This window comes from Mercenaria mercenaria, chromosome 16, assembly GCF_021730395.1.
Source record: "Mercenaria mercenaria strain notata chromosome 16, MADL_Memer_1, whole genome shotgun sequence".
NCBI classification, from domain to species: Eukaryota; Metazoa; Mollusca; class Bivalvia; order Venerida; family Veneridae; genus Mercenaria; species Mercenaria mercenaria.
This window is the reverse complement of record NC_069376.1, coordinates 66,394,488-66,466,576: the sequence shown is the minus strand read 5'-3', so window position 1 is coordinate 66,466,576 and position 72,089 is coordinate 66,394,488. Positions and strand designations below refer to the sequence as shown.

Below are 72,089 nucleotides of genomic sequence, written 5' to 3'. Positions count from 1 at the left end.
ATTGAATTCTATGTCATTAGTTTCTTCAGTTTTAGCACTGTCAGATTCAGAAATAAGTTCTATATTAGCACTTTTGTCACTTTCAGAGTTGTCTGTATTAACATTTGTTTTAGCATCATTTGGCTCAGCACCACTTTCATCAAAAGTAAACACTTGGTCCTTCTCAATTCTACTAACCGAAGCAACTGTAAAATTTATAGGCAGATATATATCATCGTCAGTTGGATTTATAACTCTTACAACAGCACTAAAGTTCTTTGATTTGGAGTGTTTTGATCGCCTAGCTTTTACCAAACATCTCGCAGCTCTGATACCTTTATCAGTGGGAACCGGTTCTAACAGAACTATTTCATTTTTGAATGTCCTTGAAATTGACACAGGGAGTTGAGCTTCACCCCGCGCAGGGATGCAAAAAGGATGAGTAGTTTTAGCACAACCGGACTGGACTGTCATTCTAGCACAAGTCAAACCTTCTTGAAGGAACAGTCTTCCATGACCTAAGTCAACAAAGCACTTATTGTCAAAGAGAAAATCAATACCTATGATAAGTTTATGTTTGAAGCCATCTAATACATGAAATTTGTATGGAAAACATGCACCACCTACTACTAAGGGTATTTCAATTTGACCTAGCACAGAAACCCTATTTCCACTAATACCTTCAACATTTGTCAACACACAAGGCTCAACAGCACTAATTTTTAAGCCACATTTTTCAAGAAAATCTTTTGAAATGCAAGATATTTTAGCACCAGTGTCAATCAAAGCGTTTGTTTTTTTCATTTAAAATTTTGGCTTGCACAGTGTTTTTGTTAAGAGGGGCAATTACAAGAACATCTGCAGTCTTTCCATCATTAAGTGAGGTATTTTCATCATTATTGCACTTATGAAAATTTGAAGCTTGTTCAGCTTTTGATTTAAAACCTTTGGGAGATGATTTTTCATTGTTTTGCGAAGTATTTTGATTAGAATGCTTCCCTTTGTGCCCATTCACAGACGGCTGCCTATGAACAGGCGCGATTTCCTATTTATTTTCAGAATTTGGAACCCCAGTAGGAAATAGCTGATACAAATTTTCCCATTTCTTACAAGAATTAGTTTCATGGCCACTTGTTCTGCATAGTTTACAATAAGTATTTTGTTCCCCACTAGAAGATTGAAAATTATTCCTACCTTGCCCTCGATTGAAATTGTTGCGGCGATTGTTCTGTCTCCTGTGCCACGGCTGCTGATGACGAGGCTGGAACTGTTGCTGTTGCTGCTGTGGTAGTTGCTGTTGGACGGGTTGTTGTGGTAGGGGTTGGTAGTGTTGCTGTGGCACTGGCTGTTGTGGTAGCGGTTGGTACTGTTGCTGCTGCTGTTGCTGCTGATAATTTTGTGTGTTTTTATCTAGTAGCAAATGAGTCATCATGTCATACAATTGATTAAGTTTAGAGTCCACTACAGAATCAGTTACGGCTGCAACCTCAACTGTATCGACAGATTGTTCAGCGCGATTGGCTGCTTTTCTTGAGGCGTCAAGTGATGAAAGTTCTTGTGGCTTTACGATTTTCCTAATCACACTCGTTAGTCCATCAATGAATGTTGCGACAAGCCACTGCTCTGGCATGCCACGGTCATTTGTTATTTCCAAAAACCTCGTGTAATAGTCACTAACACTTTCATTGACACGCTGCCTTATCGAACCTAACCCAAAACCGGCATCACTTCCATCAAATCTTGCAAGGAATTGAGTTAGCACTGTGTCTTTATCACTGCGTACATCTCTAGGCAAAGAGTTCAACCAAGCCAATGCCTGGCCAGTTAAATAGAATGTGAATGTAGATTTCACCTTTTCCTCTGTGTAATTATATAAGTTTGTACAAATGTCTGTATACCTTTGAAACCATGCATCAGCTTTTTCTCCAGGCTGCCCCGAAAATGGTTGAATCTTGACCTGTGGTCCAGAGGTTGCCATGATAAGGTTGACAGCTGGATCTTCAGAGGCTGATGCGGGCGGATGCTCCTCAGTGGTTGTTGGTGCTGGAGCTGGTGCAGTAACAGGAGATACAGGCACAAATTCTTCGACGGATGCGTTTAAGTCAGAAGATGATGCTGCTGGAGCAGTGCTGTCTTCCTGTTCCTCGATGTTGAACTCAAGCAGAGGAGTTGTAGATATTTGTGTTGTCAAGCCACTTGCTCTTGTTCTTGGACGGCCCAGGCCCCTTGAAGTCAGACGCTTCAGTGATGCGAGAGGGGTTTTTCGTCCAGATTTACCACTTTGGCCTCTCAGGAATGTCCCGATAGCTGCGTTCTGCGGTGTTGACATGTAGGTTCGAGATCTTCTACTCCACCAGACTTTTATAGAGCGTTTGTCGCGCACCAACGAACAGACGGCGTTCGGAACTGGGCGTCTCCTATATCTCGAGACCGAGTGGGGTTTTTTGATTATTTGAGAAATCTGTAAAAAAGCAGGCTTGTTGGTTTAACACTTATTTATTACATGTAATTCCAATGTCCAAAATATGAATGATGATATAACAAGTATATACTAAGTAATGATTCTGTTTAACAATTATTATAGTTGTACATATCAAATGAATTGGGGAATTTCGCTTGGCATGAGAGGTACATAAATAAAGTACAACCTAAAAATTATTCTACTAGAAAATAGTTGCCTTTAAGCAGTTGTTACATTTAACTGGAATTACAACAGTATTTATTCAAAACAAAACTAACTAAAATCTGCATTAGGAACCTGAGCTATTAAGTATTTAAAAATGAAAGTATTTAATTTCTAACAATGAAGCATTGAAAAAATATGTACTCACTTAAAATCTTATAAATCACAAATTTAGAAATAACTAGAAATGAGCAGGAGCTGTGACAATCTCATTTGAACAAATTCTTAATTAATATTTACAAGCAATTCTCAAAATTACATACAATAAAATTAACTTTAATTTTATGCAACTTAGCAAATACAGTAGGAGTCAAAATTATTTATTATTTAAGGACTTTAAATATTACACATGACAAGATATACTTTAATAAAGAAAATAAGTAAAATCACATACCTGTAAAAAAGCAGGCTTGTTGGTTTAACACTTATTTATTACATGTAATTCCAATGTCCAAAATATGAATGATGTCTGGACACTGGACCCTTTGCATTATATAAGTCATTTCCAAACAAGCTGGAAGAGCTTAATTAAAGGTGTCAGATTGATTTCCTTTTACACATACATTTTTTACATGATAAGTTGTCAACTTAAGCTGATGTTAAAACAGGTTTTTAAGACTTGCAAAGGATGTTGAACAATAAGTGCTAAAAACAAGCCATAAGGCATTTACTTAAGTCAGCTTGGGTTGATTTAGAATTTTGAGAAATTCCTGCTATAGAAAAATATTAGAATTATTACAGAATCCCTGAATATTGAAAATAAATTAAAGATGTCCATTGAAAAACATTATATTCAAAATCTTCATTTTAAGACAAGAATTTTGATACCAAATATGTGTATGTTATTGAAAAAAAAATGAAAAGGAGGATTTTTAAGACTAATGATCCTTATATAACATTACATCATATTATGCAAAAATGCATAAGAAAAAGAAGGATCATAATATCTACACAAAGTATGGCAAAAAGATGTGATTTATTATGTTGTTAAACATAGTATGTTTCAAGAGAAAAAGCATATGACCAGAGACCAACTGTGAGAAAAGAAAGCAAAGGACTAGGGACCAACTGTGAGCAGAGACAACATATGACCAGAGACCAACCGTGAGCAGAGTCAGCATATGACCAGAGACCAACTGTGAGCAGAGGCAGCATATGACTATTGACCAACTATGAGAAGAGACAGCATATGGCCAGAGACAAACTGTGAGCAGAGACAGCATATGACCAGAGATCAACTGTGAGCAGAGTCAACATATGACCAGAGACCACCCGTCAGCAGAATCAGCATATGACCAGAGATCAACTGTGAACAGAATCAGCATATGACCAGAAACCAACTATGAGCAGAGACAGCATATGACCAGAGACCAACTGTGAGCAGAGAAAGCATATGACTGGAGACGAACTGTAAGCAGAGTCAACATTTGACCAGAAACCAACTATGAGGAGAGACAGCATATGACCAGAGACCAATTGTGAGCAGAGTCAACATATGACCAGCTATTAGCAGAGACATCATATGACTAGTGACCATGTATGAGAAGAGACAGTATATGACCAAAGACCAACTGTGGGCAGAGACAGAATATGACCAGAGACCAGCTGTGAGCAGAGTCAACATATGCCCAGAAACTAACTGTGAGCAAAGACAGTATATGACCAGAGACCAATTATGAGCAGAGTCAGCATATGACCGGATACCAACTGTGAGCAGAGACATCATATGACCAGAGACTAACTGTGAGCAGAGACATCATATGACCAGAGACCAACTTAGAGAAGAGACAGCATATGACCAGAGACCAACTGTGAGCAGAGTAAACATATGACAAGAGACCAACTGTGAGCAGAGACAACATATGACTGGAGACCAACTGTAAGCAAAGACCAACAGTGATCTGAATAAGCATATGACCAGAGACCAAATGTGAGCAGAGACAGCATATGTCCAGAGACCAATTATGAGCAGAGACACCATATGGCCAGAGACCAACTGTGAGCAGAGACATCATATGACCAGAGACCAACTTAGAGCAGAGACAGCATATGACTGGAGAACGACTCTGAGCAGAGACAGCATATGACTACAGACCAACTGTGAGCAGAGACAGCATATGACAAGAGACCACCTGTGAGCAGAAACAGCATATGACTGGAGACCAACTCTGAGCAGAGACAGCATACGAACAGAGACCAACTATGAGTTGGAACAGCATATGCCCAGAGAACATCTGTGAGCAGAGACAGCATGTGACCAAAGACCAACTGTTAGCAGAGACAGCATATGACAAGAGATCAACTGTGAGCAGAGTCAACATATGACCAGAGACCAGCCGTCAGCAGAATCAGCATATGACCAGAGATCAACTGTGAACAGAATCAGAATATGACTAGAAACCAACTATGAGCAGAGACAGCAAGTTGCCAGAGACCAACTATGAGCAGAGTCAACATTTGACCAGAGACCAACTGTGAGCCGAGACAGCATATGACTAGAGACCAACTGTGAGCAATGTCAGCATATGACCAGAGACCAACTGGGAGCAGAGACAGCATATGACTGGATACGAACTGTGAAGAGAGACAGAATTTGACCAGAGACCACCTGTAAGCTGAGTCAGCATATGACCAGAAACCAACTATAAGCAGAGACAGCATATGACCAAAGACCAACTGTGAGCAGAGTCAAAATATGACCAGCTGTTAGCAGAGACATCATATGACTAGTGACCAACTATGAGAAGAGACAGCATATGACCAAAGACCAACTGCGAGCAGAGACAGAATATGACCAGAGACCAACTGTGAGCAGAGTCAGCATATGACCAGAGACCAACTTAGAGCAGAGACAGCATATGAGTAGAGACCAACTGTGAGCTGAGACATTATATGACCACAGACAAACTAAGAGCAGAGACAGCATATGACTGGAGACCAACTGTAAGCAGAGACAGCATATGACCAGAGACCAACAGTGAGCTGAATAAGCATATGACCAGAGACCAACTGTGAGCAGAGGCAGCATATGACCAGACACCAAATATGAGCAGAGACATCATATGACCAGAGACCAACTGTGAGCAGAGACATCATATAACCAAAGGCCAACTTAGAGCAGAGACAGCATATGACTGGAGACCGACGCATATGACCAGAGACCAACTGTGGGCAGAGACAGCATATGACTGGAGACAGACTCTGAGCAGAGACAGCATATGACCAGAGACCATCTGTGAGCAGAGACAGTGTATGATCAGAGACCAACTGTCAGCTGAGACAGCATATGACCAGAGACCAACTGCGAGAAGAGACAGAATATGACCAGAGATCAACTGTGAGAAGAGACAGCATATAACCAGAGACCAACTGTGAGCAGAGCCACATATGAATGGAAACCAACTGTGAGCAGAGTCAGCATATGACCAAAGACAAACTGTGAGTAGCGACATCATATGACCAGATACCAACTTTGAGCAGCGACAGCATATGACTGGAGACCAGCTGTGTGCAGAGACAGCATATGACCAGAGACCAACTGTGAGCTGAGACAGCATATCACCAGACACCAACTATGAGCAGAGGCAGCATATAACCAGAGACTAACTGTGAGCAGAGTCAACATAGAACCAGAGACCAACTGTGAGCGGAGACAGCATATGACTAGAGACCAACTGTGAGCAATGCCATCATATGACCAGAGACGAACTGTGAGCAGAGACAGCATTTGACCAGAGACAAACTGTGAGGAGAGTCAGCATATGAGTGGAGACCAATTGTGAGCAGAGACAGCATATGACCAGAGACCATCTGTGAGCTGAATAAGCATATGACCAGATACCTCCTATGAGCAGAGACAGCATACGACTAGAGATCAACTGTGAGGAGAGACATCATATGATCAGAGACCAACTTAGAGCAGAGACAGCATATGAGCAGAGACCAACTGTGAGCAGAGACAGCATATGACTGGAGACTGACTCTGAGCAGAGACAGCATATGAACAGAGACCAACTGTGAATAGAGACTGTATATGAACAGAGACCAACTGTGAATAGAGACTGCATATGAACAGAGACCAACTGTGAGTTGAGACAGCATATGACCAGAGACCATCTGTGTGCAGAGACAGTGTATGATCAGAGACCAACTGTCAGCAGAGACAGCATATGACCAGAGACCAGCTGCGACAAAAGACAGCATATGACCAGAGATCAACTGTGAGAAGAGACAGCATATAACCAGAGACTAACTGTGAGCAGAGACAGCATATGAGTAGAGACCAACTGTTAGCAGAGACATCATATGACTTGTGACCAACTATGAGAAGAGACAGCATATGACCAAAGACCAACTGTGAGCAGAGACAGAATATGACCAGAGACCAACTGTGAGCAGAGACAGCATATGACTAGAGACCAACTGTGAGCAAAGTCAGCATATGACCAGAGACCAACTGTGAGCAAAGGCAGCATATAACCAGAGACAATCTGTGAGCTGAATAAGCATATGACCAGAGACCAACTATGAGCAGAGAGAGCATATGACCAGAGACCAACTGTGAGCAGATACATCATATGATCAGAGACCAACTTAGAGCAGACACAGCATATGACCAGAGACCAACTGTGAGCAGAGACAGCATATGACTGGGGACCGATACTGAGCAGAGACAGGATATGAACAGAGACCAACTGTGAGTTGAGACAGCATATGACTAGAGACCATCTGTGCTCAGAGACAGCGTATGATCAGAGACCAACTGTCAGGAGAGACAGCATATGACAAGAGACCAACTGCGAGAAGAGACACCATATGACCAGAGATCAACTGTGAGAAGTGACAGCATATAACCAGAGACCAGCCGTGAGCAAAGACAACATATGAATGGAGACCAACTGTGAGCATAGTCAGCATATGTCCATAGACCAACTGTGAGCTGAGACAGCATATAACCAGAGACCAACTGTGAACTGAGTCAACATATGACCAGAGACCAACTGTCAGCACAGACAGCATATGACTAGTGACTAACTATGAGAAGAAACAGCACATGACAAGAGACCAACTGTCAGCAGATAAAGCATATGACTAGAGACCAACTGTTAGCAGAGACATCATAGGACTAGTGACCAACTATGAAAAGAGACAGCGTATAATTAAATACCAACTGTGAGCAGAGACAGAATATGACCAGAGACCAACTGTGAGCAGAGTCAACATATGACCAGAGACCAACTGTGAGCAGAGACACCATATGACCAGAGACCAACTGTGAGCAAAGACAGCATAATACTAGAGACCAACTGTTAGCAGAGACATCATATGACTAGTTACCAACCATGAGAAGAGACACGATATGACCAAAGACCAACTGTGAGCAGAGACAGAATATGACCAGAGACCAACTGTGAGCAGAGACATTATATGACCAGAGACCAACTATGAGCTGAATAAACATAAGACCAGAGACCCACTATGAGCAGAGACAGCATATGACCAGAAACCAACTGTGAGCTGAATAAACATATGACCAGAGACCAACTTAGAGCAGAGAGAGCATATGACTAATGACCGACTCTGAGCAGAGACAGCATATGAACAGAGACCAACTGTGAGTTGAGACAGCATATTACCAGAGACCATCTGTGAACAGAGACAGCGTATGATCAGAGACCAACTGTCAGGAGAGACAGCATATGATCAGAGACCAACTTCGAGAAGAGACAGCATATGACTGGAGACGAACTGTGAGCAAAGACAGCATATGACAAGGGACCAACTGTGAGCAGCGACAGCATATGACTGGAGACCAGCTGTGTGCAGAGACAGCGTATGACCAGAGACCAACTGTGAGCTGAGACATCATATGACCAGAAACCATCTGTGAGCAGAGACAGCATATGATCAGAGACCAACTGTGAGCAGAGACAACATATGACTGGAGACCAACTGTGAGCTGAGACAGCATATGACCAGACACCAACTATGAGTAGAGACAGCATATGACCAGAGACAAACTGTGAGCAGAGTCAACATATGATAAGAGACCAACTATGAACAGGTATATATTAAAAAGTAACAAAGGGCCATAACTCCCGAACAGGTGGAGCAAATCCATTTTTTTCTTCCTGCACAACTAGGCATCGATAGTAGTAATCCCTAAAAGTTTGATTCAATTCCGTACAATAATGAATGAAGAGTTGCGGTCACAAAAATGTTGCTCGGACGCACGCACGGACGGGTGTAACTACCATATTCTCCTCCTATGCCTATCGGCGGGGGATAATTATGTTGTAAGTGTCCCTTAGATGGGTTAGGGTTAGTGTTTGGGTTAAGAGTAGTTATTCTATAGGGGGTCACTATTTTACGTGAGGGTCATTTTTCTACGTGTGGGAGAGACATAGTATTATGACCCCCGGTCATGATATTATGACCGGGGAGTCACTATTCTATATAAAATAATGACCGGGGGTCATATCAAGACCGGGGGGTCTTTATTCTATGGGGGTCAATTTACAACGTTACACCGGCAGTTTCTGTAATAATGTCCCTGATGCAAAACCTAGGTGAGGGGAACACCCTAAAATCAGGCCTAAACCTTTTCGGAAGAAAAGTATCGATTTTACGTTAAATTTGAAAATTACTTACCATGCTTTCCTTAAAATTGTGTTCATAATAAAATTCTGATAAGAAAATACCAGTTTTACCTGAATTGAAGCAATTTTCACAAAATGCAAGTTTTTCTTTTTAGGTTAGAATGTACTGAATGTCTCCGCTACTATTTCCATGTATAAAAAGAAAATGCATAGCAATTTCTTATTAGCATTTTCAGCCTTTCACTTCTTGCGTGATAGTCTTTTTCCTGAGGATCTGTCTATAGACAATCAATAAATAACAAAAATATTGCGCCTTCCATAATGCAGTGAAACCATGGTCACGTGACTGAGATACATAATAAAAACAATAATATTGCGTTGGAAGACATTAGCAGGTACCTACATTCACTTTCATTCTACACAAACTTGGAACAATATAATATAGTATAATGTGTAAGATTTCTGTAAATCATAAATTGACGCGTTTTTAATTTCCATTACAAATGTCATTTTTGGCGCTAAAGTATTGACGTTATTTGGCGCGACGTCATATTTACGTAACTTATTTATATTTGACGGCATTCAAATAAAGTAAATGTTTGAAACAACATTTTAACTAGAAGTTATTTAACAAATAATCAAGGCCTTCGAGTTTTTATCGTCTGATTTACCACGGTTCAGAGTTCAGATGCGTAGGAATTGAACGCCCGAGTGGTTAGATACTGAAGCATCTGAACGATGAACCTTGGTAAATTAGACGATAGATCACAAGAAGGCCTTGATTGTTTTCATTCAGACATGCTCATTGATATATTTTAATAAATATTATACTGGACTTCATTTACGCGAGGAGTAATGTATCGGGCGTCATGCGGCAATTTGACGTCATAATTGACGTCATAATGCTCTCTTACCGGTCCGTGCGTCAACCGTTGTTTATTGTAAAATATACAGAGCTTGATTTTCTTCTTTCTTTAACTGGAAATCAAATCGAGCCATGTTAGAATTAAGAAATAATAAATTTGTTCCTATATTTTATCAGTTAATAAAATATGGACAGGAGTTTGGATGCGTAATAATTAAATCACGAGTGCGTAGCACGAGTGATTTTATCATTCGCATCCAAACGACTGCCCATGTTTTATTAACTGATAAAATTATTGGAACATATTTATTATTTCGATTCTAACAACGCAAATAATTCGCATTTTGCAGTACTACATTTTCAGCGTAATACGTCATTCGGGTCATATGCTGTTACAATTTACCCCCTATGGTTAGAAAGAGTTGCATAGCCAATGGAACGTATAGATATTTGTTTCTTTTTATCAGAATTTTGAGAAGTATTTATAATTTCGTAATCTAACAGCTCGCAAACTAATTATGACGAAAATCATCAAATTATGCGAGTTGACCCTGTGTTACAAGTTACGAGCTTAAGGTGGAATGCGCCCCAAATTTGTTTGCCGAATATTGTCCTGAAATTTATACTGTACAAAATTCAGGATATATGCGATTGAGTTACGGTTGTTTTTTTTTTCGCCATATTGTTCGTGTTTTTACTATTGTGTCACAAACATGGCCCCAGACGTCAGTTTTCGTGCAACGGAGAGTTCCGAGTCTTTTCGGCATGTTTCCTTTCCTGCGCTCTGAATGTCATATAAATGAAAAAAGAAAAAATAATTGTCATTTTGCATTCAGAAAATGCTACTCAATGGTATAAAATTCAGATAATTGAAATTGACGCTTAGGACGTCAGTGACGATTTTGTGACGTCAGAACGGAAAAAATCAGATCAAGTTTTGCTAAAAATTTTGCCTTAAAATTCAGTTTATTAAAAATCGGCTCGATAAAAAAACGTATAATTTTGGTAGGTTGTTTGGCAATGTGTGTATGTCTAGTAGACACATAAATACTCAAGGGTCACCGACTTCACTTTTTCGCAATATAACGTAACTTTACCCTCATCCCCAAATGGTTAGTGGCTATAAGATAACGTTAGAGTAAAAAAGAATTTGTTTCAATTTACACAACTCACGTTCGTGTTAAAACGAGATGTATTTATTATAAGAAATTTTCACGATATATTCGATCTCAACTTCAGATGCCATGTACTAGTGAAAGAAAACACATTTGACAAAATATATATCTTGTACAATTGTTCTTAAGTATTTGACCTGGCACTCATTAATCTTCGCTAATATTTTCGGACGTTTCCGTTACTTTACGCAATATTGTATCCTGAAAAGATCTATAATTACACAAATAACCTTTATAGTTAACCGTCTGACTTCCAAGCACGTTACCACGGATACGAAATTATCGCAGACCAATTTCTAAATTCAATTTATCGCATAGTGCGGCAGTTTTCCTTTGATCTTTGCAGTATGTTAAACATGGTAACACACATTAATACTACAAAATCTGTGCTGATATTTTACAAAACTGTTACGATATATATCAACACAGAAATCTCTATAGAGTTTCATTAGAAAAAAAAAACTGTTGCGATATATATCAGCACAGTAAAACTGTTCCGATATATATCGCAACACTTTTTCTCTATTGATGTCCTATCAAGGGAGTATAATTTTTCCTTTCAAAGAAAAGATGATTTTAGCTCCAATTTACAGTTCAAAGAGAAAGAATTGTCACAAACACCTACATTTATAAAGTAAAAGAATAAATAAACTAGAATATTTCAAAAACTTGATAGTTATTTCCAAATTCAGAAATACATGAAATATATGAAAGATTTCTCAAATGTTTCTTTTTCTTTGATTTTTTTTACAAACAAAACAACAAGTTTTACAATATGTCCGGCAAATGAGGCTGAAATGCAAAGATTTAAAACCAATGCAGAAATCTGTTGGGTACTTTTATCTGGGGAACAATTTTTCCTAAAACAGAAGTTTTAGTGTTTCAGTCAGCCTGGCGCAGAAAGGGAATCAAAAGAGTAAAAATAATAATAAACAAATTTAAATGAAAATAATATATAAATTTTAATGATAAACTATGCGATAAAACAGTTATAATATGTAATGCTCGTGTGTTACCAGGATATATCAGAGGTAGGGGTACATCTCGGTATTTTTCTCTTCACATATCTGTCTCAGCCTACCGGCCTCGACGATATGTGCAGAGAAAAATACCCTCGATATACCCCTAGCTCTGATATATCCTGGTAACACACTCTCACACATGCTATAACTATTACATAATGTAGTGTACCGTATTTGCTTTTATTCTTACAAGGTATTTTGCAACGATTTTCGCGAATCTTAACTGTTTTCTCTTGTAGTATATATTTTCGGGAGTAATTTGCCTTTTTATCTAAGATACCTTTAAAGATTTTTATTCGACACTTTCTACAAAATATCTTGAAAACAAGTAAATGAACCATAAAAAATAAATAAATAAGTGTATTAATATTCCGTCCTGAGGGCCAGGTCAATACTTATGGGCAATATATCCACTTTTTATTTTACTATCCATTTGTTATTCCTATTGATGGTGTCAAAATGCAGATTCAAAGCTTGAAAAATAGATGTCTTTTCTGTTACTTATCTTCTCAGTCTAATGCAAAATGCTAACTTAGCTTTGTAAAAAAGCTAGTATGCGGTCAGTTGACGATTTAATTTCGTGAAAATAGGTACTTAAACATGTTTTAAACATTTAGAAATCTCGTTCATATGTAATTTTATGATATGAGCGTTTGCCTGATTTTACCAGAAATATTTATCGACGCATGTCGGACTGTTGCTCCATTTCACATGTATATATAATCAGCATGAAAACAGTATACCAGATCCTATATCTGATATGAAATTATTATTTTTTACACTGATTAATTTATTGTGAATCATGAAACAAATTCTACCAATTTAGACATCAATCTCCACATCTCATTCGTGCGAGATTACGAGTTGAGAGAAGAGTCTGTTCTATACGCATATTTCCGAGCAACTGATATTTAAATAATTATAAGTCATATCTAGGAATCAACACACATAATACATGTTGATTAACCAATGATCAAAAGTCTTTTTCGATAATATCCTTAGATGCGAACTGTCGTTTACATAATTTACACCCTTTATCAAATATCTCATTAAGATATTTCATATCTACAATTCTTCTTTTCGGAACAGGTCCGTAATCACCTGAATGTTATTACATACATGTTTAAAAAAAATCGACTTTTTCTTTAACACACTTTCTTAGCAAATCTCGCCATATGTCTCTCAATACTTTCATGTCGATTCATTTCATCAATTCATTCCGAATTTACCGTTAATAGCAGAGCTACCGGCGTCGCATTACGGTTAGACGTGTGAAAAAGAAAATGAATATAGAGAATCCATCATTGGTCTTCGGTTAAGATCAGAAAATCCCAACCCGAGGGCGCACCGCTCAAGTCTTAAACGAGGCTGAGCCGAGTTTAAGACTTGAGCGGTGCGCCCGAGGGTTGGGATTTCCGATCTTCACCGAACACCAATGATGGATTCTATTTCTCACTTACCACAACAGAAACAATAAAAACAAGAATAAAAATATGAAACTACTTAAAACGCGGGAAATTGGCGTCCGTAAGCAGAAGTGACGTCGTGATATTTCAGTGACGCACAATAACAAAGTTCCGCTTTAGTTTTATCGTTTGTAACGTAATGGTACGTTCTTATCATAAAGTAATGAATTTTGAATCGAGAAATACACTATAAGGAACGGAGAGAAAAGATAAAGGTACCTGATTTTTAATTATTTTACATAAAAAATATGTATATTCAGCGCATGAAGGAGTCAGTCAAAGGAGTGTGGGATAACCCATGTGAGATAAGATTTTCCAGCACTTCTAAAAATAGAGATTTTTCTGTCCGATAAGTGAGAAAAAACTGTGTATAGAATTACTATCGAGTTGAAAATTCGTGGTAAGTTCTTGGAATCGGTGTTGTTCGGGTTTCTTCCAATACACAATGTTCAGGAATAAGGTCAGTAATTCGGTCGAAAATGTGCTTCCGTGGTGTATCGAAAGAAGTCCATAATAAATAGATCCTAATTTTCCCATTTTCTGCGCAAATTCGTGTAGAACGAGTGCTTTAATCACACTTTTTCGCTACTAGAATACATTTTGCATGAAATGAGACGGTTTTCATGTTCATACAACCTACATGGCAAGTGTTGCAGATCGAAACCGGAAGTAGGTGTTTATTGCGCGGAGGAGAGCAAATATGCGCCATTTTTAGGGTAGCAGACCACAACTAACTGGCATTTCACTAGGAACTATTCAACCCCCTATTTTCTTTTCATTTTTTCGTTAATTTGTGATAGAACTTTCATAAAAAATTGGTGCAGGAAAAAGTGATGTTCTCTAAATATACGTAAAGACGACATGAAGTTGTCGTTTTTTATATGAAACAAAGAAGGATTTGAATTACTGACCTTTAACCTTCATAGTAAATAATCAGTAAGACGTCAGTAGACGCTTGCTGTTTACGGTTGACAAAAGCGCTTCGCTTACCGCTTTGAACGTTGAATAAAAATGTAAATGAGCGCCTGATAATAAGAATTTAGTACTAAATACATTTTCGGTCGGGTCTAAACACAGAAGTCGGACGAAACGGAAACGGTCATCCATTCATCTAGATTAAAATTTGCGACAAAAGTAAGCAAATATGAGACATTTTTCTTACCACCATTATTTTCGTCTGGTCACATGCTTTAACAATATACATATGTTTTAGGTCAAACATTTGCAGATAATACGGTACAGGTCATGCAAGGTGTGCATATTGGGTCAGTTTTGCATCAAAATTTAGTGTTCTGAAACCGGAGTTTTACTTCTGTTTGTCATAGAAACAATGAAATTAGTAAGCTGAAAATGTCACAAGTGCTAAGTATAATCAATACGACGACATTTTTCAAAACTGGAGTTTTCGTGATGTTTTTCGCACTGGTATCAACGCAAATTTGTGTAATTTTCAAATTTACTGTCCCTTTCCTCCATAATTTGCGTGAGGTGTGTCATATATCACAGAAGTTGTTTCAGATATCAGTATCTGGCACAGAGGTCAAATTTAGATGGCAGGGTTTTGGAATCAGTTTCACTTAGCTAATGAAACAGGGTAATGTGAGAAGGTGTTCGACTGTTAATCAATTTCTCTATAATTACCACAGCCTCTGTTTTAGGGAACTGAAGTAAAATAAAGTTTGTTTTTTTTACTTCTATGTGAAATAAGTCTCATAAGAGTGGACTGTGGAAAGAGAGGAAATAGAAAGGAGGTGCGTGCGTATAAAAAAGAACAAACGCATTTCTTTCCTACGTCATTCTCCAAAGTAAACACATAGAACAAATAAAATCGATTAGACATGTACATGTACAATGCAATAGACTGGCTAGTGTTTTGTGTATTGTGGCGGGAAACTTCGACAGTATCCGCCACAGCCGTACTTTCACATGTACCGGCGATTTTATACCAGAAGACAAATACTAAGGTTAAAATCAAAACATCCGATTAAAAATATTTCTGAAGGTTAACCGTGAACAACTACGGAATAAAACCACAATAAATATTCGAACTGTGATACCAGTAAAAACCAGGAAAACGCGTCGTCTGCCTGTCCCGCAGATCATATAGGTTAGTTTTCGTGTGCACGAGATAAGATGTCCACGAGATAAGATGTCGTGCGCATGAAATAAGATGCCGTGCGCTCGAAATAAGATGTCGTGCGCTGGAGATAAGATGTCAAGCGCACGAAATAAGATGTCAAGCGCACGAGATAAGTTGTCGAGTGCACGAGATAAGATATCGTGCGCTAGAGATAAGATGCCGTGCGCACGAGATAATTCAATCTTAAAAAACTATGCTTGTCCTAAATACCACCGTATGATACTGTCTATTGCAATTGTATAAAAAGAAAATTGGTCAATTTCAATTGCCGCCAGATCAATATAGACAATCATGGGTTATTATTCTAAGATGTTGTACTAGTTTCGAGCCTGGCAAAATCCGCGACAGTCGAGTAAACATACTGTTATAAAGATCCTTTCATTATATACCTCCTTGTTAACTGTTTTATTTTTGACCAATGGACATCGATTAAAATCTGCTAGGTCTATCAATATCAAAATAGAACTGATTAAGTTTTTTGTGTCCGCTATTCTAGGTCAGGTATATATTTATTAGTTAATTTCTAGGTGCAACAAGCAATGAAATGAAATACAAGCTGTATTTTTTACAGAATTTATACATCTGATCGAATGTTTTTACAGTAACTTGTTAAAGTAAAGTAGAAATTTGACTATACATGTACCTTGCTAAAAAGGCAATAGTTTGGATTCTACTTTGAAAAACCAAAGCGAGATTTTTCAAAATGTAAACTTCTTAAACATTAATTAGTTTCATTTGGAAAGTAGGTCACAGACATTCTTTAAACACAAGTGAATCTAGCACAGAGTTATATTAAGATGCATTTTTTTCACCATGGGAAAGTCTGGTTAATAATTTCAAAAAGTCGTTTGGTTATTGGTTTAAAGTAATCAGTAAGCATTTGTACGACTTCGGCGGATATCTCCGGATGCGGTCGACCTTTACCTTTAGGCAAACATAGGACTGTTTTATTAGCTCTCCGAAAACAGTATTTGCCTTTTGTAAAATTATATACGAATTGTTCCATGTTAAAGAAATGTTTCACATCTAAGAACTGTTCTACTTTCATAAGACTTCCTAAAGGATGTTTATCAAATGAATTTCCGTCAAGAATCAGTAATTGGGTTCTGTTAAAAAGATTAATCCATCGTTGCATAGGTACCACGTACGAGCACATCTGTATAATTCTTGAAAAAGGATTTATTTGCAAAGTGGTTCCTTCGAACATTGTTACCATTCTTTCAAACAAATATTCATTTGCCTTGTAATGTTTGTGTTCCCTCCACATTGCATACAGCGATGCTGCAACTGTTACTGGATCTTTAAGTATAATTATAATTTTTGGCTTCGGGTTCATGTCATGAATACGAAGACCTGCTTTAGGATGTAAAAAATAGTGCGCTGTTTTTTCAATGGTTATTTGGGTTTTAAACGTGCAGGGCATAATATTTCTGTACCAACGGAATCCTCTTGAAATATAAAATTTATTAAAGAATTGTATATCTCCACTTTCCAGGCATGCGAAAATTTGCGGATGCTCATTCAAAAACTTTGTTAATGCCCCAGTACCAGATTTGTAGTGTCCAGCGATTATTACCTGTGGTAGTCGTTTATGACACTTTTCTTTTGTTGCTAATCCGACATTTTCGGCCAAGTGTAGTTCTTTACTACCTTTGTTGCTAGAACGTACTTCTTCTGTGACATTCTTCAGACCTTCTACCATGAAATCAGAAATGTATTGATACTTTTCCTTTGTCGTCTTGTCTGAAAAATATAGTAGTTAACGTAATTAGTACATGAGTAAGCATTTTCATACTTAGCGCCGATGGCGTTTGTTTTTGTCTGACACATGTTCGTCCTTTTTTCAAAAAGACAATGCTGACATGTTCCTTAGTAGACCGACCGCGGATGATCATTGCAGAAATTGTACGGTTGTACTGCACTGTTTTTGTTATGAGTTGCTGATGTTAACCTAACTCAAAAATAAACGTTGACATTGAGAAATGATCTAAATGAATATTCTACCTGAGGGATTCTATGTGAACAGTGTGATATGCGGATTATATTTGTGTCCTACCCTTTTCGTTTTCCTCAAGTACCGGATCGTATTTGAGGAACTTCGATCATTTTGAAAATATTGAATTTCAAGGTGCATATTTATATTTTTATCACCGGTCATATCAATGTCATTATTGTAATTTTACATTTATTTTTATTATCCGCTTTGTTAAAGTAAAACAGGAAACTTCAACATTGTCTATATTGACGTCTGAATTTCATATCGCGTGCAAGACGTCATTTTAATATGTGTTTAATTACGCTAGTAGTGTCAGTTCGATTCAGACTTTCGCACAAGGACAGTATTAATTTGTGTAAATACGTATGTAGTATGCAGTCGTTCTTTCGTGAAAAAATACTGCTATTGCTCCTTAACTCGCGCAATATTTCCGCTCCAAGCATTAATATAATATGTAAAGTGTATTTGCTCAATTGATATAGAAAAATCTGATGAAGTATAATTCCTTTCACTACTTAGAAATTTTGATATACCAATACTTACTTAAAATATATAGTTGTATCAAACGGTCTCCAAACATTGATTCCTCCTTTGATGGTCAGTACAAAATAAGATACAGTGATAGTAACACTCATTACCAAAACAGCCGCCAGTGACCTTGACCTCAGTATCGAAAAAACTTCCATCATCCTGATATTAATCAATTTTCACTGCAAGCAATATACCTGAAAAGCATATGCTCGTCTTTAAATGCACGTACTCGTCGTCAAATATACATGCAGGCACTCCAATCAAGTAGAAATTCTGACCCTTTCGAATATTATTGTAATTAAACATTTTAAACTTTATTATTTAGATCTGTAAAAAACAATATGCACATATAACTGAACGCAGTGATCGCGGACGTGGAAGTCGTTCAGCCATCTTAATAACGTCATTCTGAGCAGCAGTAATGACAAAATGACTTTGATCAAATATCACTAGTTTTGAAAACTTACTATGTGTTTAAGATATAATATGATGAATCTTTTTTTTTTTTTCATATGAGCGTAGCTCAGCAATATGTCTGTTTTCATAATAATATTTTTTTTTCAAAGATAAGTTGTGCTATTTAACGATTTTGTGATACTAGTAGTGTAGAAGTGTGGTAATTTTCGTATAAATTGAAAATAGAAATAATATTATTTTGATACGATACCTGTCCACTTATTCTATGAATTTATTTCGATTGCCGCACAAAATATAGATTTTACTTTTAAGCAGGCCATCTGCAGTATATTTATCCCAGAATAAATGTAAAGTTTATCAAAGCATTGAAATATAATATATATTTGTTCCGTGTCGATATTTGCGGTAAAACTACTAATAAACTTTGATAATGTGGCAGTTGAGTCCAATAAGTCCAGGGGTGTTCAAAGATAATCCGTCATAGATCTTATGCAAAGCCATTATTAGATTTACATGTATTGGAAAATAATTGTGGTTATTCCTCGTGAATAACCATATTTATTTTAGCGAAATAATGTTATATTACAGTCACTTCTTGACGCTTAATTGAGTTCAATTTAAACTGACGACTCCACATGACAGGTCGGGTATTCTCGGTGCTAACGGAAAGTGCCGATGTTTGTTTTTCATCACATGCACGCGGAATGACGTCACAGCTGCCTCTTTCCGCAAGGTCATAAATGGCCGAACAAGAAAAATCTAACATCAACAAAATATCCTAATTAATCAACGAAATGAGGGGTAGAGGTAGCAAAAAAAGATCGCAGACCCAAAACTCGACAACTCAGAATACTACAGCGAAAAGAAAAACGATGGATGAGAGCAGTCAGACCGAAAATGATGTTGAACATGTCAGGCTATGTGACGCCGAGGATTCAGAAAACCCGGGTAATGATATAGATAACATTGTTAACTTTAGATCCCTTCTTTACAATCCAAATAATAGTATGGAAAGCTCTGGGTGTGGTGGTGATTTAAGTCCCAATAGGGAACCGGATGTTGCTAATTTAAGCCGGCTCTTGCAACCGGGTCTCGAACCAATGAAGTCTAATTCAGATGACATTGCGATGCACATCCCGCAGTCTATAAAAGACCAAATCTGGCGGGGTGAGTACGTTAATCTGGCGCTTCTGCTAAAAGGCGCTTTAGAATTGTCTGAACTGTCGAACGGCCACAGTCTGTACATATCACCAAGTGGCCTCATTGAATCTAGACCTAAAGAGTTCAAAGGTAAAATAACATCCATTGAAAAGTGGACGGATGCCTTTTTAATATATATGAGTATCCTTTTGAAAAAGTCACCCACATTAACCCAAGATTTAATTAAATATATGTCAATTATAAGGGAGGCTTCAGTACAATTACAGGGCTTTGCATGGGTAACATACGATGAGCAGTTTCGACTGCGACAGGCACATTGTCCAGCATCTTGGGCGTCTATAAATCAAGAGTTATGGCTTCGTTGTATGTCGTTGGCTGGAAATGTATCTAGCACGCAAAAGGTAAACACGTGCAATGCATATAACAGGGGACATTGTACTTATAACAATTGTTGCTTTGCACACTCTTGTTCGTCGTGTGGCGCCCAGCATCCAAAATATTTGTGTTGGAAACCATCAAGTAATCCTCCTCCAGTAGCAGGTAATTCCAATATCTCAGCCCCTAGGGGAAAGGTGCCTAATTTTCGTGTCTCATTCAGTGCGCCCAGAGGCAAAGCCCCATACATCCGACCATTTCATAGGAATTTCCAGAATGAATACAAACGTGTCTGAAATCTGTAAATCACCAATCAACCTAACTGTATTGTACCGTGAGTTAAGCTTTTACACACATAGTGATAAACAAATATTGCAAAAAGGCTTTACCGACGGCTTTTCATTGAACTACAGTGGTCCTAGAGTTTTCATAGAATCGAAAAACTTGAAATCAGCCTTAGATCACGCTGAAATTACCAAAGAAAAAATTGAAAAAGAACTAAAAGAAGGTAGAGTGGCCGGTCCTTTTGATATCTCTACTTTACCAGTGCATAATTTAAGGGTGTCGCCAATTGGACTCGTCCACAAGAAAAATGGACAATTTAGAATGATCCATCACTTATCGCATCCAAAGGGCAACTCATTGAATGACTTTATAGACCCGAAGCTCTGTTCAGTTCAGTATACTAGCTTTGACGAAGCAATACACATGTTGCAAGATCTCGGTCGCGGATGCTATCTATTCAAATTGGATATAAAAAATGCTTTCAGGTTACTTCCGGTGCACCCGGACGACTTTGATCAGCTCGGTTTCAAGTTCTTCGATTCCTACTTTATAGATAAATGTTTACCTTTCGGTTGCAGTATATCATGTAATCTTTTCGAAAATTCGCAGTTTTTCTTGAGTTTTGCATAAAGCGGCGGCTGACAAATTCTGAAAAGATTCTTCACTATTTAGACGATTTTTTAGGAGGCCACAATTGTTTTAAAACATGCGCAGATTTGCTCAAACTTTGTAACAACGTATTAGCAGAACTTCAGGTGCCAGTTGCGTCTGAAAAGACAGTTGGTCCCGTTCAAGTGCTGACTTTCCTCGGTTTAGAGCTTGATTCACAGGAAATGGTTGTCCGTATGCCGCGAGACAAAATCATAGACTTAATAGGCAAAATATCCGCCATGCTATCAAAAGAAAAAACTACCTTAAAAGCTATGCAAAGCCTTATAGGCAGTCTCAATTTTGCTTGTAGGGTAATTCGCCCAGGTAGACCTTTTTGTCGTCGGCTTATAAACGCTACTTGTGGTTTAACAAAATCATATCATCACATTCGTGTGAATGGAGGCATAAAATTAGATTTGCAGATGTGGTTAAAATTCTTTAGTAGCTATAATGGCATATCAGTGTTCTACGACCGCCACTGGTCTTCCAACGAGGCTGTCCAGCTCTTCACTGACAGTGCAGGGGTGTTCGGTTTTGGTGCCTATTTTCAGGGTCATTGGTGTAGTGGCAAGTGGCCACAGGAATGGGAACAGGAAAACATTACAAGGGATATAACTGTGTTGGAGCTATTTCCCATCCTCGTCGCACTACATATTTGGGGCGATAAGTTAACCTGTAAAAAAAATGTTTTTAACTGTGACAACGCCGCAGTTGTCCAAATCCTAAATTCCTTTTCATCAAAATCTGAACGCGTTATGACCCTTGTACGATGTATTACAATGCGCTGCTTGAAGTATAACATCCTCGTAAAAGCCTCTCATGTCCCTGGCGCAAAAAATGACATATGTGACTCATTGTCTCGTTTTCAGTGGGAACGATTCCGAACTCTGGCCCCAGAAGCGGATTCCGAACAGTGTCCAATGCCAAGCCATCTTTGGGAAGTATTCAGGCAAGAGTCGCACTTTTACTAAAAGAAAGCCTCGCAAAGAACACCATTAAAACATACCAAACCGCTATTTCAGTCTTTCAAAAATTCTGTAAGCAGTACTCTTTAAGTTGCCAACTGCCATATGAAACCAAGCACGTGGCCTTATTCATTTCATATTGTTTCGAGCTCGGGTGCACGCCAGCCACTACTAAGACCTACGTTTCTGGGGTAGGCTTCTTTCACAAAGTCTTCGGTTTTCACGATCCAACTAACTCTTTTATAGTTGGAAAGCTGTTGGAAGGATGTCGCAGGTCAAAGGCTAACCCTGATTCGAGATCACTTATTACTCTTGGAATTCTTAAAAAAAATTTGGCAAGCATTCCGTACGTCTGTAGTACTGAATATGAAAACGTATTATTCTATACCAGTTTTGTACTGGCTTATTTTGGTTTGTTTAGGGTAGGGGAATTAGTTTATTCTACGGAAAGCTACAAACATCGTCCTTTGCGCTTGAGTGACGTCAGTTTCAGAGATTGCTATAAATCGGTAATAATAAGTGTTCGCCAGTCTAAAACAAACCAGTCTGGTCCACCAAATATCTTAATAATTCCAGCTGAAAATGGAGGTTATTGTCCAGTCCGGGCTTTACTTCGGTACAGCAAATTTCGTCCCTCTGTCGAAGGTCAACTTTTGGTGCACGAGAACGGCAAGCCCCTTACTAGATATCAATTTACCGCAGTCTTGAGTAAATGCATTAGGCACGCAGGCCTGTATAGCGGTCACTATACATCGCACTCATTTCGCATAGGCAGAGCAACTCAATTAGCTGTCGATGGTGAGAAAATGGCAACAATTCAGAAGCTGGGGCGTTGGAGGTCTTACGCATACAGATCTTACATAAGAATACAATAATAATAACAGAGATGGCAGCGTCAATAACGACTATAATGATAATGCCGTTGTTGTTGTTATTGATGATGATAATAATAATTGGGATAATGATTAGTAAGCCAGCAATCAAATAGTCGAATCAGATTTATGCAAATATCAAATTTTGGCCTAATTTAAAATAATAATTTAATAATAATAATAATAATAATTATAAACCCGGTCATACAATGATCTAACTGCAGCCGAAACGGTACCTCAGTAGGTCATGTAATCTTAAGCTTGATCAGTTTGCATATATGGGCTAAATCAGTACAATACTATTTTAATTCTAAATTTATATCGTCAACAGATATATGGATCCTGTCTGATTCGATTCTTTACTGGGCCGGCAAAAGAGCAAATGATATGGGCCAGCCGAACTTGAGCTTACCAAACAATACATCTATCGGATGGTTTGGGGTCAGGGGCCTTAAATGGATAGACTTTCACAGGCAGCTGCAACGGAGAATGTTACAAAACACAAGCCTGAGGGTAATAGTTATTCATCTCGGTGGCAACGATCTTACATCGATCAGTATTTGTAGCTTGATTAGAAAAGTGTCCGAAAGTATTCGGTATTTATTCCAGACATTTCCTGACGCTGTTATTGTTTGGCTAGATATTTTCCAAAGGATTTTATGGTCCGGTGCTGAATCTGTCAAAAGTGTCGAGGTTAAACGGAAACGTATAAACTACATCGGTCTTAAACTCGTAAGTGAAAATAGTCGAGGAAGACACTTCACAATAGACATAGACCACAAAAACAGCGCTTTATTTAGGCCGGTTGGTGTTCACCTTTCAGACACTGGTCTTGATTTAACTCTAGAGGCATTAAAAAGCTTTCTAATACAGTTTGCTCGCTAGAATTTGGCGGAAAAAGAAAAAAATGATTTCTAGAATTTGGCGGAAAAAGAAATAAAAATCTATTTTCTTTCTTTTTTGTGGCGGAAATTCTAGCTTCACACGTGCTTGTATAAAAAGTAACCCTTACTTTCTTTTCATTTTGAATATACTTGTGTATAACGTATGCTAAAGCCTCCCCCGTTATTACTGCACAGCAAAAATCGAAATTTTACTAGTTCATTGTGTTGCACATGGTATAAGCGCAGTTGTGCATGGTATAAGCACAGTATGGTGTAAGCGCAGTATGGTGTTGTGCATGGTATAAGCACAGTCTGGTGTTGCGCATGGTATAAGCGCAGTTGTGCATGGTATAAGCACAGTATAGTGTTGCGCACGGTATAAGCGCATTTGTGCATGGTATAAGCACAGTATGGTGTTGCGCATGGTGTAAGCGCAGTAGGGTGTTGTGCATGGTATAAGCACAGTCTGGTGTTGCGCATGGTATAAGCGCAGTTGTGCATGGTATAAGCACAGTCTGGTGTTGCGCACGGTATAAGCGCAGTTGTGCATGCTATAAGCACAGTTTGGTGTTGCGCATGGTATAAGCGCTGTTGTACATGGTATAAGTTTAGTTTATTGCTCGCGCATGGTATCTAAGCAGGTTTAGGTGTAATAATTTGTATCACTGTAGCGTCCGATCTAAGGCGCCTTTTAGTCACGCGGTAATTCGGGGGAGAGCTTTTATAAATTTAATTTTCCACGGTCTAGGCATTTAACGAGGAAGCACATTTGGAGCTAGAATTTTGCAAAGAAATTTTTGGCAGCATATTAGGTTTTTCACGTAGCGGCCACATTTCTCCACTCTATAGAAACTTTCAGCTGTTCAGGACAAGCGCAAGAACTTTGCTACTTTTTCCAGTGAATGAACTGTTTTTAGGACGTTGATCAGATCGAGCTGTAGCCTATATGGTACCTCAGTGGATCTGACTTTATTAAGACGATCTAACCGCAGCCTTAATGGTACCTCGGTAGATCTATATAAAAGTTTAATTATTGATGAATGGACATTGGTATAATATATGAAGTGAACTTAACATAGTGTTGTTTATTCATTTATAGCAGAATATTTTTACAGTTGGTTCAAAAGCAAAGTAGCAACCAATTATCTGTGTGATTATAGGGTAACTTGTGATCCCGCTGTGTCCGTATTTCCGAGGTAGCATCAGCAATTTGTGATCGCCCTGTGTCCGTATCTCCGCTTTTAAAATCAAATGAGTCTTAAAATAAACAGTGTCGGTTGTATTGAGGTCAGCTGCCACATTATCAAAGTTTATTAGTAAGTTAAATATTGTTGAATCAACAACGATATCCGCTATTTAGAATAGTTAGTTATCTGTTCTGAACGATGTTTGCCCGTTCGATCAAATAGCTTTCAAAATGTTTTAACGGAGGAAGTATGATTAAAGATAAAAAGTAAGAGTAGAATTCCCGGAAGCACGGAGCAGTCCCGAAACCTTGCACACAATGTAATGAAACTTCACACAAGTGATCAATACCAACCCTAGTTGTGCATGGTGCATGTTACGTTCTTTTATATAAATATTCTGCAGAGTTATGGGACTTTGTTTTTTGTTACTATGCTATATACATAGAGTCTGCATATGCAATTTTGTGCGCGCCTAAACTCAGAAACTCAGAGCATTTCAAGTCGTAAGGTCATTATTACTGTTTGTGGTAAAATGAAACGGACTGTCTGCTACAAATTTCCACCAAACTCGTTTAAGCATTATCTATAATCACCAGGGGCTATCAATAGCGCCTGTAACTATCCGGTTTTTTGTTGTTGTTTCTTTTAAAAACACTGTGAAACAGTGCATAGCACTTAACTTTAGCGGCACCAATCTCTAACGACTTTTTGAAATTGATTTATTGGAGCAGTTTTTGTTTGGCGCAATTTAAAATTTCAGCAAAATTTAGATTTAACGCACTTGGCACAATATGCTCTTTATCATGATCTATTATCTGTTTTTGTAGTAAATAACTAGAGCTATCACTAAGGTGATGAATGTACACCCCCCCCCCCACCCCCACCCACCCATATATAGACCCTATGTATATTGTATAGTAACAACGTCCCATAACTGCGCATAATTATTTTCTGAAAGAACCTAACATAAACCATGCACAACTAGGGTAACTACTGGTCACTTGTGTTAAGTTTCATTCAATTGTGTGCATTCAGGAGATTAGGCGCGCACAAGATTGCATAGTCTCGTAACTCTGCACAAAATGTCTGAAAGAACCTAACATGCACCATGCACAACTACTGTTGTTACTGATCACTTGTGTGAAGTTTCATTAAATTGTGTCAAGGGGATGAGGAAAGTTGGTGCGCACCAGATTGACAGACAGACAGACGGACAGACAGGCAACCTGAAACAAGTATAACCCCCTTACAACGTCGTTGTTCGGGGGTTGGAGGGGGGTGGGGTATTCACTAGGTACAACCTACTGTTTCATTTAACGATGACTTGGAACGACTTTTTAAGGTGAGCAATGTTAACTGGCGAAATAAAAATGTGTTCTAATTAGGACTTTGTTAAAATCTCATACTGGCGGCAACAAAATTAAGCGGTTGACTCAATGGCAGAGAGTTATTTTGGCGCAACAAACCTCAACCGACGATAGGGCTAAAATAAGTGTTATACAGCAAACTGGAGCTGCATAATTATTTTGTGTATAATCTAAACAGTGAAGCATTATTCGTTTAAGGCAACAAATGTTAGAAAGTTAAACGCCATCAAAGATAATCATCGTTTTTAGATTTGAAACCCGCACATTTTACCTACTGAGCTATCAATTCATTTTCCTAATACTAACTGCATACTAAACTCCAAATATCCAACAATCCCATCAAAAACAATTCTTCTAAAGATCAAGCTCAGAGATCTGTGACAAAGTATAATGCATACCATTTTGATCGAGTGTTCAAGATATGAAGTTGTTTACATACATGAAGTAATCATGAGAAAAGCGTTCATTCTTTGAACGTACGCGTTGTGGTACTACATTAGAACTACATTTTGCCATGTCAGAGATCTATGGGCTTTATCCATAGCCATGTCTCCACCAAAAGTTATTGAGAACAGACGAATTAATTGCCTAACTGTAACATTTTATTTAGGAAAGGAAAAGTCGTTCTAAATTCATGAAAAAGAGTCATATTCGAGTGTGTAAATATTGGGGAAGGTCATGTGGACATTTGAGTGTTTCTGAAATATTATAATGCAAGTATTTAAATGATGAATTAACAGTATTTGATTCATTTGAAGGTAAGGTAACAGTGTCATGTATATAATTGATGCGAACGTATACATTTAAGGTACTTTGAGGGGGAAAAAATGAATATGCACATTTAAAAAATTGTGTTGAGGAAGACATAATCACATGAAAGAAAACAAATTAACGGACTGTAAATTTATGCAAACATTTTGAGACTAAATATAGGCAAATAAGTATAGATATACAAAACCTAGCTTAACCGTGATCATCACTCATATTCAGAAACTCCTGTTAGTATATTTAAATTACTGAAATTTGTCTTTGTTTAAAGAAAAGACACGCATATTTAAATACTATCTTTCTATGATATTATGTCATGGTTTTCCTGTCATATTTTAAAGAATAAGAGATAAGTTTTATACATGTTATGACTGTCTTATACATGTACTTTACTTTGCCCGGTCGTAATTTCAGTACTAATTATTTCACAGATATATCCAATTTTACACGAAAATAAATTGGAAATCAAAGAAAAACCAAATTTACATAAAACAAGTAACGCAAAAATATAAAAAAAATATTTTCAAGGGATGAAAGACTCGAACCGTCGGAAAGATCACTACAAAATGATCTCATTTCTTTCCACTAATCCCCTGTGCCAACATGCCGTATATTATTTAAAGTATTAAATATATCTTTTGTCGTAAACTAGAACGCTACTGATCATTTATTTACACACTCTTAATTAATAATAAAAGCACCATAATAATGTGCGGTACTTATACTTGAGTTGTTCTTCCTATAGTTCAAAAATGACATCCGAACTTCACTCACACTCTTGCAATGTCCGCTCGAGGCCCACTTATATGATACATACTCAGTTTTGGGTTTGAGTAATGGCTATGAATATAGCCCTACGCCTTTAAAAGTATTCACTACTGATGTAAATGGTAATCATTCTCGCATGCCGTGATTCGCTGGCGACCTTGTCAAAGCTCAAGTGGTTTACTATTTATTGTTTTCGTAACCTTAGACTTGAAAAAAGACATCTTCAATGTTTTTTGTTGTTTTTTTTTGTTGTTTATAAGGAAAATATGGACTTTAACATGCGTGTCATATTTTTTCTTGTTTGTTATTTTGTTTTAAAAAATAAGATACAGTCTCTACCCTTTTGTTATATAAATACCGTGCATAGTATATTTATATGTTGGCTTTGTGGTGAAGTAAAGATAAAGCCAGATTCATTAGTCACGAGATGGAGGAAGAAGGACAAAAATTTCTACACTGAGCAAAAAAAAAAATGTTGAATTTAAAAGCTTATGCTGGTGAATACAGTCTTGTTATATTGCTGATTGTTCTGTACTCTATTATTGTATGTCTGACAATGAATTTATCTCCTCTCTTTGTGCACGTTCTCGTGCAACACATATTGCGTGTGCAAGTACTGCATGCGCAAGTTATTAGAAACACTCCTTTAAATTTAAGTAAGTTGTTTAGAATTTAGAATGAGTGTTTACATGTCTTAATTGTAATAAAAAGTACACTTCAGTGGCCTCTAGACATTATTCATATATTTAAAAAAAACGTATAGTTTGTTTGATGTAACAGTATTGAAAATTCTCACGAAGTGTATGTCACGCGGTATAAAACTGGTGTAATATAGTAGAAATCTAGATGTTCTCATAAGGTATAATATCAATAATATCGAGTTACGATTTTAAATACTGCTTAATAATAATATCATGGCATTATTATAGAAGTCAGACCTTATAAACTATTTTTCCGCTGAGTATACTAAAACATTTCTTTTCACGATAAAAACAAATATCATTAAAGGCACTTATAGCTCTACACGATTTGCACAACTATGCAGTAATAATCACCGTTTAAATCATTATTCTTATGTACTACTTAAAGTGGAATTTCTGAGTAAAATGATTTGTTTTGAAATATGTTACCAATGTACTTCGAACTTCACAGCAAAACGTCTTCTGAAGTCAATGGCAAAAGTCTTAATAAAACAATTAAAAGTGTCAATTTTAAAGCAAGAAACATTCTGAAGCAAAACGAATATGGAATACACGTGTAATGTTATCACTAGCAGTCGAGAGGATCATAAAAAGCAAGGATAAATAGCAAACAGGTAATGAATGCTACGTGGCAAAACCACAGCCTCCACAAATAGCAACTCGAAGCACGTGGAAGTGCACACGACCAACACAGACACAAGGGACAAAATGAACAAATAAAGAAACACAACGAGGCACCGCCATGGAAAGCTCAGTAGCAAAAACATCACTAGAGAATTCGATTTTTGGTGCGCACCTATCCCCACCGTGTTGAAAAGTTACGAGACAGTGTAAATAAAAATAAAAGCAATCCCGCCAGATTAATCTCTAACACACGAAATGAAGACAAAAAGCATGGCACGTAAAACACAAAAATGTTTCTGTATAGTTATATATAAAGCAAACTTTAAGAATACTCAGTGCCTTTGCAGAAGATAAAGCATCAAGAGAAACACTCTAAAAGGCCCGACGAAACAGGCCAGAAGACAGAAATCGAGACAGTTCAGTCCTGGTGGGATTTAAAAACTGCTTATCACAGAGTCCTCCACCTCTTCTTCAGACACAATTAAAGAGGGAAGCGTAGTGTCCAAATGTAAACGGGCTGAACATTAAACATGCGGTGTGTCTCAAAACAGTTAGTTCGTAACCTCTTTTGAATAAACATTTTATAAATTTACCAAATACAGTTGCAAAATTACAATGACCCGAAGTCTTACGAAGTTTGTAAATCACATCCCCATAAAAATCGGGTTTTGAAATATCTTCTCGCAGAAGTGTGTTTAAATTACTACTGAAATTCAAAACCAAATCAGAATAACGATAGTAAAACTTAGCAAAATATTTACGCAATTTGAAATAACGGTAGCCCTGCTGAAGAAGTTTATTTGTAATATATTGATTACGTTCATTGAAATCCTTAACATGACAACACGCTCTGGCAAACCAAATTAATTGAGGTGCAGATGTGCTCACTACCAACACACACACTCATACAAAGCAAACGAACAAATAATTAAACACAACGGGCACCGCCTTGGAAGGGTCAGTGGCAAAAACACCACTGGGGAGCTTAAACCGATTTATGGTGCGCGCATAACCTCACTCTTACCCCTACCATGTTCAAAAGTCACGGGACAGTGTAAATAAAAGTAATCCATGTCGGGCGAATCCTCAACATACGCAATGGAAACAGAAGGCATGACATGTAAAAAAGCAAACCTTAAGAACCCAAAATGCATGTACCTAATGCCTTTGCAGAAAACATACCATCAAGAGAAACACCTTTAACGGACCGACGAAACAGGTCAGAAAACAGAAATCAAAACAGTTCAGTTCCGATAGGATTTAAAAGCTGCCTATCATAGAGTCCTCTCCCTCTTCCGTCAGACACAATCAAAGAGGAAAGCATAGCGTCCAGCTGTAAAAGGGTTGAACACTGAACATAAAGTCTAAAGACAAACATAAAGCAAATATGTAAATAACAACAGCCTTAACACGCAGTGTTCCATTACATATGCAACTTAATTTAATTTTCCTGTTCCAGTGTAATTGTGAAATGATTTTTTTTTCACTTATCGGTCAAATGTATTCCATATTCACCGAAGAGTAATTAAAATTCCTTAAAACATTAGGATTTTAACTGATTTGATGCCTTACATCCACAACCTGGATATAGTGGCCACATGTCTATGGTGTTCACTTCAAATAAGCATATGATTCTTGGGATTAAATTCAAACAAAACCTTTCGTTTATGAGATATGTTATTCTTGTGTTTACAGGATCTTTGTGTACAACTTGGCTATGTTTCTTAATAGCTTTAGCTGGCGACGTTCAACCGAATCCTGGCCCAATGTCAGTGAGTTCCAATAGTTCTTCCTCATCCGCCTTTTCTTCAATGTCAAACACCTTATCAGAAATAATAACTAGTACTAGATGCCTTTCAGTCTTACAATATAATGTACAAAGCCTTTTAAATAAGACTGACATTCTAGGCGCAGAGTTTGGTATCTTTGATGTCCTTGCATTTACAGAAACATGGTTAAATCCAAACATATCTTCTAACGATATTAAACTTCCTTGCTTTCACACTCCAGAAAGAAAAGACAGAACTGAGAATGGCTACGGCGGAGTAATAGTTTACTTAAAGGAGACCCTACACTACAAAAGAAGGTTAGATCTCGAACCCAGAGGTCTGGAGTGTATCTGGATTGAACTGAGCCCTTCTCATTCCAAGCATATCCTGTTTGCTGTTTTTTATCGTCCCCCCAATGCCGACGCCTATCATACAAATCTGATTGAAGATTCTCTCGGTTTAGCACTAGATACAGGTATATCAGACATAATTGTCACTGGCGACTTTAACTTTAATCAGTCGAACCCGCACATGACTCGCAAACTTAATTCTATTTGCCAGCAGTTTAATCTAGAGCAACTTATTAATGAACCGACCCACTTCACAGAGTCTTCTTCTGCTCTTCTAGACCTCTTTCTTGTATCTTGTAGTCATAAAGTTATAACCTCTGGCGTTGGGGATCCAATTCTAGACCAGAATCAACGGTTCCATTGTCCTGTTTATGCTCTATTTACATTTTCTACGCCCCGTGTCAAGCCCTTTAAACGTTTGATATGGCAATACGACCGCGGCGATTATACATCACTAAGACGTAAAATCAAGGATACCAACTGGGATCTTTTCAAAACTGAAGACATTAATAACTATACTACATCTGTTACTAATAAACTCCTCGAACTGTCTAAGGAATGTATTCCTTCAAGAAATATCACTGTGAAACCTAATGATAAACCTTGGATCACAGCACAAATTAAGAAAAAAATTCAGAAACGTAAATAATATTATCACAGAGCCAAACTTTCTCAGAACCCAGGGCACTGGAATAAATTCAGAAAGGTTCGTAATGAAATTGTATCATTAATTCGCACAGCTAAACAAAATCACTTCTCAAAACTTGCTGACATACTTAAATCTGACTCTACTACGGCTAAAGATTGGTGGAAAGTTATAAAAGGCTTCATCTCTACAACTGATAAACAAACTATACCACCACTCACAAACCCTGCCACTCGGGAACTTGTCTTTGATTCTAAATCAAAATCTGATCTATTGAATGAATTCTTTTGCAGCCAGGCTTCGCTAATCGACTCTAATAAGGACCTTCCTGACAATGATTATCAAGCGACTAGAAACAAACTTGACTTTATTTCCATTACCCCACAAGACGTCGAAGACGCCCTGAGGTCTTTAAATATCAACAAAGCATCAGGACCAGATGGAATTAGTAATCGGATACTGCGTGAAACTGCACCTGTGATTAAATTTCCTCTTTGTTCTCTTTTTAACTACTCACTTCAATGCAGTAAGGTACCTCAAATTTGGAAAGATGCTAATGTCTGTGCTGTCTTCAAAAAAGGTGACCCGTCTTTACCTAACAACTACCGACCGATTTCGCTGCTATGCTGCACTGAAAAGGTATTCGAGCGCATTTTATTTAAGCATCTTTTTAACTTTCTTCGTGATAATAACTTCCTATCTTCTCTACAATCTGGATTTACTCCAGGGGACTCGACCGTGAATCAGCTCACTTATTTGTACAATACCTTCTGTAAAGCTCTTGATGATGGACTTGAAGTAAGAACTGTCTTCTTTGATATTAGCAAGGCCTTTGATAAAGTTTGGCATAAAGGTCTTCTCTTCAAGTTGAAAAATGCCGGACTGGACGGACGGTTGTTGAATTGGTTTTCTGACTATCTCTCTAACAGACGTCAATGCGTTGTCTTACCTGGCACCCAATCCAACTGGTCATCAGTTGATGCAGGAGTCCCTCAGGGTTCTATTCTAGGCCCTCTTTTATTCTTAGTGTTTATTAATGATATTGTTGATGACTTAGGCTCTCATGTACATCTCTTTGCTGATGACACCAGTTTGCATATTATTGTTGACCATCCTTTTTCTGCTGCGGTAACTCTTCAATCTGACATCGACAAGATATGCATTTGGGCTGATAAATGGTTAGTTACATTTAATCCTTCCAAGACAGAAACGATGACCATCTCACGTAAATCATCTAAACCTTTTCACCCGCATCTTCTAATGCATGACCAACTCATTTCCTCGGTATCCTCTCACAAACATCTTGGTGTCTACTTTTCTGACGATGGTTCTTGGCATTCTCACATTAACTCTATCAAAGAACGGGCATGGAAAAGAATAAATATCATGAGAAAACTCAAGTTTCAACTTGACAGAAGATCCTTAGAAGTAATATACTTATCTTTCATCAGACCTCTTATTGAATATGCAGATGTAGTTTATATCAACTGCACGCAATACGAGAAACTCGAACTCAACAAAATTCAGGATGAAGCTTCCCGCATTGTTTCTGGGGCTACCAAACTTGTATCTCTTCATGAACTTCATAGAGAAGTTCCATGGGAATCTCTTGAAAGTCGACGACTTCACCATAAGCTTATTCTACTCTACAAAATGAAAAACGGCCTTACTCCTGACTATCTTTCTTCTCTTGTCCCACCATCTGTAGGGGAAACGTCTAGGTATAATTTACGTAACGCCACTGACATTCCGCCTATACGTACCAGAACTTCTCTTTACTACAATGCCTTCCTTCCATCGGCACTTAGAGATTGGAACACACTTTCAAGAGAATTGCAAAATTCAACTTCATTAGCTTCCTTCAAATCGCAGTTAAAAACTAGCGTCCCGAAATGCCCTGATTATTTTTACGTAGGCGACAGAAAATGGCAAGTATACCATGCTCGGCTCCGTACTGAATGCAGCTCCCTAAATCAGCATTTGTTCAGAAAAAACATTTCTCCAACACCTCTTTGTCAATGTGGTCTTCCAGAGAGTAACCATCATTTCTTCTTTGAGTGTCACCACTATGATAATATCAGAGTTCGTCTTCTTGAAACTACTTCCGACTATTGCACTATAACACTTCACACTCTACTGAATGGAGATCGAAATCTCAGCGATGAAATAAATGTTAAAATATTCCAAGCAGTCCAAAACTACATCCGGGAAAGCAGACGATTTTCATGAGCATCTGTTCACTGAATGCTATATGCTATACTGCTCCATTGGCGATCCGAATGAATATATTTTTATATTTTTCTATTCACTTTTTTCCGTTCATTTCCTCTTCTATGTTAACCTCATTTAATTTATCTATTAATTTAATATATATATATATATATATATATATATATATATATATATATATGATCATCACTCTTAAGTATATATATATATATATATATATGATCATCACTCTTAAGTACTTTAAAAACTTATGTTCGAATATTTCGTTCATAAGTTAATGCTCTACTACTCCTGTGTTTTTTGTTTTCCATATTAAAATGTGTTATTTCAGACAAGATAATAAGCACTGCCATAGCGTATTTATTATAGTACTTAGTTATAGGAGAAGACCTCTATAAGCTTTAGCTTTCGGATCTAATCCTTTTTCATACATTTATCTTTTGTACTGCGTAATGTAAATTTGTAAATGTTGTACCATTGTTTGAAATAAAATTATGTTTAAACTAAACTATGGTGTTCACTTTTAGTCAGTCCTTTCTGTTACCGCTATAAACATGTTAGACTGTACTTCAAATATGTTTTCTTGCACGACAGCGAAGCCAAAACACAATCAAAAACAGATACAGGTAAGCAAATATTTCGAAGGCATACTATGTCAAAATTACACGGCTTCTTGAAAATAATTCGTGCACCCTGTTGACTGGACTTGGCTAACTTGCTTCACCCTGAATAGACTTCGGTTTACTTGCTTCTCCCTGACTGGACTTCAGTTTACTTTCTTCTCTTTGACTTGACCTCGGATTTCTTGCTTTTCCATGACTTGGCTTTAATGGACTTGCTTCTGCTCGATTGGACATTGGTTTACTTGCTTCTCTCTGACTGGAATTTGGTCTAATGTCTACTCCCGGACTGGGCTTCGAATTACTTGCTTCTCCCTGACCTGACTTTGGTTTACTTGCTTCTTCCTGACTGAGCTTCGAATTGCTTGCTTCTGCCTGAATAAACTTCGGTTTACTTTATTCTCCATAATTCGGCTCCGATTAACTTACTTCTCCCTGATTGGAATTTGGTTTACTTACTTCTCCCTGACTGGACTTTGATTTACTTGCTTCTCCCTCACTGGACCTTGGTTTACTTGCTTTTCCCTGACTGGTCTTCGATTTACTTGCTTCTGTCCGACTTCGGTTTACTTGCTTCTCTCTAACTGGACTTTGGTTTACTAACTTCTCTTTGACTGGGCTTCGATTTATTTGTTCCTCTGAAGATACTAGTATGCCTAATTTCTGAATACTATGTTTTACAAAGCGAAATATATGTTAAAATCATATGATTAATTACTTTGAGGTATAAGATCTAATTACCGTGCATAATATCTATGTACAATTTAAAACATATTGTTTATCATTCACTAGGTAAAGTACTTTGTTATCTGTATATAGAACCATGTTAGTGGACCTTTAGGTTTCGTTTTAAATGAGGTATCTAACACAACATTTAGAACAGTTGCTAACTTTACTTTAAGAGCAGAGGCAGTAAAACGCCTTTTTAAAATACTAATATGATTTTCATCAGCGCGCTGATCTTCTTTGGATTTCTGTCTTGTACCATCGCAAAGGACTCATGTTACAACAAGACGGATTATGAGTTCTACATTGTGCAAAATCTCGTAGACGATGTTCAGAAAAGGATAAAATCTCTGAAAGAAAATGTGAACGGTGTGTCACTTTTACTATCTATTCTTAAATGAATTTGAAAGGAATAAATCAAAACTTAAATAGATTTTCAGATATAAGACATGCACTCTTGTAAAACACTTAAAATATTGTGCAGATATTTCAGTGTAAGATCGAAAATATCTCTCACCGAGTGAACACTAGATGCAATATTTTTCACAAATGGCAAACTTGATCCTTCATGTAACACAAACATATATTCTTTCAGTTTCGCGGTTTTAGTAACTTTAACCAAATTTTGTATATTTGATATTTTTCACCCGATAGGATTTTGCTGTAAGTCATCAGATATATTTCATTTTACTATTTCAGTTAATATAATACTGAACAATATGTAACACGGCTTGTATTATATTTAACAAAATCATAAAAATAGGTATGACAGTAATACGGTTGGTATAATATTTCACAATCTCATAAATATAGTTATGCCACTGGTATCTCCTGTACTCTATTTAGCGGCAGTTAATGCACAATGTCCAAATACGACGTGCCCAAACACAACTTGTCCGGACGGATGGGTGTCCTACAAAGGGTCATGTTATTTGTTCGAGAATGGCCAATCACGTAACTTTCAAGAAGCAAGTGTACGTACATATTTTATAGTAAACAATTTTTAAAAAAGCTCAAACGACTAAAAACTTGCAATAAAAATGCAAAAATATTATTTCTTAGATGATATTTTTCTGTCCTTTTTTGTCGATCAGGTGATACACTAATGATGTAAGCTTAATATTGTTAATAAACCATCTGTAGTAATTCGATGGGGGCATGGAGTGTAGTAACAAAGTTTCGCTTTAGCCAGTTCTATGGAGTGTGAGCGGTGTTGCATGGTTCATAACCTCTTATGAACAGATACAGTGAAACTGAGTCTGTTATTTATATTTTGCTTGGATGCATTCTACACTTCTAAAGAATCGTCTTATAGAAATTTGTTAATATAACTGTTTTATCTAACTTTAGGTAAACGTATTTTCTATCAAATCGTTGTCCATTTTTTCTAGTTTCGTTTGTTTAAAATTATTAAGTAAAATTTAATATTATGCTCTTTCCCATAGAACTTTTGTCAGAACTTTGGAGCTGTCTTGGCGTATGTGACTGATGAATCGGAGAACAATTTCATTCGAGGAATGCTTGGACGTATGAAGCGTAAGTACTCGAATGCTCGTCAGGCTTCCGTGATATTATTCCCGTACAGTAAAACTCACTTATAGCGAACTCGGATTTAAGGAAATATCTTTTATGAGGAGGTCATTTTTCTGGCCCGATTTTTCCCTATACATTTTATATGAAAACACACGGATATAACGAACTCAGATATAGCGAAAATTCTCGGTTATAAGGAATACATTTCTATATCCGAACATGATATTTCACTTGATTTTAACGAACTTCGTCCTTAATGTCAAGATTCCCTGACATTGGTGACACACTTAAGTATGCAAGTTAATAATGCGTTACTAAATTATGTTTGTCAAATGATCAATTCATGTATATTTTGAATTATTACAGTCTTTTATTTCAACGCCTTTAGGTGAGAAAAGTATGTTGTCACCTCGCAATGTTTGATAGAGTATAGAACAGAGCATTTATACTTTTTACCATATATTTTGACTTGACACATTTAATTTATTGTGAAAGAGCTTCTTGTCACACGAAAGTACATTGTTGTAATATGTCATTTGTTTTGATGACAAGAGATAATCTGAGTAAAAATTCCAAATTTATCGAGCAGTTAGTTCCCTTGACGGCTGATGTACTCATCACACGGAGAGAAACAATTAACCGTTCTATGTTTTTGGTTATTACCAATGCTGAAAATCTGAACTGAAAAAAATGAATCAATACCAAAGGCTACACATATTTAACTCTATTTTGCTGAAACAGCATTAAACACATCAGCAATGACCCAAATCACATTTTCCAAGACTTGTTCGCTATACGTTAGATTTTCGTTATAAAGTTCATTTATAGCAAACTTCGGATATAGCCAACACTTTTTGTGACCCCGGCGAGTTCCTTATTTCCGAGTTGTTCTGTATATTTCTTCCAGTTTACTTGTTTCTGGCCTTTTTTCCTCCGACATTCTTGTTAATTAAATACTACTTATTTTCTAGGGCGCTGGACTCGCCGGGTATATTCATTGTTATTTTGTAATAAATTTCCACTCATGCCCCTGTCTTTAAGAGTAAGTAATGTTGCAAATAGTATACCCTGCCACGGACAGATTTTACTGACATTTGTTCTAAATGATCTTGTTATACATTTTCATTAGCCTATGAACGGAAAAAATAGAAACCCATTTCAATATAAAACGCGCCAATGGCAAATGTGTGCTATGCATTTTGAACAGTTGATAATTCATCTTCTGTCGGGCACCAGTCACATTTTCTCAATATTTTTTGTCGCAGAGACACTCCGCGTACAAGTAATTTACGTTTTCAAAACTTGCACTAAACATCTATGTACAGTACCAGTGACAGTGCTCATTATTAAATAGAGAACGGGTAACAGCTTTCAAATTATATCCTGCTACGGTAAAACTCTCAAATCATATCGTTTCATAATTGTTTCATTTATTAGCAAGCAGCTGGTTTATAGGCTTGACAGATCAGGGCACCGAAGGTGTGTATAGATGGGTGGGCACAAACATCACCGCAGAATATACTGCGTGGTCTTCAAGTAAGTGGCATGTTTGATATTTTGTACGTCGTTTACATTTGTTTCATTCGGTCTTATCACATATTTCTATAATATTCTACCATATTTTACTAGTATGATATCAAATAGCTGTGTATTTTTACATAATGTTTAAACGAGTTTTATTACATTGTGCTCTACGTGACTTTCACAGTAGAGGACTTTTTACATACTTTAAACAGTAAGTTGATTGCCTTGACTGCATGATTTTATTTTACTTTTTATGTAACATAATCGTTATTAGAAATACAAATATCGACATGATAGTTATATGCTTTGATTACAAAGTCGACTAAAGTTTCCATGTTCCTTTAGGTGAACCTTCAGGTGTCACCCACGAGAACTGTGTTTTTTATCATGGCTCTGATTCTTTTCACTGGCACGACATTCCCTGTTCTTCAAAATCTTCTTCGATTTGCAAGAAAATGTAAGTCAGTCATATTTGTGTGATTTTTATTTGTTACTGAATGTATTTCCCCCATTTAACACATGTTTTAGCTTTCTCTGCTCAGGTAGTCGATCGAGAACTGGTCATATAAGCGTTTTCACCACCGGTTTAGGCAGGAAAAGTTGACTGCTTTTCCCGGTTACCAGCCAAGGCATAGCAATCAAACTGGATATTCTTCTGATAAGCTATCATAAAACAAATCAATGTTATTGCTTTGAGGCAGTTTTCTTACGAAATCTCCTCACACTGCTGTATTGAGTTGTAGTATATACAGTTATGTTTTAGTGCCTGTCTAATATTTGGATTAAAATTGAAAAAAAGAGATCCGCAAAGCGGGGCAATATTTGCCCGAAGTTTAAGGTCAGAAGAAGAGGAAGTAAAAATTAAAGAACACCTGTTGGGGTAGGGTGGGTATAATGTGGCGATGGTAGGGGTTAGGGTTTTGTGCGGCGGCAGTGACAGAAAACTAAGGCACATAAACTAAGAGATCAAAGTACTAGTATTTTAGAGGGAAGGGAGGAGGAGGCTAATATGCAGGGTCGGTTGGGCATAGGGGTTTGCAGATTGCCACATCACCATTTACCTGTTTTCTAAGTTTAATGTAAATAGCTTAAATAGTTATATATTTATACACGAAACTTGAAATAAGACAGATAAATTTGATGTGTGAGCTCATCTTTGGACCTTGATGTTTGACCGCCCGACCTGGTTCATGCGCAAGGCACATCCCCTCAACACAATTTTCCTATATTGTAAGTTTAAAGACAATATTTTAAATGGTAAAAACGTTTTGTTCCTGACTCGAAAATTAACAGATGGACGGACGCATGCACCAAATAAGATTTTCCGAAGCGGACGTATAAAAACGGTCATACCTACTATCATGGAAAGGCTAGTCATTGCATACACCAATTCCTAGCCATTTTAGTGATTTTCCTACGAATCCTAATATTCAATCGTCGTTTTAGAGTACACACTCATGCTTTTGGTATGTGCGTAGTTTATGGATTAAAATGAATAAAAACGGTCATACATATACCTAATATATTTTAATAAAATGTATGGTTCGATGCACACTATGCTTTTGTTTCTTTTTCAGGAACTTCTGAAGGACCTCTAACGTTACTATATGACAAGGATGTTATATATGGTCTCAAATAGATTTCTTTTTGCATTAGTTAGTGTGGTTCAGAGATTGTGAACAGTGATGACAGTGATATTGTTCTTAATGTCATTATGTAGGTGTGTTTTGTCTAGTCAATTTGTAGTTTATTATTGAAGATGTGAGTGAAACAGTCTGCATAATTAAGTGGAATAAAAACCGTTAAAGAGTCTTTTTTTTTCTCAAACTGAATATTAAAATCATACATGTATTTGATAAATAATAAACCAATAGCATCCTTTATGGACTTTAATATTATGAGTTCTACAAATATTCACAATCGCTATATGTCAGCATTTCGAGAAGAATAATGTTTCCCTGTACAAGCTCTTTGGAATGCAACATGTCGAACAAAGCCTAGTTCCCCTGTAAAAGGTTTATTGAATGTAATATGACATGGAGAACCTCGTTACCTCATACCAACCCAATTGAATGTCAATGTCGAGAAGAACTTATTACTCTGTAAAAGCTCAACTGAATGTACGATATTGAAAATATTCTGGTTACGGAAACTGTCGCGAAGAACGTGGCTCGATTCAAAGTAACATTTGGAGAAGAAAATGGTTGCCCTGAACAAGCACTATTGAATGTAACATGTCGAGAAAATCCAGATTAGCGCTTTTCTTTTTGACATGTAGAGAAAAATCTGGTTCCCTGCACAGGCACTATTCATTGAAACATGTCTCGAAGAATCTGGTTAAAATGCACAATCAATACTCACTGTAACATGTAGAGAAGAATCTGGTTACCCTATACAAGCACGTTACGTTGTAACATGTATTATAGAAGAATCTGATAACCATGTACAACCACGATTCATTGTAACATATAGAGCAGTATCTGGTTTCCCCACTAAAGTTCTGTTCATTGTTACATGTACAGAAGAATTTGGTTACCCTGCACAAGTTCTGTTCATTGTTACATGTACAGAAGAATCTGGTTACCCTGCACAGGCTCTGTTCATTGTTACATGTACAGAAGACTGGTTACCCTGCACAAGCTCTGTTCATTGTGGCATGTACAGAAGACTGGTTACCCTGCACAAGTTCTATTCATTGTTTCATGTAAAGAAGAACCTGGTTACCCTGGACAAGCTCTGTTATTTAGCATGTAGAGAAGATTCGGATAACCCTGCACAAGCACTGTTATTGTAACATGTGGAGAAGAATCTGTTTATCCTGGACAAGCTGCTCTGTTATTTAACGTGTAGAGAAGAATCGGATAACCCTACCCAAGTTCTGTTTATTGTAACATTTAGAGAAGCCTCTGGTTACCCTGCACAAGCACGGTTATTGTAACATGTGAAGAAGAATCTGGTAACACTGCACAAGCACTGTTCACTGTAAGATGTCGAGAAGAAAGTGTTTACCTTGCACAACCTCTGTTAAATGTAATAACTTGGGAAGAGCCTGGTTACTCTATACAAACTTTGTTAGTGTTACATGTTGAGAAAAAACTTGTTATTATGCACAAGCGCTAAACATTGTTAAATGTAATGAAGGTTCTAAAAAGCGCTGTTGAACGTGAAGGTGTAATATATGAAAAGTATAATTCTGAATTTATCGATTTAAAAAAGGTAATGTGTTACGTAAAAGTTAATCATTAAGATAACCAACATTCTCGATTTCCTAATGCGTTGCCTTGAGAGAAACGGCTACTTCGACACTTTAAGCTAGAATACGATCACATGTGCCATATCTGAACCTTTTTAGAGACACCTTCCACAAACCCAATAAATACTAAACTTCTTTATGATATAATTCAATTCCAAATCCAATGCGAAGTTTCTAGACCACAAGGGTGATTGGTCCATAAACGGGTCCATTACCGTTACTGTATGTATAGATTGTGTGTGAGAAAAATGACACTTCTGCAGTGCGACAAGATGTAGAATTTACTTACTATTTTATATCAATGATGCATCGAAGATTTGACTCTAATGTTCTTAATGTTAGGTTGTTTTCAGTTATAATGCAAAACTCATCTGTGCTATTGTGTTTCGGTAAACACATTATTGTATTGTACTGTTGTTCCTATTATCTGAAACAGCGTAAACAATTCATGCAAAAATGCATGAAATAATATATGATAATAGACGCCTTAATTTGATAAACAAATTTATTTCCATTCTTAATTTTTAAGAAAAGCATCTTTCATTTTTAAAGCCAGTTAGTTCAAAAGCTTTAACACTATATTTTACCTACTAGATAGTGCTTTGTGTGGATCCAATTTGGTGTTTTTATTTAAATATATTACTCAGACATACCGTTGAAAGTATTCTATGTTCTAGACACTTTGGTTTTGTTTTTTTAAACTTCGGTTGAACATTGCTTTTCCAAAGTATTTTAACTGCGGTTAACAGTAGTTATATACTTGCTTTCTCTCCACAAGTAAATAACAATTTCTCATACAAAAATCAGAAGTAAGTGACGAATGACCAGATCAGTTTCATTTGCAAATCGCGCGTGACATACTTGCCGACAAAGAAATGAATTCTCGACCTCTCGATTTATATTCATGTGCTCTTTCTAATGAGCTAATAATAGGACATTACTTCACTCATTTTTTAAGTAAGGTTAAATGCAACTATACATACTTATAACACGATTTTATGAAGGTAAAACTCAATGAACATTTACAGCAAAGGATTGTCTAGTACCTGACAAAGGTATACATGCCTAGTACCTGACAAAGGTATATCTGCCTATTACCTGACAAAGGTAAACATGCCTAGTACCTGACAAAGGTATACATGCCTAGTACCTGACAAAGGTATACATGCCTAGTACCTGACAAAGGTATATCTGCCTATTACCTGACAAAGGTATACCTGCCTAGTACCTGACAAAGGTAAACCTGCTAGTACCTGACAAATATACTAGTATACCTGCCTAGCACATGACAAAGGTATATCTGCCTAGTACCTGACAAAGGTATACCTGCCTAGTACCTGACCTAGGTATACCTGCCTTGAACCATTATTTTGCATGTTCCGTCTTCTCGTCACAGAATCTGATAGGGAATTATGTTTTGGTTTGGTCAAGCTGCCATGTATTTTCGTTTTTCTTATATTCCAATATTACAGCTTTGCATTAGGTCAGAGAACACAAATTATTCAAATACTGACAAACCGTTCTAACTCAAAACGTCCAGGGAACAAAACTGCTTAATTCCATTCTAACTAGTCGGTTGGCTAAGAATTACAACATAATTATCCGAAATCATTCTAAGTCATATGGAATAGTACCTATTCTTTTACAAAGTCACTTGTCATTTGTTCGAAAATTACAAAGATATATCTTTGAGTGGAAATGTCTGGAAGGATAATGTAGACCTCATCAATTCTAGTAGGCATATGTACTGCTTTCATTTTAAATTGTAAATCAGAACGTTTTCATACAATTAAAAGGTATCTTATTAACTGGTATCCGAAGCACGTATATTATCACCCCTTAAAAGAAGAGGGGTATATTGTGTGCGCATTATCTGTCTATTATACAAAAATGTATTGGTAATAATCCACTTTTAGTTATTATGAGTTCTAGCTTTAGATTCTAGCACCAAGTCAATGGACCTTCATATTGATTTCATTAACTATCTAAACGGGGATTTCTAAGTACCGTATTGAAGGAGTAAAAGTCTTCCTAAACTTGGATTCATTGCTGTTGTATGATCTGGTCCTTTTGCATGTTCGCGTTTATTCAATTGTCGTATAGATCTAATAGAATTCCGAGATGTTAGAGGTGTGGCACATTTCATTATCTCTTATGAACAGACACGAACTGCTTTTCTTTTGCTTGGCTGCGATTAATGCTTCCAAGTATTTCTTATGGGTATTCTACCTTTTTGTAGAATAGTATGCCCTTTCAGTATTACCAATCTCAAAATAGGTATGTATCATAGTTTGACCAGTATTTGTCAGTTGTCCGCTGACCGACGCAGTTCGACACAAATGACAAAACGAGTTATTGAACACAGGCTTAAATGTCAGAGGTAAAGCTGCTCCTTCGAATGTTTCAGCAGGGACAATGTTCATTTCAGCTGGTGTGGCGGATTTGTTCTGAAAGCTTTAAACGTAGAAGCTTTTTAATCGAGTATGTTCATTTGCTGACGTTTGTGTAAGTGCAGGGTTTAACCCAGTATCTATACAGCCCTCTGTTGTTTTTTTTATTTCATACTCCAAGCTGCTGCAATAACGACACCATATATGTAAACAGCTACACATATTTTGATTCCAAATGTAAAAGCCGAATTCCCTTCGCTTTTACAGGTTTTTAAAGAACGTACTGATGCTTAGGGTAAAACGTGCAAAGAGATTAGAAGAAGAAATCATATTAGTTTCTTAATGGTTTTCCCTCATATTGATATAATTATAATGGCCGGAAAACTGTCGCCTGTTTTGTTCCTTTTCGATGTAATATATATAATTAAAATTTCTACAAAACAGCATGATACTACGTTGGCAAAGAACCGCGTTTAAACCTACGTACTACGACATCACACCCGTTAACCGGTTCCGAGCAAAACAGTTCGTGGCGGGCAATACAGTTTACCGATATTTTTGCCGGCATCTGCATTGGGGTAAGTATTCTCCATCCAAGAATCGGTTGGTGCAAAATATGTTAAAGATTTTTGTTTCTATAAAAAGTAGCATGAACGAAGAACATGCCATATGCTTCCCGTTTAAAAATAACCTATATTAAGTAAGTTATGGCGAGTTAAAAGTGTGATTTTGTTGAAAAATTGTGAAAATGAAAGTTTAACGCGGTATATTTAATTAACTTTTCAAAATAGGGGTATTGTATTAACGTCAACCTATAAAATAATGTTTGCTCTGAATATTGTCCAAGTTTTAAACGACAAAACGCAATATTCAACGAGTTATAGACATTCAAACATGACATGGTCGAAAAAAAGTGTGGCGGCATTGCACAGCTGAAACTTATTCGTGTGGCGAGCAAGAGCAGTCCTGTGTCTTTTTTATTTTATTCTAATAATAAATGGTATAGATATTGATATCAAGCTCGTAACTCTTAAAACATTACGTCTTTAATTAGACAACAGCAATTTACACTAGCTTTTTATTAACAAATAGATGTAAGCCAAAGCATAAGTAATCACACAACCGCCTAACAATGTAATATATCATCAAAACTTCTTCCTACATTTTTGAATTATGGTTACAGGGGTACAGTAATTTGATGTGATGCATTCCCGTTTAGGAACGTTCCACTTAAATTTCTTTGAGGATCACAATGCATATGTACCTGTGCTACTTATGCAATGCAACAGCTGACATTTATAGGCACTTAATTCAGCACCTCTGTAATAGCCATAGGTTTGACACGTTAAAGTACAGGCAACTGGAGCTTGACTGACTGACAGGAAAGCCCGATTCAATAAGGAGTTTGAATTATGTCCAAAATATATGCACGTGTTGAAGAGATTGAAAAAGAACATGTACCGACAATTTGAAAGATTTAAGAAATGAAGTATATGAAACTATCTGAGTAATTGGGTGACAGAATAAAAGATTTGAGGGAGTCTATAAGGATCTTACATGCCTGTCTGTGTAAGACGGGGTTTTCCCTACCCGAGGGACAGTGTGGAATGGAAAACCGACAGTTAGTGATCGTGGAGACAAATAGGTTTTAGGTATTTCTTGACATTATTTATAAAGTTTATGACGTCACAATGGTACCAGTACTATGTGACCTCACCTTAGTGTACGCTATTTTAGACAAGGTTTTTCCCTAGGGAAAGACAGGAATATCTATCCCCGGCGTGTGCTCGGCCGCTAGCCTAGTTAGGCGAGAATATTTAATATCTTTAAATCGCGGCATTGAAAATTTCATAAGCGGGGAAATATTGAAGGTAGAACAGTAGACGAAATCAAGATTTGCCCCAGTGAGCGTTCGCTTGAATGAAATTTCTAGGCCTTAAAGTGCCTATAAACGTCAGCTGTTGTATTGCAGTAGCAGCACAGGTACATATGCATTGTGATCCTCAAAGAAATATCACATATGATATGATAACTTAAGTGGAACGTTCCTAAACGGGAATGCATCACACCAAACTACTGTACCACTGTAACCATAATTCAAAAATGTAGGAAGAAGTGTTAATGATATATTACATTGTTAGGCGGTTGTGTGATTATTTATGCTGTTGTCTACTTAAAAACGTTATGTTTTAAGAGTTACGGGCTTGATATCACTATTTAGACCATTTATTATTAGAGTATAATAAAAAAAAGACACAGAACTGCTCTTGATCGCAACACAAATAAGTTTGAGCTGTGCAATGCCGCCACACTTTTTTTCGACCATGTCCTGTTTGAATGTATATAACTCGTTGAATATTGCTTTTTAACGCTTAAAATTTGGACAATATTCGGAGCAAACATTATTTTAAAGGTTGACGTTAACACAATAGCCCTAAGGTGAAAAATGAATTAAATGTACCGCGATAAATTTTCATTTTCACAGTTTTTCAACAAAATCACACTTTTAACTCGCCATAACTTACTTAATATAGGTTATTTTTAAAAGGGAAGCACATGGCATGTTCTTCGTTCATGCTACTTTTTACAGAAACAAATATCTTTAACATATTTTGCACAAACCGATTCTTGGATGGAGAAAACTTACCCCAATGCAGATGCCGGCAAAAATATCGGTGAACTGTTTTGTTCGCCACGAACTGTTTTGCTCGGAACCGGTTAACGGGTGTGGACATGCAACTGTCATTCAGTTCAACGCTAGTCGCCCATAACTGATAACAAAGCAAGTACACAGAGAAAATGTAAAAATGTGTGTTGTTAGTATGTCTTTGGTACGGACACTCTTCATCGCTTAACTGTTATTGATTCATTGGTGTGTGGCATTAAATGCTACCAGTCCTGTGAAATGTATTTTTAATGCTACCGTGTATCTCTTTGTTTTCGGTTACTTTTGAAGGCATGCATTACTCATGACTCATAAACATTGTCAAAAATATATTCGTCCGTATTCATGAGTTCACAAAAGTATTTTACTACAGTTTCCCTAACACTTACCATGCTAAATTTTTATAATGAACATGTCCATCTTTCAATTTGGACAGTGCCATTTAAAAGGGGTGCATACCAAAACAATACTGACTGAATAGCGAACACTGTAGATCATGATCAGACTGCACGGATGTCGCAAAGACAGAATCATTCGTGTCCAGCATGGAGAGGGTTAAACAGATTTACGTGACAATATAAACCGCATCGTTCTCTTATACATTTGTGTAGGGTAAGTATCGCAGGGACATATACAGTCAAACATGTCCATGAAGACTGACCTTGGACAATGAAAACGTTGCCTTTGTGGATGGTTGGGCTCTCAATATAGGTAATCTAAACTATCATTTGATAAACGTGAAGATAATATAATGGTCTTCATAAGCAGTTTTCACAACTGCGGCTTTTATTCAGAGGTGGTCTTCGCCCGATCTCGGTAAAGTATTCCTTGACTTTTATATGCATGACATTTTATTGCTGCAAAATCAGAGAATGATAAATATCTTATGTTCAGTTGATATTTACCATGCATCTTCAAACTGATAAATAAACACTTTGTTTCTAAGAACAAGTTTTATTCTGTTTGAAAGGCAAGCTTATCAGTACAAAGAATACTAATTAGAATGAAGTCATTAAAATGAGATGTTGCTATACTTAAGCTATATAAGGCTTTCAATTTTATGAGTAGCTGTTCAAATGGAGAAGAATGGTGCTAGAAAACACAGCTTTATATAAATATTACTAACGAACTTATACAGCAAGAGCTATAAATGGGGACAATTAAAGCAATGGATTCAATGACATTTTCTACTGTGTTATCAAACATTAAAACCTATGAAAAACGACATGAGAAAACAATTATCGAAAAAAAGATTTAACAAGAAAATATGTTTCATATTCATAACAATTAACATGACAGCCAAAATTTAAACAAATGAACTACGAGCCTTTAAAACATATACTGTATGGAAAATACATAAAAAAAGTATATTAACTAAAACCGTCTTGCTAGTTGGGTCTACAACACTGGTCTGAGAGATAAAGAACTTCCAACTGATCAAGATTGTGTTGAAGTACATTGTTAATAACGAGGCTTTAAAAAGCTGGAAAGGTTTCTTTTAAATAGGAGATGATTAAGGTTGCTGACTGTTCAAAGTTCTAACATCTAAAGTGTGCATGTTCGACTTAAAATAACACACATAAGAAACTTGGCAATTGTGGTTGTCTCAACATGTAGTCCATAAATCTTAGTACAGGTTATACAGTGAAAAAATATCACATTGACATTCAAGTAGACACGACGACATTATGTTATGTATTATTCAGGTAATGTTATAGACTTATTCGCTCCAATCGTCGGTAACAGAATGATTAAGTAAAACACGTCTGTATACAGGCACATAAACACGCATCTTAATTTATCTTAATTTAGCAACAACGTGTAAAGTACAATGACAACTGATTGTGATATCCTCTTTATATAACATCAGCCATTCAATAACGTATGCGATCCTTTACTGGACTCTGAAAAATATGATTTTTATTAAATATTCATTTTACCAGAAGTAACTGCATTAATCATTCATGTTCGAACGAATTTCGATCTTCATTGTGCCCCTCAGACGAAAATGGAGGTAAAGCAGTGTATTAATATAGTCTGCGTCTATGATAAAATATTACCGTCATCAGGTCATGGTCTCTGGCACAACACTAGAAATAAAATGCCACTTTACATGTTATACCCTACCCCTAGGTATACTATAAGAACCATGATCACGAACAGGAAAATATACTTACCCATTTCAATCGCGCATGTCTGACCTAAAACGCGCAGTTCGGTACATGTGTACTATGGATATTGAACAAGTGGTAATTTAGCTTCCATTGTGTACCGGTCAAATTCCTTCTATATTTCTTATCTCAGAGAAATAACGCGTAGGTTATAGTTCCATCAACATTACAGAAAAAAAACTTGGATGAACTTCCCTAATGAATTTCCAGCCTGGATTAAAATTCCGATTTTCTGATGTGAAAATGTATGGCATTCGTCGTTTTACTATACATGTACGCTAAAATGTGTATACGCAACATAAAGTACAATGTGAATCAAATAAACAATACAAATGTGTACCAATGTATGACTTCAAATTACTGCTTGTTCAATATATTTGGCACCTATTCATCGAAATGCGTGTTTTAGGTGAGAAATGTACGATTGAAATGGGTTAACGCATTTTCCCGTTCATGACCATGGTTCTTATAGTATACCTAGGGGTAAGGTATAACATTTACAATAGCATTTTCTTTCTGATCTGGTGCCAGTGGTCATGGTTCATATCTTCGAGCAATTATCCTGTTATCGTGGCTCTTTGTTTTCGGTTACTTTTGAAGGCATGCATTACTCATGACTCATGACTCATAAACATTGCAATAAAAATATTCGTCCGTATTCATGAGTTCACAAAAGTATTTTACTACAGTTTCTCTAACACTTACCATGCTAAATTTCTATAATGAACATGTCCATCTTCCAATTTGGACAGTACCATTAACTGTTTAAAAGGCACGGATGTGCAGGTTGATTATGATATACACTGGTCGCAAAGACAGAATCAGTCGTGTCCAGCATGGAGAGGGTTAAACAGATTTACGAATTCTCAAAGTCTTACAAACTCCTTGATATCAATATGTTTTGAGAAACAATTCCACAAGCATAGAGATACAATATAAGCTGCATCGTTCTCTTATACATTTGTGTAGGGTAAGTATCGCAGGGACATATACAGTCAAACATGTCCATGAAGACCGACCTTGGACAATGGAAACGTTGACTTTCTGGATGGGTGGGCTCTCAATATAGGTAATCTAAACTATCATTTGATAAGTGTGAAGAGAATATAATGGTCTTTATAAGCAGGTTTCACAACTGCGGTTTTTATTCAGAAATTCTCGATAAAGTATTCCCTGACTTTTTATATGCATGACATTTTACCATTGCAAAATCATAATGATAAATATCTTATGTTCAGTTGATATTTACCATGCATCTTAAAAATGATAAATAAACACTTTGTTTCTAAGAACAAGTTTTATTCTGTTTGAAAGGTAAGCTTATCAGTACAAAGAATACTAATTAGAATGAAGTCATTAAAATGAGATGTTGCTATACTTAAAGCTACATAAGGCTTTCAATTTTATGAGTTGCTGTTCAAATGGAGACTAATGGTGCTAGAAAACACAGCTTTAAACATTACTAACGAACTTATACAGCCAGAGCTATAAAGGGGGACAATTAAAACAATGGATTCAATAAGAGTTTCTATTGTGTTAATCAAAAATTAAAACTTATGAAAAACGACATGAGAAAACAATTATCGAAAAAAAGATTTAACAAGAAAATATGTTTCATATTCATAACAATTAACATGACAGCCAAAATCTAAACAAATGAATTACGAGCCTTTAAAACATATACTGTATGGTAAATACACGAAAAAGTATATTTACTAAAACCGTCTTGCTAGTTGGATCTAAAACACTAGTATTAGAGATAAAGAACTTCAAGATTGTGTTGAAATACATTGTTAATAACGAGGCTTTAAAAAGTTGGAAAGGTTTCTTTTAAATAGGAGATGATTAAGGTTGCTGACTGTTCAAAGTTCTAACATCTAACCACTTTGGACAAAAGGGATGCTGTAAAGCTGATTTGCGGAAGGTCGGTAGGGGCCTATGCCTATGCCAAAAATGAAGTATTCATGAGGCACTTTTGTTTTTCATCCGCTATCTTTGAAGCCGAGAAGTCCTCAGATGAGCTAAAGTGTGCATGGTCGACTCAAAATAACACACATAAGAAACTTGGCAGTTGCGGTTGTCTCAACATGTAGTCCATAAATCTTAGTATTAGAAAATATCACATTGACATTCAAGTAGACACGACGACATTATATTATGTATTATTCAGGTAATTGTATATATTTATTCGCTCCAATCGTCGATAACAGAATGATCAAGTAAAACACGCCTGCAAACAGGCACATAAACACGCATCTTAATTAATTAACAGCGTGTAAAGTACAATGACAAATGATTGTGATATCATATTTAAACATACATAACATCAGCCATTCAATAACGTATGCGATCCTTTACTGGACTCTGAAATATAAAACACATAGTCTTTTTATTAAACATTTATTTTACAAGAAGTAACTGATTAATCATTCATGTTCGAACGAATTTCGATCTTCATTGGGCCCCTAGACGAAAATGGAGGTAAAGCAGTGTATTAATGTAGTCTGTGTCTATGATAAAATATTACCGTCATCAGGTCATGGTCTCTGGCACAACACTAGAAATAAAATGCCACTTTACATGTTATACCCTACCCCTAGTTATACTATAAGAACGATGGTCATGAACAGGAAAATATACTTACCCATTTCAATCGCGCATATCTCACCTAAAACACGCAGTTCGGTACATGAACAAGTGGTAATTTAGCTTCCATTGTGTACCTGTCATATTCCTTCTATATTTCTTAACTCAGAGAAACAACGCGTAGGTTATAGTTTCATCAATATTACAGAAAAAAGTTGGATGAACTTCCCTAATGAGTTTCCGGTCTAGATTAAAATTCCGATTGGCTGGTGTGAAAATGTATGGCAGTCGTCGTGTACGCTAAAATGTGTATACGCAGCATAAAGTACAATGTGAATTAAATAAACAATACAAATGTGTACCAATGTATGACTTCTAATTCAAAATCATTTCTTAGATGAATTTCATTCATCATTTCGAGTTTTATTGTATAACTGTGAATATTTTGCATTCTGTTTTTGTTTGTTTACATTTCGCATGACATCTGCACACTGCTGTGACCTCTACATCGGATGTGCATTAGAGAAGTTCACGCAAGATTTATTCTGTAACGTTGACGAAAGCATAAAATATGTGGAGTATCTGCAATATGAAATATTGAGATAATGTGACTGGTGCACGATGGAAGATAGATTACCGCTAGTTCTATATTTTTGGCACCCATTCATCCAACTATACGTTTTAGGTGAGAAATGTACGATTGAAATGGGTTAACACTACGCTTGAAATGGGTTAACGCATGGTCCCGTTCATGACCATGGTTCTTATAGTATACCTAGGGGTGAGGTATAACATGTACAATGGCATTTTCTTTCTGGTCTGGTGCCAGTGGTTATGGTTCTTATCATCGGGCAATTATCCTGTTATCGTGCAAGGTAATCAAGCATCAACCTCTAACAAATGATTCTGACAAAAAGGGAGTGTTTCAAAGGTATATAAGAACATGTAAATTATACATTTATATATGTAAATGTAGCGTCCACATTCAGGTTAATACAGTATCAACAACATTTTGCTTATACATAAAATATCTTAAACATTTCATTTAGCATGTATAGAAATGTACTAGAAAAAGACATACATGTAGAGATGTTCAATGTATAACTGAACACAATAAACTTTACATCTCTGAGAGGCATGCACAAGACAACTTGTGCATCGCTTCGTTTCCTTCATAGCAATGTAGTATAGATAAATGCATTTTGATAAATTTAGGGTTCTACTCGCCAAAATAGGTGATAAAATAGAGAGTATAGTATTTGTGGTTTTGGTGACTTACAATTTATATTAAAGTATGAGGCCGCAAGAAAATGAAATATTTCTTTAAGCTGAATACCGTAGTTTCGTAAAAAATGTGGAATTCTTGAAACGCTCAGACACAACATCTATGGTCTTTTAATCTATCACTCGTTTGATCTCAAAGTAAATCTACTGACACAAGGACAAATGTCGACTAAGGAACGAGCTTATTTCGGAAAATTTGTTTAAACAGAATTAATCTTTCAGCACTTATGTTACTTTATGTCTTAATGTACATATTGATACTCTGAAACGTGTGACTGACCTTTTCTTGCATATGGTGGAACATTCTGCAGCACATCCGATGTCATGCCAATGAAATGAATCTGCATAGCTATATACAACACAGTTCTGTGAGGTACCGCCTTCTGGCTGACGCTGACCTAGCAATACCATATTTACAATTCGTTATTAATAACATGTCACATTACATTTTAATCTCTACGCTGGCATAATTAAGTTATTTTCGTTCATACAGGCATGAACACACTAAAGCTGGTATTCTTTATTCTGTATAAAGTTGACAAAAAGCACGCTACAGAGCATTTTTAACTGTTTATATTTTCGTGACGAACAGTACTTACTTTTGGATACCGAATACATGGAGAATACGTCTCGATTCAGGTAACATTTTGTCTATATTTTCCTTATTACTCGGCGGATTTTCATAGAATAATGTGCGTCGAAGACAGCAATATGAGTGCTTTTCATCGCACAAAGCATCCGCTACCAGTTCTCAGTAATTTTCTCAAACACTTCGCCCAAACACTTTTCGTGGACTTAATTTGCAGATAAGGTACACATTTTCGCTGTTGGGCGAAGTGATTGTGAAAAGTACAGAGAAATGATTGCAGATGTTTTGTGCAGAGGACAGCACACATGTTTCTGTCTTCGACGCTCTTTACCTTATGAATATTCGTATAGAAATCAGGAAAATATAGGCAAAATTCTACCTGAATTGATACATTTTCTCTGTGTGTACGATATTCAAAAGCCACGTTGGTTGGCCACCCTGATTTACTGTTTATAGCAAGCTATGTAACAAGAATCAAGTGAAGAACCACGAGTTAACGGTTCTTGACTGTGGTACTTCGTACAGTTTATATAGTTAAAGTACATTCAATATATCAGTCATAATTCGTGCTTTTTCAATTCAGTTTAAAACGACTGGGTTGTCTTTATAAGGCTTCTATTTTATCATCACAGCAGCGTTGTTTGTGCCGTGTGGCGGCCGTAAAAAGTCTCCCCGTACATTCAATCAGGGCTATTATATTTCGATCTTCTCAGATCGTTCAGCACGACTTTTATGTCGTGTTATTGGTACTGTTTAGTTTCTCAACATGACCATTTCGGCCTTGGTGGTTCCAATACTCCCGCTTTCATAGCCTTGGGTATTGTATAATCACCCCTTTGATATGGTGCCTGCTTTTTAATTTTATCTTTTGATAGTTTGTGTAATACGCAGGCTTCATAACCTCAGATCCCCTTCCTAAATTCCAGTATGTTTAGTTCTGCCCATTGTTTTCTCGTTTGGGGCAAACCCTTTAGTTTATCTGGGGACCAAACGCCGCTCTTCATGGAATTACACGCCTCAACACGTGTATCATCGAAGGTTCCATGTTCACCGCCGTTTGAATACATCTGCGGATGTCTTTAAATTGCTTTTTGTACTTTTAGCATGTGTAAATGTTGAGTTCTGCTCAACCCGGGGCTAGACGGCGTGGACGGTAGCATGCATTTCCACTACCGTCCATGAACAGGCTCAATCAAACCGAGCCTGCAACATTTTCTTTTTTGTCGTGTTGAACGACCTGTGAAGTTTCCACTTTTCTCTATTGGACAGTTTTAAGACACATATGTTATCTCGACTAATTTCTTAAGGATGCCTAAGCTGACTGGAAGTACAACGTCTAGTTTTCAAAAGACTTAAACATTCACTTTTAATTGATAAAACATATGCATATCTCTTACCTTTTGACCAGGCGGTATATTTAGTGGTGGCGTTTGTATGTACCCATCTCCAAACTCCTTCAGAGCCTTCATCAGTAAGGCCTAGATACCAGTGGCTTGCTTTACAATTAATGAAAGTAATGATGATTAAACAGAGAAGTATTTCAAGACAAAAATCTTCAAAAGCTCTACACAATGTTACGCAATGGTAATTACATGAATATATCGTGACGCAGTCAAGCAGGCTCAGTTGAATCGATTTTTGGCCATGATACTAAATGATTTATAGCAATGCTTTCTCCACGAAATATAAATTATTGTTTGAAGATATTATCGAGGAATAAGCTAGTAACTAGTAAAATGGACGGCCTATCGTCCCTCTATAATATGGAAATGTCATTTCTTGTAAGAATAAACAGAATAAGGAGAACTCTCTCCCTCTCCGTCTCTCTCCCACCCCCACCCCCGTCTCTCTCTCTCTCTCTCACTCTCTCTCTCTCTCTCTCTCTCTCTCTCTCTCTCATGTGTTATGGGTATGAGGGATGTTAAGGAGTGTTGCACATTTCATTACTTGATGAAACCGAGTCTTTTATTATTTTGCTTGGTTATTATAAAAAAAGTACTTACACTTGAAACCGCCTAGCATATCAACGATAAAACTGACAGTGGAAAGGCGCGTTAAAGGTAAACCAGAGTGATGTCCCAGTACATGCTGTGTTGCACAATCGTGCAGACAGTGGAAAGGCGCGTTAAAGGTAAACCAGAGTGATGTCCCAGTACATGTAAACTTTTGCAATAGCATTTATACGGTTTTCGGGCGTTCTAAAATCTTGAAAGGCGTTTGCATTTTGTGCAAATCATAGTAACAACTGATCCTTTTTAGTAGCGCTTTAATTATACTTTATACAGAGATAAAATGTAATACAAAACGTATTTAATGGGAAAGCCAAAAGTTACCAAGATTAAGATTTTCCAAAGTATAATCAGTCGCAGAAACAAACAAGTGTTTTATTTGTAACAAAAATTGTAAAACCTCTAAAACAAATTGAAATTTTTTAGATCATGCTGTTTTTGTTGCTTTTCTATCTTGTATTCAATATTAATGCAGGTATTGTCTCTAACTAAACTGATAACACTTCTTAATCTTATGTTCGTAACTCTATATAACAGTTGTACTATTTTCAATATAATTTAAAGCCGACCATTAGGACTCTTTCCTTTTTTTGCCAATTTTCTTAGTCTGTTTCACGAAGCCTGCACAATTATAAAGGATTAATATGTTTTACACCGTCATTTTACTATAGATAAAGAGATTCATTTAATCGTTTGGTTACTTTTGGAATTGAGCCCTAGAAAACTTAAGGCAGATCTTTGTAAAATAGAATAAATCGCACCCTTTTAAAATGATACAAGTTATATACTGTCAAATAATATGTTTTATAGGTCCATACATAGACCAGTTATTAGGATGAAACTTTTATGAAATGGGCATCTATTCTTTAAAGGTGGGTTTTTAACTTAGTGTGCTGACGACTATTTACTGAAATAAACAAAGTTTTAACAATCATGTACTTTTAGACGAAGGACGACCTGTTCTAATTTTGAGTATATTTTTTAGAATGAAACTGACATTTCTATAATTGTTTTCTTCTCGTGAAAAACGAATATTCCCTGAATTCTTCATTGATGTGAATTATTTTATTATTTATTATTATAGGATATAAATGTTAAGAGTATAAAATGCTCTCACCACATACTCTTTTTTTTCAAATAATTTCTATTCAAAATCAGATAATCGAATGAAGAACTTTTAATGTGAAAAAAATATTTTTAAATATATATTTTTAAAAAGTTTAGTAGTGTGTATGCTGTCTGATAAAAATGAAAACATATAGACAAAAAATAATAAAAAGTATAAAAAATCTTACGCACACGTTTCCTCGCAGTCCAACTAATAACCTAATAGAGAGAAGACAAAACAACAATTCTCGACTGAGGTATTTACACGACTGATATGTCACTGGGGGTTTCGGGCTAATTTATACTCGCCTATTTATTCACCCATAAGAAAAGATATGTATAGCGAGGTTACAGGCTGAGTTTAGTCATATGTTGTAATACTTTATTTTTAAATAAAAAAGATGTCACGATATAGAAACCAGTTATTTGTTTATTATCGATACTCTGTTACCCATGGTTTGAAAAGACATTTCATGAATTGCAATCAAATAGTGTTGGACTGCATGATTTTTGTTATAAAATCTATATAAATTGTTAAAATAATTTGTATTTATTCTTAAATGCTTAGGCTATGTTCCAGTTTATATTTTATATCTTCTTTGTGATGACCATTTCTTGAATAACTAAATCCTAAAACTTTCATAATAAATGTTGCAGGTTGATATGGTAAGTTATCTGCTATGTAACTAGCCCCACTTTGGGTATGTACAGAACAAGATATTAACAAACCGACTTTTGTTAATCATTATAAATAGAAATAATGCACATACTTTAAAAAAAATACAGAGGATGTTTGGTAGTGTCAGTGTAAAATCTGACTATCTTCACTGGCAGTTTGTTGTAATAACTTTCTAAGTTTTACATAATTGAAGGGTCACTGTCTTATATAAAGCCTTCATATCTCTTTTCTTCTGAACTAATGCTTGTTACTTTCTTCTGAACTACTGCTTGTTACCGAGTAGATGACACAGTTTAGTCGTTCAGAGCTTTTAAATTCCATAAAAATATCCCCGATTTACCCATGGTATGACTCTTTTGCAGGTATAGCAGAATATAGAAGGAAAGATAATCTGAAAAATAAAATTTGAATATTTCTGACCCCTTCTGTCTCGGAATAAAACATCAAAAAATGTTTAATATACCCTTTTCTTTCGTTTGAGGGTTCCAGGTTGACAACATCCACACATGTATATACGTTGTCACATTTGTGCTGAGATTCTCCACTACATCACGTCGTCTATGCGACTGATTTTCCCTGGCATGCTTTTTATTCGTGTAATTCATGTTAGAACGAGATTGAATATTAAATATTTTTTATTTGATTTTTTATGTGTTAATCTATGATAAGTTCAATTTTATTTTTAAACAGGTCTTTCCACTTATAGATCTAATACATCCTTTCATATTTCCAAACGCTTGCTAAATTCCAGCGTGACTTATTTCGACTTTTCCATTTTGTCAGACGTTTGACGTGTACCTAATTTATAAATTATTTTTAGATAAGGTTCAGTTCAAGGAAAGACAGTGTCTCATCGTCTTGTACGGTAAGGGATACATTACAGTGGGTTCATGTAAATGATGGTGTTTTCTATACCATCGAAAGCATCTTTATCAGATTCAATACCTTATCTTATGCTTTAACAGTGTAACTGTGTACGACACCTACTATGTTTCACAGTTACAGGACGGTTAAAAGACAGTTATGGAAGATCCTGTTCAGCCAGATACTTATTTAAGATTATACCTACACAATTACAACTAGATATGAAATAGAAAAGGTGGAAACTCCACAAGTCGCCAAACATGACAAAAATAAAAATATTGCAGTCTTTGTTCAAGGACAGAAGTGATAATGCAGCTACCATCCACACCCTCAAGGCCAAGGTCGAGAAACAATTAACGTTTGTACATGTACCAAAATACATCCGCAGATGTGTTCATATTTATAGCGGTGTACATGAAAACTTAAATGATACTGCCGAGTGTAATTCCATGAAAAGTGGCATTTGATGGCCATTCAAATAATGGACTTGCCTAGAGAAGAAAGTAATGGATAGAAATACATATACTAGAATTTAGAGAGGGAATCCGAAGTTATGGGGCTGCATTTCAAAAGATAAAACTAAAAAGCAGGCGTCATGTCCAAAGGGTAATTAAACAATAGCCAAAACTATGGAAGAGGGCATATTTGAATCAACGAGCTAATTCGATGAATTGTTATCCCCCGCCGAATGGGTTTGTGGTGAGGAATGGCAAAGAAATATATCCGGCAAAGGAGCAAAGGAATTAAAAACATTTTTTGGAAGGGGAGTGGGGGAACTGGGTGAGTGTTCAAAACTTCACATGATGATAATAAATAGTGATGGAAAATTAGAAATGAAGAACAAAATTGTTGGGGGAGGGATGAATGATTGGGGTGGAATGGGGTGAATGATCGGGGTGGAGTGGGGTGACTGAGTAGAGGAGCGAGGTGGGAGGAGGGTACAACTTTGCATGTTGATAAATATTCATGGCAGGTGTAAAGTTTAAAAAACAACAAAAAAACTTTTTTTTGTTGGGGGGTAGTGTGGTGGGGGGGGGGGGGGGGGGGGTGGGAAGGGGGATGACCAGGGCAGTGAGGGTGGCTGTGTAATACCACATTATGGTGATCTAAATTTTAAGTTTAATAGTTTTAGGTCAAATATGTCACAAGTTATGAAGCAGGAATTGCCATATTCATAGTATCCTAAAGTACTAAGGGTCAATACTCTGGTGTTACTCGGGCTATCTGACTGAAACTTGACGAGCCGCATTTCCCTATAGTGGTGAGCATGTATATTTAGTATTATTTCAATATTCCAAACCACTTCCTAGATATGACTCCGGACGGACGGACGGACAACGCCAAAACTTTATCCCTACGCCTTCGGCGCTGTAAAACTAAAGAGTACCACTAACACAACATAAATGCCTTCTGAACGATCTGAAATATAACAGCTCTGAAAGAATGCACATAATTCTTTGTCACGCTGAGGTAATGGTGTATTTCGTTCTGTTTTGGTTGCGTTGCATTTAGCATAAGTGCAAATAAAATTATACAATTACACCATAAAGTGCGTATGGAAAACTTGTTTTCTAAATTAAACATAATTTGAAAATGCTAATGTTATGATATTTCAACTTATCAAATAAGACCGTCTTGCGTGCAATCTTTAATACATATCATAAAAATCATATACGTTATAGTGATGTAGAACATGTAATTTAACGATCAAAAGACGTATTGATTGTACCATCTTCGGCTGAACGCGTTTGTTTTCAAGTTTGGCCTTGAGGCCTTGATATATGAAAAACGAAATTCAAATCAAACGATGATTATTTTTTATAAAATTTTGCACTTAAATGGAAAAAATGACACATTTCATAACATAAGATCACTTTTAGAAATGCATGCTTATTATTGTTTATAAAATGTTGCAATTATTCCCCTTTCAACTGAAAGTTTTTAAGGATAGCATATAACATCTATTTTTCAATTAGCTTTAATAGAAATTGGGATAATTTAACAATAAGAAACGAAAGGCAAATTTGATACTGTGTGTAGCTTCAGAATTCATTACACTCTAACCTAATTTGATAGCTTAAAAAGGCCTTCAGCGTAAAACAAAAGCAATACAACTGTTCTTATATTCATATCTCATTCTACTTAACAAAGAGCATAAGTAATAAAATAATACAGATATAGTTACACCTTTACTGATTCTATCTGATTGTTATATGTTACAACACCTGTAAAGGTGGCACTGTGGTTCAAGCACACTTGTAGTTTCTTCAGTACAAAATACTGAGTGATGCTTCATTTAATTGTCAAATTGTTAAAAGATTTTCTTCAACAAAATAAGCTGACAAAACATCTGAAGCAATGGCAACAAGGGTTAACCATGCACAGGTGAATATATCCTAACCGTCTGTGTTGTGAACAATTATTATATTGTTTTCATTTTCCACTCAATTGTGATAGTGCATGTTTCATTTTCCACTCAATTGTGATAGTGCAATGGAAGTACACCAATCGATATCTATGCTTTTAAATTCCATAAAAATACCTTAAATATTTACATCCGATGCAAGATTTTTCATTATTTGCGAAGACTGATACAAACATATTTTAATTTTTCAGTTATTGATATAAACAGAACTTTAATACATTTCACACTTGTAAAATAACTTTTGATGATTTCAAGGGCGTCGCCAGTAACAGCTTCCCTGCATCAAAGGTTAACAAACAGATGAGTGGAAGAAGGATGAATAGATGAAGAAATGCAAAATAATTTCATAGAGCATTACATTATGCATTGCTGTCTGTACTCATCTTAAGACATGCTTTACGTGTTTTAGCTTTTTATAGACCTTTCATGGCATATTTGATTTTATGCGTTCAATCATTTACGGACGAGCAACTTAAAATTAAATCTAGTGGAGCATTGCTTGATAATATTTGTAAAGGATGTATACCAAAATCACGCATAAACCACATATCCTAGGTATTCTGTACGTAATAAATCATATAAAAACTACTAGCAATTTACTTATAATGCTAGCAAAATTATAGTTGACAAAACCACATAAATAATCACAGTCGTTTTCAATTTATAAAATAGTATGATATGATATGAATCTTACAAGTACATTGCTCAACATCAATTAGGGAAGACTGAAATGATGAAATTGACTTTTTCTCTGATGTTGAGATATCTCGGGTCTATTGACTACACCAACTAAATTATACAGTTTGCTTGGAGGTATAAAGTTAGGTCGTCAGATGAAACCGAAACCCGGCATAACAAAATAAAATCTACCAGTTCGTCGACATGACTTAAAAGCATGACTGTTACATCTGAAACCTATGGAAGCGTTAATTGACCCCCGAGTTACGTGAAAATGACGGACATGTCAAGATAGATTATCTCGACATATCATGTAATATCGTGGCATCTCGAAAATTATTAAGACGACACGCCAGAACTGATTCTTGTCTTGTTGACAAAGTTTCTACCACTGGTCATAATTTATGCTACGCTTACCTAAATTTACTCGACTGTTGACATAACTGGCGTCATACAAAATTGTATCACCCAGGAAAATAGGACGGCATGCTACATAATCAAATAGACGTCATCCAAAAATTATGTGGAAATGTAAAAACGTTCTAGTTTATGCTAACATACTGTGATATACCTTGTTTTCTTGTAAAATATTTACACGTCGTGAGCCGATACCTTTGTATTATTTAAATAAAATCAAGCAAAATGTCGGTAGTTTTGTATTAGCTTTGGAATTCTGCCATTTTCGTTGGAAGCAATGGCTGCATAAAACTACGGTAATTATTTCATGCTTGTGCTATTTTGTTGTTGTTGCTTTTGTTGTTGTTGTTGTTGTTGTTAATGTTCTTCTTCTCATAGTTTCATTATTTATGATAATATTGTTTAAGCTGTAAAGACCATAACTCTCCATTAACATTTATTGCTTATGGTTATGGCGGAAGGCTATATCATCCGCAGGATGCGACTAGTAAGGCAATGATCTTTCTTTAATTTAATGTTCTGATTTCATCAGTAAGTCTTCTGACTCCAACAGGAATTGCCATCACTCTTTTAGTATTCGTTTGGCAATATCCCTAACAAATCTTAGACCAGTCATATCATTGACCCCCATAAAGATTTATTTGAAATTGTGTAATCCTGATTTTTATCATTTTTATGAATAATTGTTACCAGATTTAGAAAATTCTAGACGTTTCAAATAATATATTATATGATATATTGAGTACCTTGAGATACTTTTCAAGCCCAAAGTGATAAGGAAATCAACTGCTTTTCATGAAAAAAGTGCTGCTCTCTAATGAGAATTACAACTTCTTATTAAAAATAAAATGAAAATAAAATGTTTTGATATTTCTGTCAAGTTCCTGCAAAATGCTATGCAAAATAACTAAATTTATGTCCAAATTGCTAGTTCACGAAGGATTTTTTGACACTGGGACTGATTTATTTTCATTGCATGTGCATCGAAAAGTAAAAAACCCTTAACTAGCTGCATCCCGCCCGTTAAGCTCAGTAGGGAGAGCGTTAGGTCTACGGATCGCGGGTTGCGAGTTCGATCCTCGGTCAGGGCGTATGTTCTCCATGACTTTTTGATAAACGACATTATGTCTAAAATCTTTAGTCCTCCGCCTCTGATTCATCTGGGGAAGTTGGCAGTTACTTACAGAGAACAGGTTTGTACTGGTACAGAATCCAGGAACACTGGTTAGGTTACTTTCCCGCCGTTACATGACTGAAATACTGTTAAAAACGGCGTTAAACCCTAAACAAACAAACAAAATAAACTGGTTGCCTCCTTTTTTAAGGCATTTTCTTAAATGTAAACGGCCATGTCATTTTGATAATTTTTCTGATTAAGCAAAAATAAATGCTGAGTGGTTAGATTATTGATTCCATATCTATCAACGTGTGGCTAGGTGTACCTTCCCCTTTTCTACCTCGCTAATATATAATGAATAGCTCATTCTATAAAATGTAGAAAATGTATAATTATTGATATAATAAAGAATCTGTTTTGTCATTTCTACATTTCAGTTATATGTTTGCCTGGTCTTTCGAGAAAGCTGTGTTGCCTGGTTTGGTGTCAACAAGTTCAAAGATGTGTTAGTTACGTAATATTTTCGACTTTGATATATACTTGGAAAGTTACAGTTTATATTATATTTTACACATAACATTGCGGTAACTCTTCGGAATGCAAGACAGACTGTCGGAAGCCCTTGGGTGAGGAGATATAGGGCTGGTTCTACGTCACTTTATGTAATAAATGAAGTGAGAAAGCTTTTCAACAAATGGCATAATATGAAACATGTTTAAAGGCCTAGATTTTGGCAGTGGGCAAGGGATTTCTGTCTTCACCAGCACAGTTGGGGGCTAATGACCATCACAGTATGGTTCCAATAAACAAGGGTCATTGTTTATTGGAGAGTCAGTCTACCTTACAAGTGTATCTATTAGTGAGAAGGGGAAACGATGTAATTTATTTTAAATTAAATTATTAAATATTAAAATTGAGTATAGATGGAACACAATAACTGATTACATGAACACAAGAAAAGCAATTTCCAATTCGAAAAATATTGTTCGTCAGCACAAAGAACTCATGAAGTTTTCACTATACTTGTGTTTTATTATCATTATTATTTTAAATATTATTACTGTATCTTTTATCATCCTATATGTAATATAATAATAATAATGATAATGATTATGATTATTTTTATAATTATTATTACTATAACATTAAAGTAATAGTGATTATCATCTATATAATATCAAACTAATAATAATTATTATTATCATTCCACATTCACTGAAGAAAAATTAATTTCTTTCAACTCCACTGCACACATCTTCATGGTCTACTTGGGGTCCCTGCTGTGCTAATTGCCCTCTTATCAGTTACTATTACATAATCGCTGATAAGCAGCAGATAAGATGGGAGTTGTATATTGGATTGAGGGGGGGGGGGGACACTTATATAGTAGTGAATCTAGGCCTTTAAGTCATCAGACAGAGCGAAGGAATCGCAAGAAATAGTCAGGCATATATTAAAGACCATGGATACATTGATGTGATTTCAAAACGTCTGTTACAGAGACTTACATAGATTAAAAGTGGGCATGCTTTAAGCAATATTAAGTCTATACTTTTAACTTCGGAGGGTTGTTCGTGCAGTTATTGCACCAGATCTTCAAATGGCATTAAGATACTATTATGGTGATAGTATTTCGGATAGAACGAGCATTTTAGACAGGAGATAAAAAAAAAACAAGGAAAAACACTCGCACACCACACACACTCAGACATAAAATAAACACAAGGACAAAACAAACAAATACAGGAACACAATGGGCACCGCCTTGGGACGGTCAGTGGCAAAACAACCACTGGGGAGTTTAAACCGATTTACCTCACTCTTACCCCCAAAATGTTCCAGAGTCACAAGACCGTGTAAATAAAAGTTATGACCGCCAGGTGAAACCCTAACATACGAAAAGGCAACAGAAGGATACTTTTTTGCAAGTGCTCGAAAACAAACTGGATTCATTTGGACAAAGAAAAGTTTGAATAATCAAGTAACACTTTTGTTCAGTGCAAAACAATACACCTGAACTGGTTGTAGATAGATCTATATATGTAATGCTTCTTTTAGAAATATACAAGACTACCGTTTAGTGTCTGAATTAGTTGTCTTCCTTGAACACTAACACTAACATTGCAAGAGATGCTAACTAATATAAAATGTTAAAAATACGGTGAACAATCTAATTACAATAACTGGCTATTTTGTAGTACCAGTATGTTGTATAGTTGTTTTTTTGTTTTTGTTTTTTTTTTGATTTCATAGGATTTTTTCAAATTCACATATATGTTAGGAAAATTTGTGCTGAAAACAATGAACAAATAAAAACAATGGGTCACCAGGCTTGTTTTTGTGAAAAAAGTTTTGAAAACACCCACTGTTGCTGAAACTGATACCGACTCTTCAACATTTTCATGATTGTTTGCTTTTATATAAATACCAACCAAAGTATGCATAAAGACAGCACAATAAGGTTAATTCTTTTTACAGATTCAATTATATACTTATTTCATATCATAGTCATATTTATAATACAATATCGTTATAATTATGCGTGCAAATAGAAAAAAGACTGGTTTCACATTCACTTTTGTGAACTTTTTTAATGGAAAATACTTATAGTAAAGAATTATTTTTTTTAGTTTTGAAAAAAAAATGTTTCTAGATTTTTTTCCTGTTTTCATTGTGAATAAACAATTGAATTGTGAAAATAAAAATGGAAAAAAAGTATGGGTCATCAGGCCAAATTTTATGTTAAGGCCGCTTGAATGCACAACCTGTACGCGGACGAAAAATGGCGCGAACCTGACCAAGTTGATTATATGTATATCTGCCAGTAGTTAAAAAGAAGTTTAAACATTCTTAATTCTTTCTATAATTGAATACTGAATAATCTGAAAGGGGATTTGTCTTATCAATACAAAGTTAACTTAAATGTCTAACATTATATTAACAGAACTTTCTTTGTACTAACGTGCGCTGTCAAAATACAGCCACAAAAATGGCAAGATACATGTCAGGCATGATTCATGTCAATACAACATAAACAAGTATCAACATTTGATTACTGATAAAACTTATTAAAAAAGTTATTTTATTTAACATTTCTCACATTTAAGATTGCAACATGTTTCAAGAAATGTTGACTTCACTTCAGTTTTCCATAGATAGTGTCGGCCGCGCAGAAACATGCGCATAAAAAACTACCGGAATTCCCTTTAAATGTGCTTTGATTTTTCTTTTAAATGTAATACTTAAGTTTTATATTGTTACATTATGCACAAAACTGTATAAGGCAGATAAAAAGAAACCACCGCTTATGACTGAAATGCCATTCAGTAAATAAACAATAGAAATTTGCTTTCTTAATTCACTGAATAGCATGTTTCAATGGAAGAATACCAGAGAAAATGGATTCGTTCAATGTTGTTAGAGAAGAGATGCTGTTTACAAATGTCCAAATTGTCCCAAATGTACAAAAAGATCGAAAAAATATGCTTTAAACGACCCTATGCCTTTTGACCATCCTTGGCCTGTCTTAGGCATCATCTGCATCCATATATGTTGTGTGTATCTTAAAAATTGCAGAAATTATCATAATACGATCAATTATCAATTATAAATTTTAGAGTTGTCATTGTGAATATTAAAGGCCAGAAGAGATCTGCCCAAATACTTTAATGCTTATCTTTTTACAGATTTTACAGATTGTATTATTTAGAGGTTAATACACGACAGAGCCGGGCAAGCCCTCGGGCCATTATGAATTTCGGGCCGATTATCACCTCCCGGCCAGGCTCTTGCGTGTATTAATGTCTTTAATACATATGTTTTGTTGCATTACTCAAGGAATGTAGAATTACAACTCCTGTCGCTAGATTTCAATGGCTAAATAGTTTGGGGTACTCTTGTCTCAAAAATTGTGTTTGTTCGTAGCCGGAAGCAATTTGGGGTCATAAGTGAGTGTACTACAGTAAACTTACTCTTGAACATTTAGACAGAATTTCTTGTCGGTCAGGAGCTAAAAGTAAATTCGTAATGTAGACTCTATCTACCAAACTCATCAAATCGCCATTCTAAAAATGTGGAACAAAACATACTTCAAGGCAGTTCATGAAAATAAAAAAACAACAAAAACTGCAATTTTATTAACAATAGCTAGATCTAGATAGATCTATCTAGATCTTTGTTTATGAAAAGCAATCATAGCGTTTTCACTGAGAAGAAACCCGTTACTTCGTCGAAATTGGTGCGAATCATGCTGTTTTACAACGCATACTCGAACACATGCTCCAAAGTAAAAGTGCATGTCCTGTTTTATTACTAATCTTAAGCCAAGCATTGTAATTCTGCGATAAACAACGGTTTAACGTGTAGGCCAGTGACAGGCCATTATGACGTCTATGACGACGTTTTATGTAGCTATTGGTTTCACGCGCACGTGTTCACCGGGCGGATTATGATTATGAGTTTTCGGCCGGGGCCGATAAGTGATAATCAGCGCGTGAAAGCAATAATCTGCTGAAAACACATTCATTTTTGTTACTATATATAGTAACATATGTATTAAATAGCAGATGTATCTGGTAATAAGTCGAACAAATGACTAAGAAAAAAAGTTACACCAAATACGCAGAGAACTGCTACGCGCTTCTGAGTAATATAGACCTAATGAAACTTTAACACAAAAATTAAATCATATTGTAAATAACAATTGACATCATTAAAGCAGATATTACAATATAAAATAAATAATTCCTTTCAGAAGTTTCAAGTAAATATGGCAGCCCGTGTATGAGTAAAATAATCGCAGTTGATTCAAAATCTATACATGGTGGAGGTGTCGTTCTTGAAATGTCCACTTTCCAACAATATCTTCTTTTGTATGCAATGAAAATAAAATTCCTCTCGCACTTATGCTTGCCTGGTGGTAGAGCGTCCGCTTCCAGGGCGGGAGGTCGTGGGCACGACCCACGGCCGCGTCATACCAAAGACATGAAAAATGGTTCTTGTAGCTCCCTTGCTTGATGCTAAGCATAACAAGAAATATCTTTAAAAAAGATGGTCGGCGTGATGTAACTGAAGCACAAGTTATATATGGGCAGAAACCTGTATTTTAAATCTTTTGGCAATGTTGACTTGAAGGGCCTCTGTGAAGTTTTGTATAAATGAGGACAGTAGTTCCGAAGACGTCTGTGTTTAGAAATTGTGGAGGGACACACAACGGACACCAAACAATCACAAAAGCTCACTTTGAGCCTTTGGTACTTAAAAGATGGTAACAGTAAGCAAACAATATTGAAATACGTTCTATACTTTATTTCCGGAATTGTTGGAAGCAACATGAACCCTTACCCTACTTCAGCTTATTATCAAATTTGTCTATCATTCAGAATATGTACAGTACTGTTTTCACCGGAAAGATTAATTTAAAATTTAGAGTAAAAGATTTAACAGTATCGGACATGTTGTTGCAGGTTAGTAATGATTTGCACTGGTTAGAAATTGTTGATGTAATGCAGGGTAAGAGTTAATGACTGTATAAAACAAATAACCATTTTGTAAAAACAAAACTTAAGGAAAGAAAACAAAACAGAAATAACTTAACAAGAAAACTTAACGAAACAGAAATATATGTCCGGATGAGCAAATGAATATTTGGTTACGCACACCTGTTCAAGTGGTACGCATACAACCCGATGGTGCTGTACTTATAGAGGTTATAGATGACGAACGCGTTGTCATTTCACTCAGTGTCACACATGACTCAGAGTGAAGCATTTTCAGCCTTTCCTCCAATCAGCGCCACTCTTACAAAATCTCTCATTATGGCTGAAAATACCGAGAATACCTTACCAAGCAATCCGACTGGTACATTATTCAGGCGGCATAAGGTCATACGAGGTCATAAAATCGTGCTTAATACGGCACACCGAAAAAGGGAAAATGACTTCTTCTCTCATTCCATCAGGAATGAGGTGTCGAGAGTGATTTATATAAGTTGTAGAACTTCCTTCACAATCGACCTGATATAAATTATGTATAAACATAGTACAGAAAAAGCCATAATTCTGAAAAATGTGTGCAGGAGTTATGGTTCCTGTGGCAAACCTAATAATGATGGGTGTACATAGTTTAAAAGCTTTGTTCTCATTATTACAGTACGGTAGAGTAAAACATACAAAAAATAATATCGATGTTCTTAAGTATAAAAAGGGTCATAAAATGTACTCATATAATGACAATATATCACTGTGTGTAGTTTCAAAGCTATTGCACTCATAGTATTCAACATAATGGTACTACAGAACGCGGGGTCGTGAATACGATCCCCGGGCGTGGGGCTTATTGTGTGACGATTTTGGTAACAAACATTGTGTCTAAAATCATCCGTCCTCCACCTCTGATTCACTTGGAGAAGTTTACAATTACTTGCGGATAACAGGAATATCTAATGGAGTTACTTCAAAAAGTAAATAAAGCTGAGTAACGGGTCTTTTGCGGTACAAGTTCTCCCAATACTATCTATCAATGTTAAATTTCTATCAAGCTCTTTTAATTATTTTGGAGATATGCTGTGCACAAATGTTTTATACGTAAATCAGATAAAGGGAGAAATTTAAATAGGTCATTAAGGTAGATTAGACTGCACTTTCTTTGTATGAAATTTAAATATCTTCGCCTTTACAATATCCTTACAGTAGTTCAGGTAATTTTGAATTATGCTCAAGAAAGAAGTGTAATACCATCTTGGTCTAAGAGTGCTCACCTGAAATTCAGAGCTTAAACAGACTGGAAAGTTCAAGAGGCCTTATTATGTGACAGATTACAAACAGTACAAACACTATATTCGTACTAGGTCTATAAACCGTGTGGAATTTACACACAAGTAATTGGAGTAGGCCTGGGTTGTTTCCAAAGGTTCTCTAAACTAGTCATCTGCATCCTGCAATTCATAAGAAGTTGTTCAAAGATATTTTCATATTTAGCTCAACTGGCCCCTTAATACAAGCAAATGTTGGAGAAGACCGTACAATGATGCTACAGCCAAAGTTTGATAAATATCCATCAAGCCGTTCATGGGGAGAAATCGTTTGAAGGTATTTTAGCTCCAGTTACCAATAAAAAGGACAAAGGTCACTCATTAAAAAAGTGGGAGAGGACCTTAAGGATGCTATATAGTGAGTTAAATTAAAATCCTTTAAGCGGTTCACGAGGACACTTCGTTTTAAGAATTTTCTATTTTTTAGATATTGTGTCCTCTAGAAAGGTCTTGTCCTACCAATTGTAATAATTCTGGGAGATGACCCTACAGAAATACTACAGACCATGTTTGATAAAAATCCAACGAGAGGTTCACGAGGGAATTGTCACATTTTTAGTGGATTCCTTGGCCCAGGATGTGTTAAGATTTGAACCAGCATCCAGCAAAACAAAAAGCAGTAAAATCACAGTTTACCTTAATCACTTTCTGTGAATAATCTCTGTTTTATATTAATGTATAAAACCACATAAAAATTTCACGTAGAGTAATATGTGGTGTTACAGTACTAATGCTTTGCAACGAGAATACCACTCTAAAAGAACCTGGATCCGGCATACAAGAGGTTGGAGAGGGGAGCGTACTTATTCTTTTGTTATCTGTTTAATATATAAAACGTACACATTAAACCTTTTTAGAAATTCACAAATTCATGTCAAAGTAATAAAGTTGATTTAAAAAATATTTAATTTTTTTATTTTTTTATTGTATTATTTTTTTTAAATAAATCTATTTAAAAAAAATAATACAACCGTTTCGATTTTGATTGTAGTGCATATCACTTACAATGTAACACAGTGTTTTATATGACAGAATGTAAAGTGAAAATGTGTTAAATGGCAAAATTCTACAGATATATATAGATATATAGACAGAAGGATGGACACAGTAATTACTTTTATATAAGAACAAACTCACTTTTTCATAAGATAAGGTTAAAAACTTGTTGACGTAATAAGAAAAGGCACAATGGCACAGTCTGTTTCATTTTTTTTTCTGTTTATGGAGATGTAATGAAATGTGCAGTTCCCCTTATGTGTCCTAGCACCGGCTTAAGCGGAATTCTTTTACAGTGAAAATGAATGTTCTCAATGATCGAAAAGTACCAAAAATATAACAACACTACGTCCATGTACGGGGAGACTTTTACTCCACTTTTATTTTTGTTCACCTGATATATTATGATTCAAAAACAACATTATAGATATTGCCTTTACCTAATACAGCAAATATTAGGAAACAAAATCTTCATAATATTATGTATCTTTACAGGTTTTTCATGTACGTGGCACTTTGTACAATATAAACAAAGAAAAATGTCATGTAAATTAGTAGATACAAGATGTAGCCATGGTTGAATCTTTATAGCTGGTTCAACGTTATATAAAAATAAGATGTCAATAACTTAACATTGATGTTGCCTTTATATCCAATACTGTTCACAGTATAACTAAATTTCAAAGACGCATCGGTTTCTAATATTCCAAATTCAAGAAGTATGTTAACAATTCTCCATTGTGTCCTACATCGAAAGAAGTAAACAGTTCAACTTAAAATGCTTTCTGCTCATAAGTATCTACCTTGATTGTAATCATGTTAGAATTGCTATCATATTATCAAATACTTTCTAGTTATAAACGTTTCTGACAGCTTCAATTTTAATCCCACATTTAGGGTACTAGTATTTCTTCCTACATTGTTTTTAGAAAATATGTAGTGTACAAGGAATACAGGCGGTAAGGTCACATAGATGAAAATATCCTGTAGGCCCTCTATCAAAGCAGGCTATGCACAAGTTAGGCTTATGACAAACCTAAAAACAGAAACAAGAAAAAAAAACTAAACTGCAATTAAAATGATCCCTGTATAGCTAAATGATATCAACACATACCTTCAACAAATATTATCATTCAAAATAAAGTTGGTTATAAAAATATATCATTTGCA

General features: G+C 36.1%; 5 protein-coding genes across 5 annotated transcripts; 2 read left to right on the top strand and 3 right to left on the bottom strand.

Annotated features, from left to right (window-relative positions):
• Positions 1–16,694: 16,694 nt before the first annotated feature.
• On the bottom strand, positions 16,695–17,660 carry LOC128549536 (heparan sulfate glucosamine 3-O-sulfotransferase 1-like). The gene has a single exon (XM_053526397.1). It carries the CDS (start codon positions 17,629–17,631, stop codon positions 16,738–16,740), a length of 894 nt encoding a protein of 297 aa, XP_053382372.1. The 5' UTR covers positions 17,632–17,660; the 3' UTR covers positions 16,695–16,737.
• A 1,758-nt stretch (positions 17,661–19,418) lies between these two features.
• LOC123524265 (uncharacterized) lies at positions 19,419–25,140 on the top strand. Its single transcript, XM_045302333.2, has 2 exons — positions 19,419–19,821; positions 23,514–25,140. The coding sequence occupies exons 1-2, from the start codon at positions 19,668–19,670 to the stop codon at positions 24,065–24,067; spliced, it is 708 nt and encodes a 235-aa protein (XP_045158268.2). The 5' UTR covers positions 19,419–19,667; the 3' UTR covers positions 24,068–25,140.
• A 10,045-nt stretch (positions 25,141–35,185) lies between these two features.
• LOC128549370 (transient receptor potential protein-like) lies at positions 35,186–35,920 on the bottom strand. The gene is made up of 3 exons (XM_053525998.1): positions 35,897–35,920; positions 35,525–35,758; positions 35,186–35,470 (listed from the first exon to the last, which is right to left on the bottom strand). The coding sequence occupies exons 1-3, from the start codon at positions 35,918–35,920 to the stop codon at positions 35,186–35,188; spliced, it is 543 nt and encodes a 180-aa protein (XP_053381973.1).
• On the top strand, positions 35,902–40,759 carry LOC128549238 (perlucin-like protein). Its single transcript, XM_053525756.1, has 6 exons — positions 35,902–36,190; positions 36,668–36,795; positions 37,267–37,357; positions 38,792–38,890; positions 39,224–39,335; positions 40,456–40,759. The coding sequence occupies exons 1-6, from the start codon at positions 36,034–36,036 to the stop codon at positions 40,463–40,465; spliced, it is 597 nt and encodes a 198-aa protein (XP_053381731.1). The 5' UTR covers positions 35,902–36,033; the 3' UTR covers positions 40,466–40,759.
• Positions 40,760–48,120: 7,361 nt separating this feature from the next.
• Positions 48,121–55,848, bottom strand: LOC128549768 (C-type lectin domain family 4 member D-like). Its single transcript, XM_053527319.1, has 4 exons — positions 55,820–55,848; positions 55,214–55,312; positions 53,508–53,625; positions 48,121–51,721 (listed from the first exon to the last, which is right to left on the bottom strand). Exons 1-4 carry the CDS (start codon positions 55,836–55,838, stop codon positions 51,712–51,714), a joined length of 246 nt encoding a protein of 81 aa, XP_053383294.1. The 5' UTR covers positions 55,839–55,848; the 3' UTR covers positions 48,121–51,711.
• Positions 55,849–72,089: the final 16,241 nt, after the last annotated feature.

Coding starts and splice junctions, on each gene's coding strand:
- LOC128549370 (XM_053525998.1), bottom strand. CDS start 35,920: ATGGTTCTATATACAGATAACAAA. Junction 35,759..35,896: donor TTCTATATACAGATAACAAA/GTACTTTACCTA, acceptor CATAGTATTCAG/AAATTAGGCATACTAGTATC. Junction 35,471..35,524: donor CAAATTCCAATCAGGGAGAA/GTAAGTTAATCG, acceptor AAGTTTATTCAG/GCAGAAGCAAGCAATTCGAA.
- LOC123524265 (XM_045302333.2), top strand. CDS start 19,668: ATGAGGGGTAGAGGTAGCAAAAAAAGATCGCAGACCCAAAACTCGACA. Junction 19,822..23,513: donor CGAGGATTCAGAAAACCCGG/GTAATGATATAG, acceptor TATCGTCAACAG/ATATATGGATCCTGTCTGAT.
- LOC128549768 (XM_053527319.1), bottom strand. Junction 53,626..55,213: donor ATATACCGCCTGGTCAAAAG/GTAAGAGATATG, acceptor TGGTATTGCTAG/GTCAGCGTCAGCCAGAAGGC.
- LOC128549238 (XM_053525756.1), top strand. CDS start 36,034: ATGATTTTCATCAGCGCGCTGATCTTCTTTGGATTTCTGTCTTGTACC. Junction 36,796..37,266: donor GTAACTTTCAAGAAGCAAGT/GTACGTACATAT, acceptor TCTTTCCCATAG/AACTTTTGTCAGAACTTTGG. Junction 37,358..38,791: donor AATGCTTGGACGTATGAAGC/GTAAGTACTCGA, acceptor TTCATTTATTAG/CAAGCAGCTGGTTTATAGGC.
- LOC128549536 (XM_053526397.1), bottom strand. CDS start 17,631: ATGGTAGAAGGTCTGAAGAATGTCACAGAAGAAGTACGTTCTAGCAAC.